We start from the raw sequence: 72,089 nt of genomic DNA on the forward strand, positions 1-72,089 counted from the left end.
TTCTAACCCATGTTACCTGAAAGTGCATGTTTCATTCAGTGCTATTCAATAATGTGCACTCGGGTCAATTGTTTAGGTCATGGAAATCATAACATGTTATTTCACAAACCTGCTGCCTTTTGGCTTTTAGAAATACAGATCTTCCCACTCCTGGTAGGTGAAAGTGGTGGGTGAAATAACAGTGCATAAGTCTGGAATGAATTCTATTTGAAACAATCAATGAGACCCCATTGGTCTACAAAGGAACAAATGTAGCACAGCACACTCGCCTACTACAGTTTTGACTTTGTCCTCTTCTCCAATACTGTTCTCCTCCCCACCCCCAAATATGGGAGCTGCACTTGATGATCTGGGTCCTGGCAACAGACAGGCTCAGAGCTGCATGTATCTCAGTGGTCCAGGAGTCACTCTCTGGTTTCTTGGAAAGAGAAGCAGGCTTGTTTAACTGGCAAGTTAGTGAATTCCCACATTTCCCCAGAGTGTAAACGGAAGGAAATCTCTGTAGGAGCCATTCCCTAGCCAACACTAACATAATGGGGAGAGGGTAAATGGTTGGCTGGACTAAGGATGGCAGGGGTTGAAGCAAAGCAAGAGTGGCTGTCACTCAGACAAGGAAATCTTCACTCTATATGCAAATTTCCTGGCTTCCATTTCTAGGCTCTTTACACTTGATGGTGTGCCCTTGTCCAATGTGTTAACATTCCCCACAAGGCCAAGGCACAAGCCTCTCAGGTCACTACAGCAGGACTTCAATTTCACTGAATCCCAGTGACCTTTGTTTCAAACAAAAGCTAAACTCCAGAGCTGGATTTTTGTTTTGTTTTCTTTTAGTTCTTTGCTGTGTGTGCCCCTCCCTTTCTCGACTCTCTCAAATGAGTTTAATTCTAGCTCTTACTAAGGCTTTTGGTGAACCAAGTAAACATTAGGGTTCTCAAAAATATGTAGTTAATTATATATTACTGCAAAGCTCTGTGTTGAGGAACAAGCATCTCAGCTTACAAAGTATGCACTGTTTAAACAGTAACAACAGAAAACGGTAAAAACACAGAGCGAAAGAACCAGGCCACGTTTGGCCTCTGAGTTGTCGATCTTTTTAAGTGAAAATGTACCGAGAAAGGTTGTGACAGCAACTTTTAAATTTCATGTGTTTCTTCTAGTACTAAGCTGTCCATGTTAAGAGCGTTCAATTTTGTTTAAATAGGAATGAAGCACAACAAAATTTACCAACACAACCAGATTTTGATTCTGCCATTTGCTTTAAAGGCAGAAATCTAAATCCTAAATAATGCAGTGTTTCTTTTCTACATTCTGACTGTATTTGTAAGTGCTAAGGACTGAATGCCACCCCTCTGGCTGAGAATGTCTATTTTTTATATTTAATTTAGTTCTTTGAACATGAAAATATCCCTTAATTTTAGGAATTTTCCAAATGTCTATATAAAATTTATTAGATTTTGTTTTGTATGTAATTATAGAAATCCTGATGTTCTCCTTTAGAAAATATTCTGTTGTAAAGGAACTATTTCAGTCAATCAGATGTTTCTAAGTATACAGTTATTAAATAACATGGGAGAAAATCCAGATGGCTTAAAATACATTCTGGTAAAACATGTAGTGTTTATTGTGAGGAACAGAATTTTTCAAATATTAAATTTGTGTCACCTAAATATATTTAATATAAAAATATTAGTATTATTTTGTAACTGATTAAACATTTTATAATGTTATGCCATATGCCAAATATTGACATCATGCCAAAGAGCCAAAAACCTGATCCACAATATGTGCTGAGACTGATTATAACATAAGAACTCTTATATAAAAGATCAAGTGCAGTACTATGGGAAATAGAAAATAAAGACTTGGTCTTTTTTCTTAAAGAACTTCTAATTAATAGGAGAGGTAAAACATGTTAATAGCAAGTACAGTACAAAACAGAGCATGGTAATGCCAGAAAAGAAGTGAAGTGTTCAAAGAAATTAGTAAAGTTAGAGGGAATTTGCAGCTCCAGGAACAACATTTATTTCATTGACAGTTAAACCATATATTTGAAGGACCAGTGTAGGTCCTGTTGCTATTACAAAATACCTGAGACTGAGTGATTTATAAAGAATCAAGGTTTATTTTGGTTCATGGTTCTGGAGGCAGGGAAGTTCAAGAACATGATCTGCTTCCCTTCTGATGAGAGTTTTATGCTATTTCCACTCACAGTGGATAGTGAAAGAGCAAGCAGGCATGTGTGGAAGATGAGAAACACTTATGAGAAAGAAGAAAAAGCCAAGGAAGCCAAATTTGCCTTTTAAACAAAGCACACATGCAATAAAGAATCTGGTCCTATAATAATCAGGGCATTCTTGCAAGGAGGCATCAACCCATTCTTGAGGGCTCCACTTCTATGACCTAAACATCCTTGCTAGGCCTCACCTTCCAACCCTGTCACTTGGGGGAACAAGCCTCAACATAAGCTTTGGTTGAAACGAACCACATTCGAATTTGTAAAAGAGTCCAGTAGGAACAGCTGAATTCAGGGAAAGAGTATTGTTGGCAGATGGAATAACATAATAATTAGACTTAGTTTGCCAAACCACACATGGAGCAATATAGTCCATTATGGGCAAATGAAAAATTTCAACTGGAAATATATACAGAGGAAGGCAGCCAGGTTGGCGAGGTGATTGAAAACCATGTGATGTGGTGCATGGATAAAGGTTCAGATGCTATTTAACCTAGAATAGAAGATAATCCATCAAAAGAAATGTGATAGCTGTAGTCACATATAGTGCTTCAAAGTCAGCAGTGTGACAGAGGGATTAGCCATACTCTGCATGCTTCCAGAGGCACAGCTAGTGCCAATACTAGAAACTAAAGGAGGACAGACTTTAACATAGGAAATAAATGTGTAATGATAAAAGTTATTTGAAAATGGAAAAGATGGCCTCAGGAGGAGGATTTTCAGGCAAGAAAAGATATAGAGTAGGTAGAGCCATTTTACTAAAGACCAACCCTTACAAGCTGTATAACCTACTTACATATTCTAAGCTTCTGTTTTCTCAGCTCTAGAAAGGGGAAATTAATTAAGCATCTACTTCATAGAGCTATTTTGATTATTAAGTGAGTCCTTAACCTGCACAGGGACTGGCAAATCACAAATGCTCTCTAGCAAACCAAAGACTGGGCAGTCTTTTAATAGAGTCTTTATAGATGCAAATTTAGCACAAAATGATCAAAGTTGTGTTCCCTCTAATTATTTGATTCTAAATCAGTTATAAATAAGAAATTAGCACTATTTGAAGGTAGTGAAATTATCCAAACATTTTAGTCAGTTTTTTCCACTGCTGTGACCAAAAGAATCCAACCAGAATAACTGTAGAGCAGAAAAGTTTATTTGATGGCTCATGGTTTCAGAAGTCTTAGTCCATAGAAGGCCAGCTCCTTTCCTTGGGGCTGGAGAAGAGGCTGAACATCATGGTGGGAGAGTGTGGCAGAGGGAAGCAACTCTCATCATGATCAGAAAACACAGAGAGGTCTTCACTTGCCAGATACAAATATACCCCAAGGCCATGCCCCAATTCCCACCTCCTCCAGCCATACCCTACCACTTCGGGTAGGACTCAGTTAATCCCTATGCAAGGATTAATGCACTGATTGGGTTAAGACTCTTACAACCCAATCATTTCTCCTAGGTACCATCTTGCATTGTCTTACATGTAAGTGTTTGGGGGGACACCTCACATCCAAACCAAATTGAAACAAACAGACAAAAAGTTGCAGGATATAAAAATAGATGGATGAAAAAAAACAAAAGACTCATAGAGTTATAGATAGAACTAAACAAAGTATCCCAGTGTCACCAAAGGCAAGAGTTCTTTACACTACAAGGAAAAGTATTAACTGTTGGACAGACTTCAAGAAACAGTTCAATGAGCCTTGCAAAAAAGGAGGCTCACTGGTAATTTTTCAGATTTCAGTTCATAAGTCAGATTGCAGTTGATTAAGAAGTAAGTGGAGCTGAGAATGTGGAAGTAACTGGTGAGTCACATACTTCTGAAAGGATAATTTATTATTTACCAGGCACTCATTTAATTAGTACAGTGGTTTAAAGAAGCACATTGGAAAGAAGTTCCCAGTGGCAGAAAAGCAAAGGAAATTTGGAGAACATTGTTTTAAATATAAAGGAAAAGGTTTCACTGGGTGGGGAGCCGTAAAGTTTCAGGGGAGGAAGAGGAAGTAAATATTCAGTGGATCACTGAAGAGTAGAATCAATTCTGAAATCACACATTGTTCTCAGAACTTTGGTTCATTTTATATGGAAGGATATATAGAAATCAATCTGAACACTGAATGAGGCCTTCATTACTGGGGTATCTTTATTTTTTGACTGTTTCAGTAGACAGAAAATACATATACAAACTTGGATGAAAAATATAAATATAGAGGCAGATTGCACCTGGTGAATCATAAATGCAATTTTGTATCTATCCTCCTATTTTGATGAAAATCTATTTTTCCTGATTTAAATGCCATTGTTCTTCTACGTTTTAGTTTCATAATTTCATGAAACTAGAGAGTGTTTCTTTGTAATATTGTGTACGGGCAACATTTACCTAGCTTTATCTATGTCACTCAGTTTCTGTGTTCACTTTTCTTGCTTGCATGAGTCTCTTTCAGCATGAGGTCAATTTAGTTTTTTCTGAGGTATAAGATCCTTGAACTTGAGCAAAGATCTGCTGATGGTAACCTCACTTAGTTTTTCTTTGATTTAACATTGCTTTATTTCATCCTGGATCTTGAAAGATAGTTTCTTTGGGAGTATCCAGTTGAAAGTTGTTACATATCACATCCTTTAAGTCATTTCAATGTCTTCTAGTTTCTATTGTTCTTGGTCAGTTTGCTAGAGGCCAGTATAATTGTTGTTTGTCAATCTTCTCTTTCTTCTTTCCAGGATGATTTTAAGATTTTGACTTTGCAGTTTCACTATTTCTTGGGGTGGATTTCGTTTTAGCTTCTTTGGTTTAAGTTAGGCTTTCTTCCTCTGCCTATGAAATATCAAATTTTATGCATTCTAGATATTCAAATAATCAAATAATACCTATCTTAATAATATCTAAAGTCCCTCAGGCTCAAATTAATTGTCTATTTTTGTAGCTGTCATGAAACCATGGTATTTGTTATTTGATTAAATTTTGAACTTTTTTCATTGTGAATTTACATTTGGTTAATCTTAATCTGTCCATGTCCTGAAAGCCCAAATATAAGATGCTTTTTTGCAAAGGGAAACCATTTGCTTTCATTGGAAGCCACAGAGCATTACCAAATTGAGACTAAATTGATGAAATTTAGGAATCTTGGCTTAACAATGTCTCAGGATTACTCTTCCCATGGAGAGATAATCCTAAAGCTATGAGACTCCAAGCCTCGGAGCTGGTATCCACTATCCTCAGGCTGACTGATTTCACATTTACTCTTCACTAGCCTTAAATATTTGCTGCATTATTTTCAGCATTGCATTATAAAGTGTGTTTCTTGCAATTTATCTAGCATGTTCATATTGTAACAGGAAAGTATCTCAGCTTATCTAGTCCAGTGCTTTTTGGAACCAGCTGTCCTTGAATAATTTCTTTCAGTTTATATAAAATTCAAATGTCAATTAAAGCCACATTCTTTGTTAGATTTTTTTTTTTGAAGTTGAAATGTGACAACACCACTGGGGAATTTTGAAACTGACAAAAAAAGTGTATGCTCGATTTATTACATAAACAACATTTAACCTGAGAGTTTCTGCTGGGAGCCTGCTCTTAATTATTATAAAAGCTTAATTTTCTAACTCTTGGTTCTCTGTTTTTTAATAAGTTAGCCACTGGACAGATGTGGCTATTAAGCATATGAAATATAGATAATATGAATTAAGATATTCCTCAATGGTGAAATATCCACTGAATTTCTAAGATAGTACTGATAGAAGATGTAAGATATCTTGTGAATAATTTTATAATTATTGCACATTAAAATGATAATGTTATTATCATTTGGGTGAAATAAAATATATTTTTTAAAATTAAGCTTTTCTGTTTATTTATGTTTTTTAACAGAACTCCCAAGTTTAAATTATATTTGTGGCTCACATATTTGTACTAGAAAGCATGGTAGCTATAGCCAGCATTTTTAGTTTCTTACAAATTTGTTTATATTTTTAAAATATCATTTTTTTAAATATCATTTTTAAAATTAAAAAAAACACACCCATTCACAATAGCCTCAAATAAAAAAAAATGTATCTGGGAATCAATCTGTCAAAATAGGTCAAAGACCTCTACAATGAAAAAAACAGAACACTAAGGAGAAATTGAAGAAAACATTAGAAAATGGAAAGACCTCCCATGTTCTTGGATATGCAGAATTAACATTGTCAAAATGCACATACTAAAGAACAAAATCATGGCATTTGCAGGTAAATGGATGGCATTGGAGAAGATAATGCTAAGTGAAGCTAGCCAATCCCCCCAAAACAAATATTGAATGTTTTCTCTGATATAAGGAGGTTGACTCATAGTGGGGTAGGGAGGGAGAGCATGGGAGGATTAGATGAATTCTAGATAGGGAAGAGGGGTGGGAGGTAAAAGGAGGGAGCAGGAGATTAGCGAGGATGGTGGAATGTGATGGACATCATTATCCAAAGTTCATGTATGAAGACTTGAATTGGGTGTCAACATACTTTATATACAAACAGAGATATGAAAAATTGTGGTATATATCTGTATTAAGAATTATAATGCAAAAAAGTATATGTATAAAGGCATAAATTGGTGTGAACATACTTTATATACGGAGATACGAAAAAATGTGCTCTATATGTGTAATAAGAATTGTAATGCATTCCACTGCTGGCTTGTATTTAAAAAAAATAAAATCAATAAAATATTTTTTAAAATGAGCATACTATCAAAAGCTCCATTCAGATTCATTGCAATTCCTATAAAAATTCCAATGATGTTCTTCATAGATATAGAAAAAGCTGTCATGAAATTCATTTGGAAAAACAAGAGACCCAGAATAGCCAAAGCAATTCCTAGTGAAAACAAAAACAAAAACAAAGCAGGAGGCATCATTATACCAGACCCATTATTCTATGGATCAATTGTAACAAAAATAGCTTGATATTGCCACCAAAACAGGCAAGAAGACCAGTGGAACAGAATAGAGACACAGAGACAAACCCACAAAAGTATGGTTACCTCATCCTAGACAAAGGCGCCAATAACATACATTGGAGAAAAGAGACCTTTTAACAAATGGTGCTGAGAAAACTGGAAATCCATATGGAGCAGAATGAAATTAAACCCCTATCTCTCACCCTGCACAAAATTCAGGTCAAAGTGGATCAAGGATCAAGATGTTAGATCTGAAATGCTGCACATACTAGAAGAAAAAACTAGTCCCAACACTCCCCATCTTGGCACAGGAACTGATTTCCTTAATAAGACTCCTAAAGCACAAAAAGTAAAATCAATAATCAATACTAAAAAACAATCAAGAACGTGAAGAGAGAAACTACAAAATGGGAGAAAATCTTTGTCACCTGCATCTCAGAGCATTAATCTCTAGGTTATACAAAGAACTCAGAAAACTTATTCCCAAAATCAAATAACCCAATCAATAAATGGTCAAAGGGACTGATCAGGCACTTCAAAGAAAAAGAAACATGAATGGTAAACAAATGTATGAAAAATGTTCAATATCTCTAGAAATTAGAGAAATGCAAATTAACCTTACACCAAGATTCCATCACTCCAGTGACAATGGCAATTATCAAAAATACAGGTAACACCAAATGTTGGCAAGGATGTGGAAAAAAAAAAGTTACACTTATACATTTCTGGTTGGGTTGCAAATTGGTGCAACTACTCTGGAAAGCAGTATGAAGATTCCTCAAAAAGCTTGAAATAGAACTCCGATTTCATCCAGTTATCTCAATCCTTGATATATATATTCAAAGGAATTAATATCAGCATACTACAGTGATACAGCCACATCAATGTTTATAGCAGCTCAATTCACAATAGCTAAGATATGGAACCAACCTAGATGCCCTTTAACAGATTAATAGAAAAGGACAATGTGGTATTTATACACAATGAAGTATTACTCAGCCTTAAAGAAGAATGACTTTTTAACACTTGAAAGCAAATGGATGGAACTGGAGACAATCATGCTAAGTGAAGTAAACCAGTCCCCCCAAAGCAAAGGTTGAATGTTTTCTCTAATAGGTGAACCTAACCCACAATAATTGGGGGTGAGGGCAAGAATAGAAGTGCAGTAGATTAGACAATAGAGTATGGAGGCCAGGGAGGGGTATAAGCAAAGACAAGACAGGGGAATGAATCTTATACATATATGAAAACAACACAGTGAATCCCACCACCATGCACATCCATAAAAATGGGACTCTAATTAGAATAAGATATGTTCCAAGCTTATATAATTATATCAAAATGGATTGTGCTGCCATATATAACTAAAAAGAACCAATGACGCATAAAACAAAATATTGCCTTTAAATATAAATATTATGATTTCATAATCAAACGATAATTCCAAACAAGTTTCAAATAGTAAACAAATGCTATAAACAGACACTACATTTCTTATTTTAGATTTGTTTACCAAAGAAATAGCTTCATTTTTTATTGTGTTTACAAATATCATGAATCCCCATGTTAAAAATTCAAACAATTTTGACACGTATAAATCAAGTCAAAACCTAAACTACTCATTCCTAAGCATTCTGTAATAAATGAAACTACAGCATTTGATCTTTCAAAATTGTTAAAATTATGTCCATATGGGCATGAATTTTTATTAAAGTCTCATTTCAATAGTGAGCAGTGTATACTCCCCTCTAGAAAGTTGGCAGTAGAGACTGAGACAGCAGTGGGGAAAGGAATGGTTAAAGGCTGAGGATGGGCACTAAGTTATGGTAGCACAATAGCAAAAATTTACAGTGTGCTATTGCACTGTAGGATGACAATAAACACAAAAATTGTATGCATATTTCAAAGAGCTTGAAGAAAAGATTTTGAAAGTTTTGACCATGAATAAATGAAAAGTGTGTGAGAAAATATAAATGCCTAAACTGATTTTTAGAATATATAATATACACATATATCAAAACATTGCATGTTACCCCATTAACATACATGATTTTTTTTTTGTTTTTCATGTTATTAGTTAAAAGTCAATTTTTAAAGAGGAGGAAAATTGTTAAGAGGGTAGATCTTATATTAAGGGTACTTAGCAGAATAAAGTAAAATAAAATTTCTCAGAAAAAAATATATATGCAAGTAAGCCAAAAACTATTTTGAAATTGGTCTAATTACATACAAGATTAATATATATTTTAAGAGGTGGCCTTAATTTTTATGGAATTGATTTTTCTTGATGGTATGCTATTCTTTCTAGGTGTGGTAGAAGACATTTTACCCGGTAAAGAGCTCCAGTTACTGAGGGAAAGCCCTGGGTGGACTGTGTGCATTGCATAAAAATGTTCAGTTCTAAGATAACTTTAGAAAGCCACTGCTAGAATTCCAGTATTTTCTAACTGATGTTTGACTCTGTGAAATCTAATGATAAACTTCTGGTTGTAGTCGCTAGATCTATGTGAGTTCTATTCCTTGTCCTCTGCCTTTTTCAAGAGCACCACAACAGGAACACAGGAACACCACTGATGTTCTGCCCCTACTGAGTCTCACAATGTTTCTGTGCACAAAGTCATTCAATATTGTGTCATTGTTTTTTTTTTTTTTTTATTCATCTCCACAGATTTTGCAAGGTTTTGAAAATGAGTTTTGAAACTTAACAATCTGTATGAATTGAGAGAGAGTATTTGAAGTCAAATTTAGTATTGTATTCAACTGAGAACTGTAGTGATCCTTTTGTTGATTTTGTTTTACCTCTGAGGGTTCATTTGCCTTTACTCTTCTCTCCTGGTCTGGCCTAAACCAAATGTGGTGATTTTGACTTTGAGTTACATTTCAGTGGCTTAATAAAAAAATGTTGATCTTTTTACTGTTGTGGGAAATTTAAGACCCATACAATTGCCCTTAGATTTAATTCCAGTTTTGATTAACAGCCCTCTGGCATGTACTCTTTTCTAATTAATAAGTAGTGTACAGATTTTTAAGATAAATTAAAATTATTAGCATTTTCTAAAACTTTGAACAGAGAATGTGGGTGATTGGTTTACATGAAAAAATAAACTGTGTTATCTAATATTTTCTGGAAGCAATATTGGTGGTAGGAAGCTTTCTTTTCTTGTGATGATCTGGGGTGTGAGGCTAGTGGTGGAATAGCAAATGAGATGGCTTGACAGTATAACCTTCAGGAGAAAAATATGAAGGAAAGAAAAAAAAAGTAATGGAATGGAATGGAACTAGAGGCAGGCTTTCATCACCAACACCTATCAGGAAGAAGGCCTCCCAGAGTCCCTTGTGGGAAGGGTAGGTGCATGCAATCTGATTTGCCCTATCCATTCCTCATTTTTCCCCTTTACTTAACAGAACAGTGTGTCTCTGTATGCTTGGTCATTCTTGTACTAATGGAAAAAAAAATAGTGGTTATAAATTTTGAAAGCTGGGAATATATTTGAAAGTATATCTGATTTTATTTTTTACTTAGCTAAAACTTTTGAAACTTATAATTGCATTTCAGCAGCAAAACAATGTAATAATGAGGTCCTGACTTGGGTAGTAGTGGGGAAGGAAATATGTTGGCAACATTTCAGAACCGTACCCAGCAGGCTTTGGTGAGCAAAAAAGGAATGAGGAGAACTCAAAGATGATGCAAAGGGTGGAATTAACTCAAGTGAGGAAAAAAGAAAAGCAGCTCAATATTCATCTAGCCATCTAATCTATAAGGAAGTGAAAAATCAATTATTTAATCAGAAAAATGAAATTACATTATAAGTCAATCTCTCATCTACAAGCCCAATGTTGTCAGTAGGTATTGTCTTAAGTGATGACTATATTATTTTATATCTTATCAATCTATGTAAACTGAAATGGCATCACATAGTTCATAAAACTCACAATTAAAGCACATTAATTCTTGAATTTACACATGGGCTAGGAAATGGAGCACTTAATTATGAGTCAATAAAACTAGTTTATAGACATAGAACTTCCTTCACAGTGCCATAAAACTTCAAGAATCATTAGCTATAAAAACACTTCATCTTCTATATTCACATCTGTGAAACGGGATGATTTGTGCTGTTTTCATCTCTGCTAGAATTTAATGTAAATATATGTAAAGTAATATTGAAACATTTAGGAGCAAGTTTCTATAGATGGTTTTTCATTGCCTAATACTTCTGCCTGTGATTATTTGCTCTATCATAAAAGATCATTTTTAACAGATTGTCTGGAAAACACACACACACACAGACACACACACCCATCATACTCCCCATGTAATATTAATTATTTTGTGTTTATATTTCAGTTCTCATACTGTACATAGATTAAGCAATGCTATCTTCCTATTTTTTTCATTATTTATATTCAATATTACAACCATATTACTTGCTCCAACTTAATGTCATAATGAATGATGCAGTGGTATTTAAGAACTTTTTTCTGCAACATTATTTCCCTTATGTTTATATTCACACATTCCAAATGGATAAATTATAAGTTTGACTACCTTAAAAACATATTTGAGAATTGCGTTTCGCATTTCTAACTTCTCATCTATGAAAAAGACATGTAGAGAAGGTGAATGAATTACCTAGTTAACTGTAAAAATTTGCCTATAAAAGTTATAAAAACTTTGAATAAATTATCATCCGTATGACACTATAATGTCTTTTCTAAACATTTTAATTGGTTGACAGACAATAGTAGTGAAAATTTAGAAGCATCTGTTTTTTTCTCCACCAATCATTGAGGAAAAAATATCTGACCTATCATGGAGCCAACGAAAAGCTTTTCAGTGTTTACATAATCTAGTGAAAGCTTTGATATGATTATTTATAACCAGTAGACACATGGGGCATGCCTCTGGATTGGAGTTTTTGTGTCTTTTTTTTTAACCTACTTATGAAAAACAGTGAGCTGATTATAGCCTTTTATTTGATTTATGTTGAACTAATTGTCAGAGTTACCAACACTTATTCATATATTTAACACATTTATTGAGCTTCAACTATGTATGTGGCAGGATTTTAGGCACCAAAAACCTATTATGCCTAAAGTAAATTCCTAACTCATGGTGATTATATTCTGGTGTGAAAGGAAGACAATGAACTCATTATTAGATAATTAATAACAAAGTACCAGAATATAGTCTGTGTTTGAAGGAACACAGGGTCAAGGATGACAAGCATGTATGGCCAGAGTGGATGCAGATGATCTAGGGAACGAAAAGGAATTTCAATTTTGTTCTATTAGAGTGGAAGTCACTGGAACTAGGATGATTAGAAAGTAAACACTTCTGTGTTTGTTTGGAATCTCATCTCTTGGAGTCAATTGGTAACAAATGAATCCTAATTACATAGCAAGCCAGGACATAATCACTCCAGTCTTGAACGGAATACATGATCTGAACTACATTTTATAAAAATTCTTTTCACTCTTGTTGACCAGGAGGGTGAGAATTAGGAGAGAAAGGCACTGGTTAGCTCAGCTGGGAAGTGATAAAAGTATTCAGAGAGGCTGGGGAGAATAGACAGGGAGGGATGGGGGAAGTCCAGTGAATGGGTGCAAAGTAACAGGAGCAAGGAGTCTTGGGTGCTATGCATGATGGGGTGCCTCTAGATAACCCTAATGCACTCTATACTTCAAAAAGCTAGAGGAAAGGGTGTGGAAAGTCATACCCCAACATTCTACATTATACATAACGGGTGTGTACCATCACACCCAGCTTAAAATCTACTCTCTTCTCCAGTCAACATATTGTACAATAAATCATTGGAAGTGGGATTGCTGGTATTTTTGTTTTCCTCTTTGTATTAATCTATAATTTCTAATTTTTATGATCAAAATGCAGTTTTAACAAATATTTAAAATTTAAAGATTAAAGGTAAATTTCAAAATATGTATTAATTGGTCTTCATTATTTCAGTGACCACAGATTCTAAACTTGGACAACTTGTAACAGTCTTGTAAACTTGCAAACTTGTAAACTTGTAACAGTTGATCTTGTTATTGTTGGTTTCTTTTTTCATGGAAATAGTTTTCTAATGTTTTTTTTGTTTTGTTTCATTTTGTCTTGATCAGTCACATATATTTCTAGTAGGTAAAGTGGCAACAGTCATATATATTTCTAGAAATGGCTTATAAATTCTTCTTAAAGGATCTGATTAAAATAATCAAAGAGAAATTTAAAAATAGTGCAGAAAGTTTAAAATTCACACAATAATTTATAAACAAAGACATTTTTTTCCAAAGAGTGGAATTTTCATGAAGGGCAATTGGAACCAGCATTTAACTTCATTTCTTGAGAAAGCATTGCTGTTTTAAGTGAAGTTATAGAGAGACGTAAAGAGATGCTGGTAATTTACTACATAATTTATTCTTAGTTTCTGTTTTTTTAATATTTTTAAATTAACACAAATTTTTAAAATGTGTATATTTGTGGCATACAACTGATGTTTGAAATATGTATACACTAAATAATGGCTCAATAGAGCTAATTAAGATATACCTTACCACACATGCTTATTGTTTCTCTCTCTCTCTCTCTCTCTCTCTCTCTCTCTCTCTCTCTCTTTTTTGTACCAGTGTTTGAACTCAGGGGCACTCAACACTGAGCCACATTCCCAGCCCTATTTTGTATAGGGCTGTATCCTGTAGAGACAGGATCTCACTGAGCTGCTTAGCGCCTCATACTGAGGCTGGCTTTGAACTCAAGATCCTCCTGCCTTGCCTTCCCGAGCTCCTGGGATTACAGGCATGCGCCATCACACCCAGCTTAAAATCTACTCTCTTAACTTCAGTCAACATGTTGTACAATCATTGGAATTTATCCTCCCATCTAACTGAAATATTGTACCTTTGGACCAACATCTCCCCCACACTGCTGGCAAACCACAGTCCCTGAAAATCATCCTTTACTCTCTGCTTCTCTAAATTCAATTTAAGATTGCACTTGTAAGGACATCCTGTGTATTTGTCTTGATGCATCTGGCTTAATTCTCTTAACACAATGTCCTCCAGACTCATCTATGCTGTCACAAATGACAGGATTCCCTTACTAAACTGAGTATTATTTCTCTGTGAATATACCACATTTTGTTAATGCACTCATTTGTTGATGGACACTGAGACTGATTCCATGTCTTGATTATTGTGAATAATGCTGCAATGAATGCAGGGATGCAGATGTCTCCTTAATATACTGATTTCATTTCCTTTGAATATAAAACCAGTAGTAGAATTACTAGATCATATGGAAGTTTTTTCTTAATTTTTTAAATAACCTCCATATAGTTTTCCATAATGGCTATACAATTTACATTACCACAAATAATGCACAAGAGTTCCCTCTTCTCTACATCATTGCCAATGCTTATTATCTTGACTTTTTGATAATAGTCATCTTAACATGTTTAAGGTGATAACTCATTGTGGTTTTAATTTGAATTTTCCTGATTATTGGTATTTTTAAATACTTTTCATATACTTGTCCAGTTGTAGATCTTCTTTTGAGAAATGTCAATTCATATCATTTGCCCATTTTCAATTGAGTAATTTGTCATTGGTGCATTTTTTTCTTCTACTGAGTTCCACATATATTTTGATATTAACCCCTTATCAGACATATATTTGTCAAATATTTTCTTCCATTTCATGGGTTGACTATTTAGCCTGTTGATTATATTCTTTTCTGTGAAGAAGTATTTTAGTTTGATGTAAACCTATTTGTCTATGTTTGCTTTTGTTGCCCATGCTTTTAGAATCACATCCAAAAAAACTTTCTCCAGAGCAACATTATAGAGTCTTCTAGGTTTTCTTCTAATAGTTTTACAGTTTCAAGTCTTATCTTTGAATCTTTAACTCATTTTGAGTTGATTTCTATGTAAAGTATGAATTTTGGATCACATTTCACCTTTCTGCATATAGCTCTTTAGATTTTTCCAATATCACTTATTGGAACAATCCTTTACCTGTTATGTGTTCTTGCATCTTTGTCAGAAATCAAATGTCTGGAAACTATGGATTTATCTAAGGGCTTCCAAAATTTCCTAATTCAAAGTGACAGAAGAGGAAGCATTTTGCAAACCATTTGAGGCACTGTGCTTGCTATATTCACATTCCCATTCTTGATTTTGAAAGAACCAAAGTATAGAAGAGCAGTGATGTATTTCATCAACATATCTTACATTTTTTATTTTCCTTCAATGTTCTAAAAAGTTATGCAAAATATTCTTTCCTGTCTTGATATATGCTATCAAAATATTCTGTCCTCTTCTCTAGCTTCTACATGCTTTATGTCTTTTCTTCTTCTTTTTTTTCTTTTGACAAATAGTTTATTGGTCTAATATCTAATATCTTTTTTTCTTTCTATTTATCTTGGAATGAGTTTAAACCTCTACAGTCATGCTAAGAGTCAAGAATAGATACTGAAGGAATCCCTTTGATAGACCAGTTGGTCTCCAGCTGCAACCCCACATTACTTATAGAAGAACTGAAATAGGAATTACAGCAGACTTTTTTACAAAAGTTATGGAAGCTACAAAGAATTAAATGGAGAGACATATTCAAAGTGCTAAGAGGAAAAAAAGAGACAAGAAAAGGAACTAAATAAAAAAGACAATGGAAACAAAAAAATTGTGAATCTCAAATGCTGTGGTTAGAGAAAATATCTAGCAAAATGAAGTAGATATAAAGCCTTTTCCAGATAAATAAAAAATAAGAACTATTGTCAACCAAACAGCTCTACAATAAATTTTAAATTAAGTTCTTTAGATAGAAGCAATGATCCTAGACAGAGATGAAGTATAAAAAAAGAAATGGAGACCTCTGGAAATGGTTAAATGAAAGTAATCATGATAGACATTTTTGTTATCTCTAATACTTGAAAGAAAAATTATATATCTAATGTAAAAATAGTAGCAATGTATTTTGCATTCGTAGCATACATAAATGACAATAACACAGAGGATGAGAAATGAAATTGAGAGAGAAAAGTTCTTACTCTCCATCTGAAATTGCATGATGTTAGATGTTTAGAGCTAGGTGACATTGACTCATTTATAGTTTTAAGGATGAGTCAAGGGAAATGGAATGTTTAGCATTATAAATGCCAGTATAATCTGAGAGAATTTTTCTTTTTTTTAATTTGTTCTTTTTAGATACTCATGAAAGTAGAGTGTATTTTGATATATAATATATGCATGGAGTATAACTTATTCTAATTAGAATCCTATTCTTGTACTTGTACATGATGTGGAGTTACCAAGTGTGTGTATTCATATATTAGGTAGGAAAGTTGTGTCTGATTCATTCTACTGTCTTTCCTATTCCCATCCCTCTACCTTCCCTTCATTCTCCTTTGTCTAATCCAATAGATTTATAATCTTCACCTCTCCCTCCCCTCCTTTGTTGTGTGTTAGCATCCACATATCAGAGAGGACATTCAGCCTTTGGTATTATGGGACTGGCTTAATTCACTCCACATGAGAGTCTCAAATTCAACCCATTTACTGGCAAATGCCATAATTTAATTCTTCTTTATGGCTTAGCTATATTCCATTGTGTATACAGATGACATTTTCTTTATTCATTTATGTGTTGAAAGGTACTGGGTTGGTTCCATAGTTTGGCTATTATGAATTGAGCTGCTATAAATATTGACATGGTTACATCACTGTAGTATGCTGATTTTAAGTCCTCTGAGTATAAACCAAGGACTGGGATAACTGGATCAAATGGTGGTTTCTGTTCTAGTTTTTTGAGGAATCTTCATACTGCTTTCCATAGTGGTTACATTGACTTGCAGTCCCACCAGCAATTTATGAGTAAATCTTTTTTCCCACATCCTTTTCAACACTTATTATTACTTGTATTTTTTTTATAATTGCTTTTCTCACTGGAGTGAGATGGACTTTCAGTATAGTTTTAATTTTCATTTCTCTAATTGCTAGATATGTTGAACATTTCTTATACGCCAATGAGAAATCAGCTGAATGAGAAATCAGGAAAACTATCCCATTCACAATAGCCTCAAAAAATAAAATACTTGGGAATCAATCTAACAAAAGAGGTGAAAGACCTTTATAATGAAAATTACAGAACAATAAAGAAAGAAATACAACTAGACCTCAGAAAATGAAAAGATCTCCAATGTTTTGGGATAGGCAGAATTAATATTGTCAAAATGTCCATGCTACCATAAGTGGTATACAGATTTAAAACAAGACCTATTAAAATTCTAATGGGGAAAAAAGAGGCCCAGAATAGCCAAAGTAATCCTCAGCAACAAAAGTGAAGCAGGAAGCATCACAATACCAGAACTTAAGTTGTACGATAGAGCTATAGTAACAAAAATAGCATGGTATTGGCACCAAAACAGACATGAAGACCAATGGAACAGAATAGAAGACACAGAGACAAACACACATAAATACAGTTACATCATACTAGACAAAGATGTTGTAAACATACATTGGAGAGAAGATAGCTTCTTCAACAAATGGTGCTGGGGAAACTGGAAATCCATATATAAAAAAATGAAATTTAATGCCTAATTCTCACCCTGCACAAACCTCAGCTCGAAGTGGATCAAGGATCTTGGAATTAAACTAGAAACCCTGCACCTACTAGAAGAAAAAGTAAGTCCAAGTCTCCATTATGTCATCTTAGGAATTGACTTCCTCAATAAGACTCCTAAAGTGCAAAAAGTAAAATCAAGAATCAATAAATGGGATGGTTTCAAAACAAAAAGCTTCTTCACAGCAAAGGAAATAATAAAAAATGTGAGCAGAGAACCTATAGAATGGGAAAAAAATCTTCACCACCATTCCTCAGATTAGAGAATTAATCTCCAGGATATGCAAAAACACAAAACACTTAACACCAAATAAACAAATAATCCAATCAATAAATGGACAAAGAAACTGAACAGACACTTCACAGTAGAAGATATATGAATGGTCAAAAAATATATGAAAAAATGTCCAACCTCTCCAGCAATTAGGGAATTTTTTTTTCTAACCACTAAGCTACAATCATTTTGAAATAACAAAGTAATGTGTCTCTTGTGATAAAGAATATTAAATTCTAGAAATGACATTAAATCATTTAGGTAAAATATAAATTTAAGTCTATAATCAGGACTTAAAGTTTTAGATTTATCATTTTTGTGCTTTTTTGCAGTGATTATACAAATTTATGAAAAAGATGTACAGAAGCATAGTTTTACCAGGAAAACAATAAAAAAAATCTGTTACAATATATGATAAAAATAATCTCCAAAAGAGAAAGACAAAATGACAAATAAGATTACAAGGGGAAAACAAACCAACAACAACCATAAATGGAGAGTTGGAAATTTGGCAAGGACATAAAAGAATAATCATGAATTCTACTCTCATTAAAGTAATATGTCAAAAGAACAAATTAAAATAATAAAAATAATATGTCAAATCTATAAGTTTAATATAAACTAAATTTGTGAGCAAGCTGAAAAAATTGCTTGAGTACCTGTACCACTGCAGATCTCTCTGTTACTAAGTTATTAACTCAATAAATGAATGTTGAATGAATAACCAGTTCAACACCAATCATTATATTTGAATATTTAGAGAAAATGTGTGTCCTATGTTTAGCCATAGCTTAAGGCAAAAGGAACAATTGGTCACACTGCTCTGTCTTTATTTAAAATTGTTCATTATGGATTTTTTAAGGTATTTTTTATTGTTATATATATGACACTATACATTCCTTGTCTTGATTACCATATTTTCCACAACCTCCTTAAATTTTGTGTTCCTCACTTCTCATCCTGGTCCAAGTCATGAAGAATGATCACCAGACTGTGTCTACTGCTAAAATCTCATGTGTTATTCTAATTATAAAACAAATGAAATCAATATGTGATAAATGAGAACCCATGCCATAACAACTTTATCTTCAATTAGGAATATGACCCTTTATGTACTAAAACTATAGTGGTTAGAAAGCATTTGAGATATGAACTTTTCTTCTATTATGAAAGAGGAAAACATTTCTTCCCATGAATAACTTAGAGGAAGAAGGCCAATTAGCATCTCAGGGTTATGTATTTCCCTGTTTTTATAGAACAGAGGTCACTGGCTGCAAATCAGACACACTAGAATTTTTGATTCTCCTCCCCCTGCTACTAATGCCTCTGGGAGAAAGAATCTGGAAGACTACCAGCCCAGTAATTTTTTCATTGTCTAAGGGGCACTGTGAAGAGAACCCGTCAGCAGTAGAAGAGACACAGGCCTAAACCAAATGACTGTTGCACAAGTGAGAAAAATTCATGCTTAAGGAGCAAAGATTCTTTCCTAGAACTGGTCAAGCTTATAAAATTTGTCTCTATTTTGTAACACAGCGTGAGAACATATATTTGTCTCCTTTCATAGAATGTCTGATTCCATCATCAGCCATAGTAATTGAGAGGTAGATTTTCAATAAATATTGATTGAGAATTAATACAAGTATGATATAAAACATTATTATTGTTCTCAAGTTAGAGTCCTGTTGACTTAGTTCATTAGAATGAGACATTAATTCTTTATTAGAAGTGATTATTAAATACATCTAAATTGAAACTGATGTCTAGAACATATTCCGATGAAAAGGAAGTCATTCAGCTACTCACTGATGTGTGATGTGTTCAAGTGTGCTGAGTTGGGGTGCTTTCTTGTTTTGATTTAAAGCAAAAAGTTAGAAAAACAGGATGAGACAGAAATTTCAATTGAGGGTCAGTATCTTAAATAAAGAGAAAGTAAATGCTGGGGAAAGCAAAGAGAAATAGAAGTGAAAAAGTTAAAAAATGTGGTTGACTTGAGAAATTTCAGGACAGTTTACTTGAAAGTGTGAAAAATATTATTAAGTAATTATACCTCTTTGGTGGGACTGCTTGAGAGGTTTGAAAAAGAATTATGAACTAGAGAACTTTAATCATATCCAGTAATAGGAAGGAAGCTGCCACTATTTCATTTATAAATAAAAGGAAACATTTAAAATGGAGTTTTTCATCATTAAAAAATTCCAATTACAATGAACAAATATGCTCTTTAAACAAAGTTTGTGAAAGGTAAAATCGCTGACTCCCAAATACTGTCAAACTCATTTTTAATCATTGGCAGAATTTTAATTGACTTTAATATTGTTTATTTTCTTTTGTTTCTTAATTATTCTTTCCATTTAGTTTTTGCTTATTTTTATAACATATACTTAGAATTGTTCCCTTTACCACATTGTTTGTGCTTTAAGATTCCTCTGCTAATTTCTTTTTCTAGAGTTACTTCTTAGTTAACCACACTGGACTCTAGCCTTGGTTTATATTTTTGCAACATAAATTAAATTCTAGTTTATCCTACTAGGTCAAAAATATCCCCTTTTTTCCTGAAGAATTATTTCCAGGCATATTTAAGTTCAGTCCCTTAGGACTCTCCTTATTTTACTCAAATTTTTCCAACATTAAAAAAAATGAACTGTTTTCTTTTAGCAAAGTTGAGCAGTTTGACATATAATTTTGCAATACTTATTCTTAATTTGGCTCTTATTATTCTAAACATTTGGATACTTTTAATTTAATTTATTAGGACAGAAGTGATACTTTTCACACTAAAATGCACTAACATGAAAAATAAAAACATACAAATGCCTTGTGTTAGGCACGTGGAAAGTCTAGTTTGGAACTTGTAGTTTTTAATTGCTCAGAACTAAGATATCTGAGTCTGCATAATATTCTGATACAGGATTTTTACCTTACCCATTGTGTTAGTCCATTTTCCATCACTGTGACCAAAATACCTGGTGAGAACAATTTAAAGTAAGAAAAGTTTATTTTGGGTTCATGCTGTCAGAATTTCAGTACTTGGTGGGTCAACTCCATCACTCTGGGTCCAAGGTGAGATGGTGCATCATGGAATCAGGGCATAGTAGAGTAAAACTACTCAACTCATAGGAAGGAAGTAGAGAGAGGCAGGAGGCAGGAGTCAAGACATAATCCCCAAAAGAATTTTCTCCTCTAGCTATCCCCTGTCTGCCTATAATTACCACCCAATATAGTAGTCCTTTCAATCCATCAAATGGATTAATCCACTGATTAGGTTACAGCTCTCATAATCTAATCACGTTACCTCTGAACATTCCTGCATTGTCTCACACATGAGCTTTCAGGGAATTTTTCTATAACCAAACCATAGTATCTATTTGAGAAATTTTCTTTATTTTCCCTGGTGTTTTAAGTCTGGGTCAAAAATGTTTGTGTCTGTGTGCATGGAAGAGAGACAATGATTGATACTGTCTTCATATCTGGAATTACACAGTACTACCTATGAAATAGATAGAAATTATATCCTTTGTCTTTGAAGCCCAAAAATTTTCAGTAGAAACATTAAAAAGTACATTATCTTGTCACTTTATATAAGCAGAAGTGATATTTTAAAAACATAGCTGAGCAGCATAGTTTTAGTATTGGCATATGGGAGATGGTTAAAAGGTGTGTAGTGGATGAACCACCTACCTCCCAGCATGGTTGCCTTAGGTGTAGTGATGACTGTGCATGTGCTCTATTTTGGCCTACATGTTGCTTTCTTCATCTGTTAAGATACTGCCAGTAACCTTTCAGGAACCAGCAAACACAGGATCACATTCAGTAGAGCTCTTTACTAGAAGACACTACATGAGCAAAGTTCCAGAACCTAGAAACTATTGACAATATAAGTAAAAGACTCCAAGTCTCCACTGATCAGTTATTTGGCCTTTCGGGTCCTCACACTCTTTATCTGCAAAATGTAAGAGCTAGACTGCATCTCTTGTGTTAAACTGTATTTTGGGGGGGTGGGGGGCAGGTACAGGGAATTGAACTCAGGGACATTCGACCACTGAACCACATCTCCAGCCCTATTTTATATTTATTTAGGGACAGGGTCTCACTGAGTTGCTTAGCACCTTGCTTTTGCTGAGGATGGTCTTGAACTCACGATCCTCCTGCTTCAGCTTCCTGAGCCACCGGGATTACAGGCATGCACTACCATGCCTGGAGTTAAACTATATTTTGAAAGCCTTAGAATTGAGCAAAGATACACTAAGGTCTGCCTACAAGAGAAAACCTCAGTAAAAAAGACTCTGGGGTTTCCTTTAGCAGATAGATTTCTTATTGCTTTTCTATTATCTATTGTGGGTATTAGGCTTTCTATGAGAGTATGTTTGAAATAAGGTTTTGATAAGTACATATATTTGAAACCATCCAATGGCCTTTTCCATTTTAAAAGCTGGCTTTCTTATGGATTAAATATAATATGTTAAATAAATCATATATATTTTATTACAGCTTTCAGCTTTTATATGGTTTCCATATTCGCCACATTATTTAATTGGGTGTTAGGGCAGATGTGATTCTGTTTCACAACAGGGTCTCAGAGCCATCACAGGACCTGTGCTGGTAACACGGGGACTAGAATCCAGGCCTTCTTTCAAGTCTGCTATTCTCCACCATCTCTCTTCCTCCTGTATCAGATACAATCAGAGAGCTGTCATTCTTCATACTCTTTGGACTTGTTCATCCAACAGAATGATTTGTACTAATATTCTTGCAGCACGTCTGAACTCAGTGTTTGTGCACTGTTCAAGTTGACTTATAGGCATTATGTAATTAAGTGAGTTCATTACTAACACATGTTTTCACTCTATGTATGTACAATTAATGGATTCTCAATTCTACATAAAACATCCTATTCCCTGTGCAAACCCTAGCCAAGTGTTTCCACAGGTCACTGAACACTGATGACCACTCTGCATGTTGATCTTCATTTCCCTACATTTATTTTCTTCCACCAGTTATGCTTATCAAGAGGAAGTTGTGTTTGTTCCCTAAGTTGGTTATGCATTTTTTGATAGTATAATTATGCATAAATTATGTCTTATAAAATCCTATAATATATGGCTTTGGAAGAGGTTTATTTTATTTTATCCTGGTGAAATATTGAGGGCTTGGTGGAGGTTTAATGAAAAAAAGGTACTTAAAATGCTATCAGATTAGATACTGGTGAGGAAACAATAATAAAGAAAAATAATGCTCATATGGAAGGAGTATTGCTCTTAAAAGTAGTCATTATTTTGTCCAAATAATCTCAAGTACTTTAAATGAGCCTAGTAAATTGTCTAATATTTACCATATAGATGAATTCATCCTTTATTGAGGTCCAATACCAGGTCCTCAAAGGATTCATAGGTGGCATTTAAAGAATAAATCGTCTACTTAGACAACCACCAAGAGGCCCTGATAATAACCTCTCCAGAATTAAAAATTATTTTCAGTAACCTAATTACAACTTTAAAATATTAAAATGTTATATTTTTATTGCTTATGGTTATCATAAAACACTTCATCAGCCAGGCATGCTGGTACACACATGTAATCCCAGCAGCTTGAAGGCTGGAGGATCCAACTTTCAAAATCAGCCTCAGAAAATTAGTGAAGCCCTAAGTAACTTAGGGAAACACTATTTCAATGTAAACAAACAAACAAACAAGTGATAAAAAGGGCTGGGGATGTGGCTCACTGGTAAAATGTCCTTGGGGTTTAATCCCTTGGTACCAAAAAAATTAAAACAAACAAACAAAAAACTTGTCATCATCAGCCTAAAACTTTAGATCTTTCTGCCTAAACCAAGAAGAACAAATAGAAAAACTAAAAGAATTAAAGAAACCATAGGACTGAATATAAAGTAATTATCTTTACATTGATTAAAATGATCATTTTGATCAATTATCAAGAAAACTGGCATCATCTAGAAAATAATTTGTGTTGATCCAAATTGAGATGGGAACATAGCCTTTTTTTTTTTAAGAGAGAGTGAGAGAGGAGAGAGAGAATTTTTTAATATTTATTATTTTTTTTAGTTTTCGGCGGACACAACATCTTTGTTTGTATGTGGTGCTGAGGATCAAACCCGGGCCGCACGCACGCATGCCAGGCGAGCGCGCTACCGCTTGAGCCACATCCCCAGCCCAAACATAGCCTTTTAAATATGTGTTTTAAGTGCCTGATGAAAAAAATCTATGACATTAATAGTGCTTGTAAAAAGGAAGATGTTTATGTTTCTGAGAATTCGAACATAGCAAGCAGTTATTAATCTGGTGTCTCCTTAAATTCACAAAAGAATCAAACAGTGTTCACATGAAGAGAACTTGACAAACACAGACACAGGATTTGGGGAATGAGATACTCAAGTCTTCCTGAAGTGTCAGTGATGATTTTAGAAAGAAGGTACTTGAGCTGTGACTAAGAGAAGCATTTTCAAAGGTGGAGAAATGGTGAAAGCAAGAAAGAAGTGGTAGGGAGGGATCCAGGGAGGCAGCAGGCAGGAGTCAGAGTGGACAGAGCGCGGAAGGCAGTGCCAGGTTTCATAAATGTGAGGCAGGGAAATATGAGTTTTCCAGAATCAGTTTCCCCAAGTTTATATTGGATTTTCATTCTCAGTCTAGGCACAGACATACAAACAACTGGTAACTCTGATAAGATAGTACTCAACAGAATGGTGCAAAAGCCATGATTTGTGTTAAAGGATAAAAGAAAGACAATTGTACCAGGTGTGGAGCTACACATTCATTATGGTTTCATTTAATAATTAAAATTTTAGGATTATTATTTTCTGCTTTTTAAGTCAACCGAGTCTTTAAAATGTTAATTGTACTGGTTTTCAGAGCAGAATCCCACAACTGCCACAGTTAAAAGTCCCATAGTTATAGGCAAAAGTCTGTGCAGGGGCAGGCAGGAATGATAGGCTGCAGACAAACAGAGAAAAATGCGCAAATTTGGCTGGAACTCACAAGCACAGAGGCCTAAGCCGTGGACTGTGTGATCTACAGAGGGGCCACACACAGGTAACAGAGAGAAGTAAATTCTTCAGACTGACATCCCGACTGGATGAAGAAGAATGAGTCCACTGGACCCACTGACTGGATACATTAACCATTCAGGCTTTACCAGAGGCCCAGGCACATGAATGCCTCCATTTTCAAATACTACTGTTGCCTCTCTAAATTCACAGAGCATTGTGGACCCAACCCAGACACATGGGGCATAGTTTAAATACTCATGTAAATTTCTCTAGGATGAGCTCAGAGGGTTTTATGTATAATCACTCATTTATGCTGGAAAAAAAAATAAGCAATTGTGATCAGGTACAAGTCATCCCTTTTAGTGCATAAAAACAAACACACATTTAACAGGGAGATATGTCTGTAACTGAGCATTATTTACTTAATATTTTTTAAATGATTGGAATTTCTATGAGCAGCCACAGGTATCTTTAAAAATCTAACAGTGATCAGGTGGGGTGGTACACAGCCGAAATACCAGCAGATTGGGAGGCTGAGGTAGTAGGATCACAAGTTAAAAGCCAGCTTAACCAATTTGATGAGGCTCCTAAGCAACTTAGTGAAACACTGACCTAAAATAAAAATGGCTGGGAATGTGGCTCAGTGGTTAACCATCCTTGAGCTTAATCCTTGGTACCAAAAAAATTGAAGGGAGCTAGATCACATTATTTTAAATGTTTTCAATTCTTCCTTCAAAGAAGGAAAGAGACCTGTTAAAAAGTCTTAATTAAATATGATGCCTTGAAACATAAAATGCCTTGCTTGTCATGATGCACTTATGCAAACTGGAATATCAATTCAGTTCCTGGCAGAATGATTAATGCATTTACATCAACACTCAGGGAATGTGGTGGCAAAGGGGTTATAAGTGCCTTTAGCTTGCCATACGAGGAATAATTACTCTTGCTTTTGTGATTCCACATGGGTCTTCAAAAATCAAAGGATAGCATCGTCCAGGTGTCTCATAGAACTCCTATATATAGATAAGGTGAAAAAAAGACTCCCAGAAGCCATTGTTTCAAAATTATAGCAGCACTAGCCTAATTATTACAGAAACGATAAAAAGGATTTGACTAAATGGCAAGTGATGGGCTTAAGATTCCTTACTGGGCATCAGGAATGAATTTATTTGAGGAAGATGGATCAGAGGTAGGAAAAATTCGATGTTGTCATTCTGTGCCCACTACTGACCGTCTCTTCTTAGAGTTTGCTTTTTGACATACAATAAGATGCATGTGTTTTACTTCTGGAAATCTGAGTCTTTTTAGTGTTTGTAACAAAGTCTTAAACATGTACACCCACTTATTTATTTATACAGTATAGTTTTGATAGGAGAATTCTCTTTCAGGAAAACATATTAGTAAAAAATATTGGTAAAAATAAACAAATGCAACTTTGCTGACCAGAAAATTCATTCAATATCACTGTAAACAGAAACTTTCTTCCAGCATCATTTTTTTCCTTTATACAGAAGTCTTTGCCTTTATCTGTCTCTCTCTTGTTTATCATATTCCTTTTTTCTTTAGATGATAGGAAGATTTTTTAAATTACAAATTATTTTTGTTAAACAGAATTTCATCTCAATCCATCCTCAAAGGCCTTGTACGTTTCCAGCGAATTTTATTCTCTTTATAAAGTTTCTGACCACATACAAAATGTCTTAGTAGAGTTTCATCAATAATATTTTTATATAATTAAACTCACCAAGTACATATTGTCTTTAATTTAAAGCTCAGCAAACAGATGTTATTTTCAAAAAAAATAATAAAAGCATTGAAGAGAAAATATGCCAACTAGATTGAAAAGAAATAGGCATACATTGAAATGGAATGCCAGAAAGAGAAAATAAAATTACATTATTAATTTGGTGTATATTTCTTTTTTCCTTTTTTGCCATTTGAAAGGCCTGAGCGGAGCCAGAATTTCATCACCTCTTTCAAAACATAAGGATATGTGTAAAAAGCCCTGAGGTCTGAAAGGTTTATGTGACATTTCCTATAACACATTTAATTTAATTCACCTATGTTTCAGGAACTGTGATAAACACTAGGCAGCTGAGATGAGTGGGCACAGTCCTTGCTGAAAGAAATCCAGTAAAGATTTTATACACACACACACACACACACACATACGCATGGAAGCACACACACACACACAAATGTAATAATTGATGTTTATGCAGGATGCTAAAATAGCACAGATTGTAGGCACTTAGTCTGGGATATGGGTTCAGGAAAGGTCACTGAAAGATGATTCCTGAAGGGTAACTTTTAGAGAATAAATTGAAGCTGGAGGAAGCACATGTTTTCATTGTTCATACTTATGACAATATTGTCATTTTAATAGCAATGTTACTATTTTATTTCTGTTTTTAAAACCAATTTTGAGCCATTATTGCAATTTTGTAATGTCAGAGATGGAAGGTAAAATAATAATTCAACAAGCAAACAATGCTCATTTAGCAAATATTAACATTAAGAATCAAATTGTCTAAAAAGAATATTTGCCAAGTTAACAGTATTAATGCTATTCAAATGTCAAATAGTATTTAATCTTAATATGAAAATTGAATTTGCATTTAATTTTACATTTTAAAATTTTATTTTTTTTTATTTTATTTTTAGTGAGAGAGGAGAGAGAGAGAGAGAGAGAGAGAGAGAGAGAGAGAGAGAGAGAGAATTTTTTAATATTTATTTTTTTAGTTCTCGGTGGACACAACATCTTTGTTGGTATGTGGTGCTGAGGATCGAACCCAGGCCGCACGCATGCCAGGCGAGCGCGCTACCGCTTGAGCCATATCCCCAGCCCCTAATTTTACATTTTAAATAGCTGAAATATATATTCATAATTTTTAAAATCTCTTTTTTCTCTGAAAATAACAATTTTCAACCCCAGAGACATAAGTCATTTTTTTACCACATTTTAGAAGATAATAGAAAGTATTTAAATTTTAAAATACATACATGCAAAAAATCACAGAAACAGATTAATTCACTGGGTGAAACTAAGTCACATGATTGATAATTAATTATTAAACTACTTATTGCCAATAAGAAACAGTCCTATATGCATGCCCAGTGTGGGGAGTTTTTATGTATAAAAGCTTACTATGTATCTGCTATTCTTAATTATTATATCATTTTTGTCTCTGTGAATTTAATATTATCATCCATTACTTTTTCTAATAAAAATTGACTCACTAAAACTGTGAATTTCCCATGACATTTTTCTGTATAATACAGAATTTTCTTAGGGATAATGCTTATTTAAAAGTTCTCTGACCTAGTTGTCTTATTTCCTTCAGTTCTACAATGAATAAAAATCCATTTTAGTATATCTTGTTCATAATATGCATATTATGATATATATGCATATTATATTTCATACTGTTTTCATTTATTTTTAAGAAATGCATGTGCTGCTTTCCCAGGTAAAGACCTCTTTTCCTTTATTTTACCAGAAACAATTCCATTCTCATTCCCAGATTCAATTTAACTTTCACAAAATGTAATACCTCTACAGATTATTTGGAATTGCTTAATAATTTCAAATGGAAATTTTTCAAAAGTCTGTGTGTGTGTATTTGTGTGTGTGTGTGTGTGTATGTGAGTGTGTGTGTATGTGAGAATGAGAGAAAGAGAAAGTGTTTGATTCAGAGATAAGTTCTTGCATCATTAGGTAAAGTTTGACTAGAATGTGAAATATTTTAATTAATTAAGAAAAACGATCCCTGCATATTTCAAATAAATTTTCTTTACAAACGTAAACCACTAGTAATTTAGAAAAACAAAGTTTAAGCACTAAATATTTTGGGGGTTGGTACTAGGTATTGAATCCAAGGGGTACTTTACCGCTGAGCTGCATCCCAAGCCCATTTTACTTTTTATTTTGAGACAGGGTTTCACTAAGTTACTTAGGGCCTAAACAAGTTTCTGAGGCTGGCCTTGAGCCTGCGATCCTCCTGCCCCAACCTCTAGAGCTGCTGGGATTACAGGCATGTGCCATCATGCATAGTATGTACTAAAGATTTTAACTGTGATTTTTTAAATGATGATAAATATATCAGAAAGCAAGTGTAAAAAAATCTCATATTGAATATTAAAAAATCTAAATACAAGAAAATTCATAGTTCTAATTTAAATGGCATGTATTCCCCTCTCTCAAACTGGATTCCTACTGGAATGTATGCTATTCTATTGTCTTTCATTTATTTATTTATTTTTAATTGATGTATTATGATTTATATATAAAATTGGAATGTATTGTTTCATTTTCATGCATGCACTAGTATAAATCGTTCAATTTAATTCCCCAGTTCTTCTCTTTTGCCTCCCCTCCTCAGACCTCCTGGGTCCCCTGCTTTATGCTACTGATCATTCTTCTATTTTAGCAAGATCTCCTTTTTCCATTCCTTTTTTGCCTTTAGCTTTCATGTATGAGAAAAAATCCTTGACTCTCTGGGTATGGCTTATTTCACTTAGCATGATGTTTTTCACTTGCAACTATTTACCAGCAAATGACATAATTCTTCCTTATGACTGAGTAGAATTCCATTGTGAGTGTATATGTGTATGTGTTTATATATATATAAATGTGTGTGTGTGTGTATATATATGTGTGTGTGTGTGTTTATATATGTGTGTATATACATATATTACAGTTTCTTTATCCATTCATCTATCAATGTGTACCTATGTTGGTTCCAAAACTTGGCTATTGCGAATTATGCCACTGTAAACATTGGTATTCACATATCACTATAGTATGCAGATCTCAGTTCTTCTGAATAAATACCAAGGAGTAGAGGATCTGGGTCATATGTTGGTTCCATTCTTAGTCTTTTAAGGAATCTCCATTCTGCTTTTGAAATGATTATATTAATTTGAAGTCCCACCAATGATATATAAGTGTACATATATTTCTGCATCCTTACTGCAATTATCTTGATTTCCACTCTGAGGTGAGATGAAACTGGTGTATTTTTGATTTTCATCTCCCTGATTGCTAAGAGTGTTGAACAATTTTTTTTTTAATATATTTGGTGGCCATTTCTATTTCTTCTTTTGATAAATGTCTATTTAGATCTTTGGCCCATTTATTAAGGAGTTTATTAGCTTTTTCAGTATTAAGTTTTGGGGTTCTTTATATATTAGGTTATTAATCCTTTGTCATAAAAGTAGCTGGCAAAGATGTTCTCTCATTTCTAGTTTTTTTTCTTCATGCCTTTGTTTCCATTGCTGTGCAGAAACTTTTTAATTTAATGCTATCTCATCTATTGTTCTTGGTTTTATTTTTTTACTTTAAGGGCTTTTTTAAGGAAGTCAGACCCCACACCAGTATGTTGGAGTGTTACCCCTATGTTTTCTTCTAGTAGCTTCACTATTTCTGGTCTAATTCCTAGGCCTTTGATTTATTTTGAGTAGATTTTTGTGCAGGGTAAGAGGTAGGGACTTAGTTTCATTCTTCTATATATGGATATTCAGCTATTAAAGCACTATTTATTTAAAAAGTTACCTTTTCTTTTACATAGGCTTTGGCATTTTGTCAAGGATCGGATGACTTGTATATATGTGGATTTATCTCTGTCTTCTAGTCTGTTTCATTGGTCTTTCTGTTTTTATGCCTATATCATGCTGTTTTTGTTACTCTAGCTCTGGAGTTTAAGAAAATTATTGATTTTTCTGGGTTGATCTTGTACCCTTCTACTTTGCTAAATTTGTTTACCACATATAGAAGTCTTCTCCAGTAGACTATTTCAAAGATTAACATATTCAAGGAACTGATGCTATAGTTGGTTAGAAACTCTGCCTTTTAACTAGGCTTTTTTAGCAAGTGAATTTGTCTTTTCTGCTGAATATTCACTAAAGGTTACCTATCTTAATACATTTCAAAGTCCTAGGAGGAAATTAATTCACTTAATTAGAAGGAAAATTCTTTTTTCATTACCTTTGGTCTACGAAAATGATATCTTCAAGTTGTAGACTGAATTATTGAGAAAGCCCTATCCCAAGCTTAAAAGTTAATAAATGGCTGTACAATAATTCAATAAATGCACAGTTAGTCTTTCTATTTGGAGTCCACTTTGCCACTGATCTTCCCTGAATACAAACTAGGTATCTTGTAATTGTTTTGGGCCATCCAGCACTCAGAAGAATATGAGTATATTTTAATTTCCCAACAAATTTGAGCATTTGAGTTCTTGCCAATTTCTGCTCCTGCCCCAGAGATTGTCCCATCCTTCCTGTCAACTCTTTGAAAAGATGATACGGTGACCCACTAGGTTGGCTCTCTGTGTATTGATCCTGGCCTGAAGCAAGCCTTCATTCATTATGTCTTTTTAGAAACTCCATGGTCTAATGATTACTGACTATGAAACTATCCCTACAGACAGATCAATGCACCAAAATTTAGTATGGCCCTGTCTCTCCTCACCCATTACACATGTATAGACAATATGTGTGTACATATATACAAAAATACACTCATACATATATGTGTATATATATGTATCATATTTTGTTTATCCATTATTTTGAATAGTTAAGTAAAAGAAATAATCCACACATGCATACACAAAGGGTTTATATGTATTTTATATTAGCATTATAAATACTGCTGACAACCTAAAAATAGTCTAATTTTTTATCCATGAAAGAATGGCAAAAAAGTGGCAATTAAAAGGATGGAATGTCATTTCATATAGAGATTTTTTTAAAAAATTGCATTGAAGAATAGTAAAGATGTTAAAAATTCAGTTGGATTTCAAAACCAGTGCCATAAGCTGAGCAACTGAGAGAATTATGTAAGTTCTCTGAGTCCCATTTTTCTCATTTTAAAAATTAGGTGACAGTAGTGTTTTTCTGAAAATTCAATTGTCATTACTAAATTAAATGACATATACAAAGCACCTCTGAGTAAATATTAGCTTGCCTAGTTATTTGTGTTATTATCAGTATGCAACTTATTGCTATATGCAACAATTAATCTGATAAACAACAAAGAGGGACAAAGAAACAACAAAGAATTTGAGGGACCCACATTCGAATGGAGAAAAATCCCTAAACTCAGAAATACATGTTAGGGTTTCAAGATATTTTCATGTGTGCAACACAGTTAGTTCTCACATCTGAAAATGGTTTTGTGAAATAATATTAAAAGTAAAAATCAGTACAAAAAATCTAGGAGATACAAATTGATTACAATTATTCAGACTACATTCAGGTACAAGCATATGTACACATACATACATATACTCCCCTCAACCAAAAATAATCAATATTCATAAAATTTTACATGTAAAATATCTTAAAAGTAAGAACATAATAACTAACAAATGCAAAAAAATCATTTTAAAGAACTTAATTATCATGAGGTTTCAAGAATTTGGGTTAAGTGAGTGTGTTTTCACTCTAGAATCACAGAATGTCATTATTAATAGATTTTTAGTCATGATTTGGTCTCAAGTCTTCAATTCATAGATGAGAATCTGAAATTGACAGAACTTTGAAGACTTGTTGAAAATATTGCACCAAGTAAAACAGAATTCACCCTATTGGCTGCTAGTCCTAAGGCTTCTCCTCTAAACTACAAATTTACTTCTGAACAGAATTCTGTAGAGCTCATATTTTGGAAGACTTCGATGTATTTTATTGTGCAGCAGACTATTTTCTCTTCTTCTCAATCAGATGAAGCATACAGAACTTGATGTAGAGTTGTCTCTGTTAATGCATTTTCAAAATTAACTTTCTTAAGAATTTTATTAAAGGAGAATCTTTATATTTACATATAATACTTCAGGCTCTTCATAAGATTTATTATACTGTTTATTGCAGTACACAATACTGACAAGTATTGAAGGCAATATAATTTTTAATTTTCAGTTTTGTTAAAGTCATGGAAGGCATAGTGGTAGTAAATATTCTGATAGCTGATAAAATGTGATTAATAAGTCAATGTTCCACTGGTTGTTCCTTGGTCTATGGTATTATTATATTGGTACCTTTTTTATTCTTATTCAAATGGGGATTTGCTTCCTTATTGCTTTGAAATGTCTTTCCTGCATTTGATTAAGTGACTCAGTGAATTAACTTTTAAAACCTTGTTATCATGGCAGAAAAATAAATTTTCAAATTTTTATTGTCTGTATATGTTAACTTTATTATGAGTCACATAGTAGAGATCCTCTCAGAGGATGAGAGTACTCTAACTTCATTTTGTTATTTCATGGAGATCTTTCCTGAACTCTTTTTCCACCCATTTTTATTGGAAAGCATACTGCTTCCTAAAAGACTGATAGAGAAAATTTGAATGATAATCCAAATATTTTCTTGTCTCACTGAAAGAGATAGAGAGTCTTGGCTTAGAGAAAGCCTCTTATTTTGCTATACATTTAGAAAGCATCCAGCATATTTTCTATACAGTCAACACAATCTTTGAGGCCATCTGCAGTTTGCAATAAATTTATGATATAGTAGCTTAAATTGATGGGATAATGAGCTGCTGACAGACATGTTTTTCTAAATTGATATTTAAGCATGGTGCAGCCAAAGTACTTGGCATGAAATAGCAATGGAAATGAGGGTTGTGTGGCTCCATACTGCAATGCAAGATAAAAATACGTAAAATCTAAATTTTACCAGTCTGCTTCAGTTCTATCTTATAATCTTTGGCAAAATGTTACATTAACTATTAGAAAGAGTGTAGTACCTCTTTTTCTCTTCTATGTACATAAATACAGCATTCCAATGATTGAAAAGCCCCATTGAAAAAGCAAGTGTCATTTTAAGTCAGCACACTTTGGAAAAACTTACATGTATTGACTCATTAAATATAAAACCAAAATCAAACAAACACAAAAGTAAACCAATCCAGTGGGAAAAAATATATATTATGGTGGGGAAATAGTGGGCAGAGACACTTTTAACTTCAAATTATTTTTCAGGATTCAGTCTTTTTATATTTTAGTGTCATTTTCTAAATTCTTAAGAGATTTTACAATTGTATACACACACATACATACACACTCATATGTTAATAACTCAAAGGAGCAAACTATTTTGTAGACACAAAAAAATTGACAATACTTTTTCTTTGTTTTTATTTTTAATCTTTAGTTTGAAGCTAAGTAATGATACTGTTTCTGAGAGTATGGGTTAAAGACCTCCTTACACCTCTCAGTATAGTTTCTTAAAAAGAAAAGATTTTTTTTTCAACAAAATATTTGCACTACAAAAGCTATATTTACACTTTTATTTTAGGAACTAATTTATTGTTGCTATTGGATATTTAATTAACTCAATCCACAGATCCTTATTAAGTCTTAATACGTAGAGATCCACTCATGCTGCCCTAAGGCAGAGTTTTGCCAGTCCTGCATGTGAGTGGTCTTTTTCCTTAGAGTCCCAAGATGTGTATCCCAGGTTAAAGGCAAGACTCCATAGATGTGTACTCAGTACAAAAGCAACTGGAGGGGTGTCCAGGGTGCCAATTCTGAAGTTTCATTTGCCTTCCACTTTCCAAAATTTTAATTTCCTGGTATAAAAAATCCTCATTGTTATTTATACTCTCTCCACCTGCCCCCCCACCCACACACACTTATACATATACCCTGACCAGGTCTTATTCCCATATGCCTTGGGGGCAAGACCATGTGTGTTATAAGCAGATACATACTATAGAAAGCATTCTTGTATATAAATGGATTTTGGTTGATTTAAAATGTACTGTTTATCAGTAAAAGAAACAACTCATAATATAACCAGGTGCTACCCAAACTGCTAAATAGAAACTAAAATACTATAACAGTAAACTAGGGCTAAATTAATATGTAAAAGTGTTAGTATTATATTAAATTTAAACTGTGAAGCGTGTTTCTCTTTCCCATAATTTACATTCACAAAGACATAGACTGGCACCTCAGTTATCCCAGAACCACTCTTCACACTTAAATATCCTTCCCAGGATATGTGTTGTTTGCAGGTGCCGATGACCACTTCATACAGTACTTGCAACTACCATGCAGAGCACTCAGTTCTGAGGTTGTGTGAATTTGTTCAATTTCAGGTTTCATTAAAACTCAACAGTCTGCTTAGCTTTTATAACATTCATAGTGATTACAGAGGCCACATATTGCAAGCATTTGCTCTGGATTTAAGTTCTTGAAAAATATTGCAAGTGATATTTTGTTAGCTTTGGATTGAGTCTTTCAAAAGAAATTCAGATAGATAATTGTAAAAATTTAAAACTAAATGAGTGAAGTACTTTGATGTATATAAATCTAAAATTTAAGAAAACCTAACTAGGGGCAGGATTTTTAATATTGAAAAAGTGAAAGATCATTCAAAAAATATTCATTGAGCATCTATTAGGCATTAAATACTTCTTAGGCCCTTGGGGTAAAGGCATGAGTCAAAAAGCATCCTTGTTCTCATGAAAATTTTACTTTAGTAGGAGAGAGAGACAGGCAAAAATATTTGTATAATGGAATGCTAGATATTGATAAATACCACAAAAAGAAAAGCAGCACATGGTCTAGAGAGTGACGTATGAGTGGGCAAAGTGGGAGTGCATGTGAAGATAAGGCAGTAAAGAAATCCTGCTCCCATCAGCTGACAGATGAGTACAGACCATGGGGGGGAAAGCCATAGGGAAGTGGGGTCCCCCGCAAAGGCACTGATGGTCCTACCATGACTCCAAGAGTTGGTGAATTCAAAGAATGTTGCTGTAAAAAACAGGGAGAGCATTTAAAAACAATGTTATAGAAGTCACCAAGGCAAGGTCATGAAAGGTCCTTAGGCCATGTTTGAGTCACTCCAGTATCCAATAAGTACAAAATCCCCTTGAAATTATTTTTACCTAGAGAAAAAGAAAAGTGCAGTCATCCTTTACTAACTGTGGGGCATTGGTTCCTGGATCTCTCACAGACACCAAAATTTATGAATATTCTTTTACCTAAAATGGTACATTTATTTGCATATACTCTATACTCAGCATTCCATGTGCTTTGTCATCTGTGGATTACATAATACTTATAGTACCTAATACAATGTAAATTCTGTGTAAATAGTTGTTACACTGCTTAGGGAATAATGACAAGGAAAAAAGTCTCTACATGTTCAGTACCAAATCAGTTATATTTTAATATTCTCAATCTGTAGTAGTTGAATCTGCATATGTGAAACATGAAGATACGGAGGGCCAATTATATAGACAATTTTTCCTTTAACATCATTTAAAAAATGTTAGACACCTACCTAAGAATATATGTAATGCAGTCTGGTCCTGTCACACACCCTCTAGGACTTCTTTTATCGTTGTGTCACACCTGTCACAACCATCTTGCCCCAGCTAAGTGATGACCTCTTACCTTGAGCCTGAGGCTTCCCTGAAATCGCTGCATGGGAGGCCTGTGGAAGCCACCTTGGCACCCTTCCTGCCTATCCTGGAGGTGGAGAGTTACAGTAAGCACCTCAGGGGCAGCCTGGACTAAGACAGGAGCTGGTGATGAATGCACCTCATTTCCCCTTGAGCCAAAATTCTGAGGTATATATTCTATTTGGTTCCATGGAAGGTCCTGGCAGATTTTAGCTCCAGCTGTCTTCCAGATGTTTTCAATAACTATAGGCCTTCTCTTCCTCCCTGTTTCTCCCTAGATGCTTTGTTCTGTTTCCTGGAACCACTTCTCAAAGCAAACACCTGCATGTCAGCCATTGTCTTGGGCTGTGTTTTCTTGGAGAAAACTCATTTTATTATATAGTAAGTGAAGAGGCTTGCAGTATAATTATATAAAATACAACACCCTTGACTGCACCAGCCAACAGAACAGTTAGTCTATTATCAAAACTCAGAGCTCTCAGAACTTCCTATATGCCCTCCCATGACAACTCTCTATTCCCAGCAGTTCTTTCAGTATCTCCCAAGGCCAGTTAGGAAACCTCGGCCACAACTTTAGTTTTACTATTCCACTGGGTTGCTTTTGTGCTTTATCATGTGTTTGTGTGTATGTGTGTGTGTGTGTGCATGTGTTTACGGTTAGTTTTTTTTAATTGTGTAAGTGCAATTATATGCAATTTACTTTTTTTACTCCAATTTGCTTGTAAATTCACCCCTGTGGTATGAAGTTATAGTTTTAATTCTGCATGATAATATAATTAAATATTATTATATCACAGTCCACTCATTTACTTTCTTGCAACAGGCATTTAGGATTATTTTTCACATTGTTTTATATTTTGTACAGTAACTGAGCATTTTTTGTAAATGTATCCCTATGCACACATGTAAGGGATTCTGTAGAACTGCACTGATCAATACTTTGCTACATGGGACTGGGGAACATTCAAAATGTGGCTAGTCCAAATCAAAATTTGCTGTGAAGTGCAGGATATGTACCAGATGTTGAAGATTTAGTATGAAAAAGTATGAAGATACTTTTTGAATAAGTTTAAATATCAATAAGTTGAAATTTTAGATATATTGGGTTAGGTATATTATTAAATTTAATTTCACCTATTTCTTTATGACTACTAGAAACGTCAAAATAGTATATTTAACCTGCATTCTGTTTCTGCTGGACATTGGACAGCACTAGTCTAGAGCACTGCTACTCAGAGTGCATCCCTGAGGAGTGGCAGCTATACCACTGGGAAAGGCAGGATCTCTGGCTCTGCCTTGAATCATCTCCATGCTTTAAAGCACACCAGAATTTATTTTTTAAAAAGTGGGGGCAGTGAGAGTTAAGCAAAAGAAGGAAAAAGACAGAATTCAGTGAACAGGAAAGAAATGTAACAAACAGAGCTACTGATTTAGATCAAAGCAGAACAGAAATCTGATTGAAGATTTCCAAAATAATAATAACAATAACAATAATACAACAGTTGAAAGGATAGGTTAATAAAAGAAATGTAGGGTATATTTATTATAAATAGTATATTGAAAAGAATGATTAGAAACTTCAGGGAAAACAAAGGGTCAGAATAAAAAATGGGAACATTGTCATTCTGATTCTTTAATGGAAAATACATACAATAATGGAAAAACAATGGAGAGGAGATTGTACCCTTCTTTTATAAAGTGAAATAACAAAGTGACCATCTGTACTTGAGAAAATATCAGAAGTTAATACATTACCTACCAATATAAAGGGACATTTTTAATTGTTTTTTTCATTTTTAAAATTTGTTCTCTTTAGATATACATGACAGTAAAGTGTATTTTGACATATTTTATATACATGGAGCATAACTTATTCTAATTAGGATTGCATTCTGGTGGTTGTACATGATGTGGAGTTACGCTGCTTGTGTATTCATATATGAACATAGGAAACTTATGTCCAATTCATTCTACTGTCTTTCCTATTCCCATCCCCGCTCCCTTACTCTCATTTGCTTTTGTTTAATTTGATGAATTTCTAATTCTCCCTTATAGTGTTTTAGTATCGGCATATCAGAGAGAACATTCAATCTTTTTTTTTTTATATTGGCTTATTTCACTTAGCGATAGTCTCCAGTTCCATCCATTTACTGGCAAATGCCATAATTTAATTCTTCTTTATGACTGAGTAATCTATTGTGTGTGTGTGTGTGTGTGTGTGTGTCTGTGTGTGTGTGTATGTGTATATCAATCACATTTTCTTTTTTTATTCATCTATTGAAGGGCACCTAGGTTGGTTCCACAACTTAATTATTGTGAATTGAGCTGCTATAAACATTGACGTGGCTGTGTTGCTATAGTATGCTAATTTTAAGTCCTCCAGCTACATACTGAGGAGTGGGACCATTGGGTCAAATGATGGTCTTATTCAAAGGGACATTTTTTAAAGGGAACTAAAACATGAGAAGAAATATATTTCTCCAATATGAGAGGAAGAAAGCTAAAGATCTGACGAAAAGGAGACAAATTTTCATCTGTCTTGGTAAAAGATATTTACTCACTTACATGAGTAAAATGATAGATGGAGACCTAGCACTGGAAAATATTATTTTTCAGAACAAAATGATAAAGAGATGAAAACCTTTTCTTCGAAGGAACAAGTCTAGCATAGGAAAACATTGCTAGAGAAAGCATGTAGGAGAAATGTTGCTTCTAATTCATTTGTATAGATTGGTTCATTAAAATAAAATGTGGTAAATTATAAAATACTTAATCATTTAGATTTTTAAATACTTAGGTCCTAACATGCAGTGGTATGCTACATATGGTATATATCTGTGGTTATATCTGTATGGAGAGCTCTATGGTACATAAATATATACTACTTATAGTTTACAGTAGTCAATTATTATAGTAACTTCTTATTGGCATGTATTTGCAATTTTCTCAAGTTACATTGAGTTTCATTTGTTAAGATATATGTTTGTTTATTTTTATAATGTATATATCAATGCACCATATTCTACCTTGAAAATCTGTGAATTTTTAATGCTTTTTATATTTTTGTTATTGGATCTTTAATATTGGAAGAAAAATTTTCATAGCAAGTATTGTGCTTTTACCTTTTTTAGTGCTGGTGATCCAACTGAGGGTCTTGCATAAAAAGACACACATTCTCTGGAACAACAACAACAACAAAAAGATGGAATTGTGATTGAATAGTTATTATGAGAAAAATAAATGATTTTAACTAATTAACTGATTTCTTACTGTATCCCTCAAAAGATAAAAGTCACTTTAAACAGTAGAAACATCTCAGGGTTTTTTAAATTTATATTTCTGGTGTTTTAATTCTCCCTCTATTTTTTGCAATGATCGCTAAGTGCAAGCCCTACCCAAATACATAGCCCAAGGTCCTCATATATCAGTGAGATTTACAAAATGTTACCAGCAGAATTCTTATTTTGAGATTTATGATGCTGGATAATTGCTTTCTCTTGGGTTAGCATGCTAATTTATGAAGATTCCTTTAGTTTGATCCTATTCAAAACTGGAAAATGTGGTAAACCAGAACAGGAATGCAAATAGACAATTTATTTTTGACATCTTCACACTAAAGTGTTAGCTTAATTTTCATTTGAATCTAGATGAAAATTTTGGTTGTATTCTAGTTCATGTGTCTAAATTATTGGGAATAATTTAGTAAGTACACTACAGCCTGACTGTGAAGTGCTCATTCAGGGGCACAGACCATGCCTGTGGTAGCAGCTCCTTCAGTCTGTGTCACCCCTGGCACCAATCTTAAAAACATCAGAAATAATGGCATCCACGCCAAAGGAAAAAGGGATCAATGAATATAATCCATGGGGTTACTTATCAATAATTCACATATGGCTATTATTTCAAGAAAACACAGCAGTGGTTATATTTACACAAACTCTCTCTCTCTCTCTCTCTCTCTCTCTCTCTCTCTCTCTCATTAGTTTTTAGAAGACTAAAACAGTAATTAAGAAAGTTTCTAATTGTCTTAGAACAAATTAAATCCAAAACTTCAAACTTCAAACATGCTTGTCTGATAAAGTATGTGCACTTATTTTTCAAATTAAGAGCTTTAGGCAAAATCTGAGTTTGAAAGCAGTCACATCTATCAACTGAGGGAAAAAAAAAAAAATGCCTAGCTTTTCAATTCAAGGAACTGAGAGACTACTGAATCACCAGTAAACTGTCTTGGTAGGATTATAGATGTTTGTTGACTATCTGGTTATTTTCAGCCACTTAGATACCTCCAAACATACCTGGTTCACAAAGTGGTGGAGTATTTAGTCTGGGGAAAACAACTGCAATGACTTTTCAAGAGATGGGCAGTGTTTGAATTTATTTAAAATATTCAGATTTTTCATATTTAAAGACAAGACAATGTTTTTTAGATAATAATACAATAATAATTAGTATTCCCATGTAACCTCTGTAATAAGAGTCTGTAGATCTTCAGCAAGGCTTTCCATTCATTAACTGAAAGCAGGACATGGTAATTATCACAGAATTTTCCTTTTCAAATATATTAGTACAGATTTTGCCCATAATCTTTTAATTCAATTCACTAGTCAGATACATACCATTGTCCTGCTTCTGAATCTTTTAAAATTGTGTGCAAAGTTTATTTTAATTTTATTACATGAACAAACTCTAAATCTAAATGTTCCATTGCCTATAAGAAAATTAGTGAGTAAATAATTCACTTAGAATTTATTCAATTTAAATGTCTGCTTTGAATTTAAAAAGATATTTAATGTTTCAAACACAATATAGTGATGCATATGTTATTATAGATATGAGAAATTAGCATTTTTTATTCTTTCCAAAAAATGAGATTAATATTTCATACTGATATTATAAAGTATAATTATTTTATATCTAAGTTATTCCTTAATTTTTGAGCAGATAAACTGATAATTAAAGATAAAAAATAACAATAAGTGAACTATATTGGGTAAGTTGGTGACCATAATAAAAGGAAAACAAATAAGCTTTAGAAATTATTAAATTCCATTTAAATTGTGACATTTTCTTAAAGGGAGAAACAAAACTCTCCCAATCTGTTCATTTAGTTGTACCAAATGCTTGTTTTACTCTCCCTCATTTCTCTCTCTGTCTCTCTCTCTCTCTTTCTCTCTCTCTCTCTCTGTCTCTCTCTCTCTCTCTCTCTCTCGCTCTCTCTCTCGCTCTCGCTCTCTCAATTTCTCCCTGCCCCTACCCCTTTTGTTTTATTCTTTCACTAAATTGCTCATAACCCATTTAGAGTTTTCTTCTTTCCCTTTCCATTAGCTGTGATAGACTCTTCTCTCAGACTGATTTTGTATAAAGACAACATCCATGTCCTTAGGTATGTAATTCTCTGTAGGACCATTCTGTGTCTGGTTGTTGGATCCCTTTATCACCTGTACCACAACTTGCCTTCTTCTTTGCAAACACATCCTGCTTCCTGAGGCTGCAGGGTATGTCCTGCACTTGATTTATTCACTCCAGAACTTACGTGTTTTTCCCTTTCTGTGTTGCATGGTATATAAAATACCCTTAAATATCTTACTTTCTCTGTAGACTCTATTTGCTACCAGAAATTTAGCAACTGTTTTCCCTTTCTGTGTTGCATGGTGTAATAAAATATCCTTTACTATTTTACTTTCCCTGTAGACTATTTGCCACAGAAAATTTAGATATTATAGAAACGTTATATATTAAAAAAAACCAGGAAACTAAAATATATTAGAGGTCTATGTCCTCTATAAAATATTATATTTTCAGAGTAAACACAATAGACTGATTTGTATCAATCATAATAAATGTGGCATGCTAAGTATAAACTGATATTTATAAACTCACTGAAACTACTAAGAATCATGCCAAAATTGAAATCATAGTCACACATCTCATTACATGACTAAATAGCAGTCTACTTGCATTTTGAATTAATACATATTGTTCAAGATTAATTCCAACATTTGCATTGAAACTTAGAAAATCTAAGCTGTTTAAGAAGGAAAAACTCACTATTTGAAGATAACAGCAATGAATAAAGATGATTTTGAGGGCCAAGCAAAGCCTTTTGGGGGGCCAGAGGAAATAGTAGTTATCAGAGATGAAGGCCCTTGTCCTCAGGAAGATGGCAAAGTAGCCTACAAGATATTATCAACATTCAAATCAACACTAGCTGAAGAACAATGGCAGTGTGGGCAGAAGAAAGAACTCAGAGGAAATGCTGCTCCCAAACCAAGCATTCAACATCAGAGCATACACGAAGACTTTGACAGTATTTAAAGCTTTATGGCACACCTAACAAAAATGTCCTATGTGGAACCTACAAAAGATAGAGGTTAAGTCCCTGGGTAGGGGGCCTATAGAAGTGAAGAGCAAGAGAAGGCTTGGGAGAGACAACAAAGCTTCAGATACAAAATTCTTCTTGTGTCTTATTCTAAGCTCCTCCCCCTCCACATTACCTTGGTTAAGATTAATCCAGAAGTAATTAGCTGGAAGGTCTGAGCAGGATAGCGCACTCTCTATCTCACTCACAAATGTTCTATGAGACTTGTCAGGAAGGTCCAGAATTCAGAATACACACAATCCAACAAACAGATTTCCCCATGTAGGAGGCTTACAAAACTTTCCAGGAAAGCATAATCCCAGGACCAAGATCTTGTATGTGAACATTATGAACCATGGACGTTGGTTATTTGTAATACAGTGGGGTTTAGCTACTGGCTGCCCAGTAGAACCCTGAAGGACATGGGGCTTTAAAAGGAAGAAAAATACCAATTTCCAAATGGTATAATTTCCAATGATAATAATTTCAGGTAACTTTCAAACATTGATATTTCTTAATTAGCCCCACAATGGTTATAATGTATAGCAAGGATAGAGGTGATTGGTTCTAAGGCATTCACAGGAATACTTAAAAGCTACTGTAGAAAGATAAGAAAGAAAACTGGTCTCTAAATAGGAAGGAAATAACCAACTGAAGTGGCCTAAGTTAAAGAGCATTCTGGTTATGTTCTGTTCTCTTTCTCAGACTGCCCAAAGAACCAATCTAGGAGCTGCCATCAGTCAGAAATCTGGCACTCCTCTATGACTTCATAAACTTAAGTTGGTGTGTGTTAGTTGGTCATCAAAATCCAAGTGCTTAGAGTTGCAGACATACATACACACATATATACAAAAAAAAAAAAATCACAAAATGAGATGGCAGACATAAGTGTAGAGTCAATAAGTGGGCAAGAGTAAATTTTTTAAGAATGATAAAATTAGTCAAAAGACACTTCTCCAATTTATTTAAAAAGCTACAACATCTCATTTGCAAAATCAATATTTAGAACAATAAGAATCAGAAAGTTTGAAAGCCAAATTTTGAAGACTTATAACAGAAACACAGGAAATTAAAAAAAAAGTCAATGTTAAAATTTTTAACATAAGGAAAAGTAGATGTTAAAGTTGAAAACATCATAAGGGACAGTGTGGATAATAATTACTGTTAAAATGTACAGTACATCAAAGGGAGATGACAATCACAAACCCATATGTATTTCACCAATGTAGACTCAATTTGGATTTAATTATCAGGAATAGGGTCTGAGCATGATTATTTTGTAAAAGCTGACCAAATGATTTATTTTTACATAGTTAAGAATTACTAATTTACACAATCTCTATCTAATAAGTACAATACAGTTGATATTTCAAAACAATCTACAAAGTGACAAAAACTATAAAATATAGAAATTAGCTTTATGGAGAGTTCACATGGTCTTTATGACCAAAATTTAAAATTCTATTAAAAGGTCATTAAAGAACACCACACACACATACACAGAGAGAGAGAGATAATAGAAAGTTAGTGTTATAATGTGGATAATTTCTCCACAAATAAGCCTGTACACTCATGCAATTCCAAAGAAACATCCAACTAGAATTTTGAAGAAACTTAAACTAATTCTAAAATGCATGTTGAAGAATAATATCCATGAGTTCATATGATCATGAAGGGCAAAAAATGGCGAGGGGGAGGGGGGGGGAAGTAGCGCACTCCTTTAATCCCAATAGCTAAGGAGGCTGAAAAGGAAGGATTCCAAGTTTAAGTTCAGCTTCCACAATTCAGCAAGGTCCTAAGAAATTTAGTGAGACTCTGTCTCAAAAATAAATGAATAAATAAATAAAGAAAAAGAAAAAGAACGGATGATGTAGTTCACTGGTAAAGCACACCCAATGTAAATCCCTAATACCCCCCCCCCCCAAAAAAAAAGATGGCAAAGGTGAGGTTGTCCCTACCAGACACAAAGACACATTACAAAGTCATAGTAATTGAAAGAGAATAGGACTGCTGGAGGTGAAAACAAAAGACCAATGAAGTGGGAGGGAAAAAGAGGGAGAAGGGGAGTTGCACCAGAAGATGGAAGGAGAACCTCATTGTTATACAGAATACATACATGGTGTTGTGATGAGAAAAAGAAAAAAAAATGTGTGTCACATTAGATTGGATAGAGAGAAAGGATGGGAGAGGAGGGGAGGAGTAGGAGGGATAGGAAGGGCAGCAGAATAGAATAGACATTATGATTGATGTATGTACATCCCATGTATGTATTACATATCAAAATACATTCTGCTGTCATGTATGACTAAAAAAATAAAAATAAATCGTATGGTTAAAAAAAAGACCAATGAAAAGATACTTATAATACAAAGGAATTCTGGCTAATAACTGCAGTAGAAATTATCAAGAAAACAAGAAATTGTTCTTCTAAATTCTAAAAAATATGCTTCAATAACATCTCAGGAAATAGACATCACTGAACGGTAAATCGTTAAATGAAATGTTGCTGTGAACTTTTCAATGAATGAGCAAAGCTGACACCACCTTGGGTGGCGGGGCATTGAATAAAGGAAACCTTGAAAATATTAGTGTTACTGTTTTTAATTACAATGTTTTTCTCTACTGGTATATTCAGTCATACATTCCACATTTTTTAAGGGTACTTACTGCTATGTCAGACACCGTGCTAAGTCCTTACTTAACAGTAAACAACAATACAATTCTTCATTTTCAAAGGCTGAGAGTAAGATTTTTGCTTTCTTATTTATTTATTTATTTATTTTTTGTTTCCTTTTGTTTTGTTTGTATGTTTTCAGGGAAAAATTGCAGTTTAAACCCTTGACATAATACTCAAGCATCTGCCCTGTCATGCATTGATGTATCTACATTACCCAGTGATCTTGGTATTTCTACCTTAATCCTTCCAAATTCCCAGAAAAAGGAGAACTTTCCATTTAGTGCTTTTTTCAAGCTACCAGTTACCATTATTTCCTCCATGCCTGGTAACTTGCACATTAGCAAAATTTCTAGCTCCTACACCTTCCCAGTACATCATAGTTATTCACCCTAGGGATCCTGTGATGGCACAATGAGAAGTGGAAAGCATTCCTCTGTTTCTGAATATGAATCCCAGGAAGCCTGGCAGAATGTACCTCAGAAATATCCGGAAAAGTTTCCCTATCTTGGGGCCTCATACTGGTAGTGGGACCCAAATGAAATTCATTAATTTACCAAAGTGATGATGTGATTGATAGAAAGAAAAAAAAAAGAAAAAAAAAACTTATTGGCCAAGTTTATATTTGCCTTTTTTGGGGAATTACTGTGCAAAGCACAGTTTTATAATTGGGAAACATTTAAAGGTTGCCATAGTTGGCAAGAGAGTAGGAAATAGACATGGGATCAAATTCATGGAACATCAAGCTTAATGGAACCTCTAATTGGTTATAAAATTTGAAATCCAACTTGTAGTGGATAAAATTACATATTTTTAGATAATTATAAAAGGATCTTTAAGCTCTCTGATCCTAAAAAAGGGTTAATGTTGGGTAGTTATTGTTGGGTTTTCTTTTCTTTTTTTAAACCAAAGGACATAGAAGAGTTTTATACAAACCAGGTTTGGTTTTAAAAACAAGATTTCAGCTTAAAACATCATGTGTCTGTTTCCTAAGTTCCCTTGGAAGGCCCAAGTGGCATCATAAATTTAATGTACTGAAACTTGAGCTTCTTCATGCAAGAAAGCAGGCCAGAATATGTCAGTTCACTCAAAAAAGCATATTATTCTTGGAAGTAAAAATATTTGTTCTGAGACTACAATCATTTTAAAATTTCCTTCATTTCCAAGCATTCCTAGCGGGACCCATGATGAAGCTCCCCGGTCTTGGCAGACACTGAGTAACCTCTCCCGGAATCTCTGTGGCCTGGACATTAGTACAGCTTGGTCCTATTTCTCTTTACCTTTGGGAAGCATCTAGGAGGAAGCACTGACTCTCCTTTCTGCTGTTGTGAGACACATGTAATCTCCATTCTAATGAATAGTACTCTGAAGGATATGATTTCATGAATAAATTCTTCAGTAATCTGAGGACAACATCGGGCAAAAGTTTACAAGTAGAGTGATAAGAAACTCTTATTATATTATTTAAATGAAACTGAAAAACAAATCACTGCTAGTGATTCTGAAAGAATTCCTGTACACACACAAAAGAATCTATGCAATTGAGAGTCACTCAGGACAAGTGTCACATTGAAGCCACTGTTGACCTTATAAGAACAGATGCCTATGGTGCTGTCATAAATATTTCTAAACATAGGCACACCATCAAGGGTATACTGTATGATTACAGAGGGCTGGATTTGGCTCTTTTAAGTGATCTTGTTTCTCTTCCTTTAATTTTCTTTCATACCAATTCATGAAGAATTGTATGGTTGTCATCTCTTTTCTTTTTTTCTTTTTTTGTTCCAGAGGTATGCTCATTTCTTTTAAATTGGCAAGAAGCCCTAGAAGCATAGGACCACAATTTCTATGCTTGAAAAATTTTAAGGAGACTCTAAAATACAGAGAGGTTAATTGACAATGCTAGATGATGATTAGGTCTCCTTTCTCCCAGTCTGAAACTAGCCTGTTAGAGTAATGAAGACTGCTTCTACCACTACTCAGAAGAATATAATAGATTTTTATGTTTCTATAACTCAAAATCTTGGTACATAGGAGGAAACTTTAAGCAACCTTAATAACTTCTACATTGTCCCCCAATTGCCCCCAGCTGTAATATATATAAGTGAATATTCTCATTTACTTAATCCATATGTTTGGAGTATGTTCTGGTTATAGAAGTAAAATATGTTCAAACTTTGTAAGCTGGTTTTAAAGATGTTCATAATTGTTGGTAAATCTGAAGTAATAAATGAAGGAATTTTGACATAACCCAGCTGCTAGCATCATCATCACATAAACATATTTGATATCTTATTATATCTCTCTAGCTGCAGGAAGAAAAATGTTATCATGTTTCTAAAGTCTGTAACTATAAAAGAAAAGAAAGTATTTATGCCAAAGAGCAAAATGAAATTATTTCACTCTGAAGGATTCCTTTTGCAAGAACCTTTGAGTTTGGATGAATGTATAATGTATATAATATATTAGATAGAATTCACATAATAATGTGAGTTGTAATTGAACTTCCATTACCCTAAATTTGTGTAAATGGACATAATGAGGGCTTTGAAAAGGATAAGAGTGTTTCTAATGAAGACCTCAGGTTATTACAGCCATCATTATGTTCTTAAAGCTGCTGGGATGAACCCCTCTAGCAATCGACTGCATTCTCAGGTGTCTATGGGATCTTTGGACACATTATTGCCACCCAACTTCACTTGATAATGCTATACTTTTAATAGTAGATAGGTTAGGATACACTAACCAAAAGATACAAGATGGTGTGAATGGGTAGGAAGGTAAATTGCATTTGCCTTAAGTAAAACTAAATACACAACAAAATCATAAAAACAAGGTCATCATAATTATGGTTTTCCTGGGGAAATTCTATATTAAGCTTCATGTCCTGTTTAGTTTAGTACTTGTCCTAGACAAAATTTCTAAACAGAATTTGATAATAAGTTACATTGTTTTTCTAGTAATGAAGCCAGATTTAAAGTTAGGTAGTCAGTGTAGTTAGATCGGGTCTAATATCGAGTGAAATCTAAAATGGAGGCCATGCTGAGAATGATCCAGGGAAATGCAGGACAACTCATGGAATGTTAATGAAGTCCAGGAAAAAGCCCAAGGCCAGAGCCCATCCCAAAGAAGTGTTAATGAACAGCCCCCAGCAAACTTGAAGGTGCTGACTCAGAAGTCCTTCCTGCCCAGATTACTTCTTTGGCCCACCTGTATCCCACCCCTCGGGCCTTCCCACCTACATTCCATCACTGAAAGAACTATAAAAAGGGGAGACAACCGCACTTCCACGGATTCCACCTCTTGGGTCCCCTTCTTCCTCCCGGACAAGTCTTTTCTGCTGTCCTTTAATAAACTTCTAATTTCTACTCTGACCTTGCCTCAGCGTGCTTCTTTGGTGTTATTCTTCAACACTGGGGAAGCAAGGACTCGTCACCGGTCAACAGCGGTAACAGTAACAGCTGACAACATTTTAGTGTTGATCAAATGGTCTAAATATAACATATTTCATCTAATTTAATTCTTTCAATAGTGTTACCGCTGTTGACAGGTGACTTAGGATTTCTGACTCCTGTTTTTTCATGATTACTTCTTGATTGCGTTACGACAAACAAGTGTTTGTGAAGATAATCTTCAATAGTCAAGCCTTAAATTTAGTAAATCGCTTTTTTTAAAATTCTTTTTTAGTTCTCGGCGGACACAACATCTTTGTTGGTATGTGGTGCTGAGGATCGAACCCGGGCCGCACACATGCGAGGCAAGCGCGTTACTGCTTGAGCCACATCCCCAGCCCCGTAAATCGCTTTTTTTAAGACAAGCATTGTAACTGTGGTACCTTCCCCTTCTGAATGTAGCCCTTATTGCTCTAAGGCTTATTTAAACAACAAAAACAAAAAATTTATCTCTCTCTCCAAACCTCTCCCCATCCCTAACAAGATCAGGGAGACAGTGTTATCTTTTCTTCCCCCAGTATATTGCCCTTAAACACACACAGGAAGGAGATGCCAGCTGAGGATCTGGAAAGTGAATAGCTCCTAAATTAACAAGTGAATCCTAAACCATCAGGGCACCCTGGGGCCTTAGACCAGAGCACACCTGGAATGTAACCCTTGAAATTCCTTTAAAAAACCCTTATCCCTCCTGATTGGGTGAGTCACAGACTCTGGGACAGGAGTCCCCTGTGTTTCTCCTTTGCTAGCAAAGCAAAACAGCTTTTTTTTTTTTTTTTTTCCTTTTTCTCAAAACCGTGTCCTCATTATTACATTGGCATTGATTGGTATTGGAACAGGGACTGAGCTTTTCAGTTACAGTACTAGGTGGGATCTGATTGTTATTTGTAAGACTGTGAAGGGTTTGGAAAGAGCAGATAGTCCCTTTAACAAGTCTGGGAATGAGAACAAGGGTCTATCCCTTGGATCCTTAAAAAATAAATTAAGTAGAAGTGATTCAAATCCACTTTATAAAGGGAAAAGCTATTGATGGATCTCCTTGAAAGTCAGGTGTTGAAACAGAGTGAAATTCAGCCATGCTTGGGTCAACAACTTTAAGGACAGCAAGTTAAGAGTGAGTAGGGGGCTGGGGATGTGGCTCAAGTGGTAGCGCGCTTGCCTGGCATGCGTGTGGCCCGGGTTCGATCCTCAGCACCACATACCAACAAAGATGTTGTGTCCGCCGAGAACTAAAAAAAAAAATAAATATTATAAAAAAAAAAAAAAAAAAAAGAGTGAGTAGGGGTAATGGAATTGGGGTGGAAATATGTAACTTTTTAAACATGATTTAAGGGAGACAATTGAAACCTATTCAGAGCACACTGGAACCCCTAAAGGCCTAAGCATGAGTCTCAGCTAGTTGGATAATTTTTGCTTTTTTCTCATAATTGTCGAACAAAATCTCTTAATCTACACAAATCTCAAATAGCAGTTACTAAAAATTAAAGAACAATGTTTATAATCAGTATATTCTGGAATCTGGCAAGTTTTTCTTTTCAGTTAGAAATCTTCATTAACCAGCATTGTATTTCTTGAGATATACAATTATAAGTCTTTATGAAGAATTACTTAAAATATCTTCTAATTTTTTAGAATTACACTGAAGACAATTATTGGCTCCATTTTCTGCAAAAATTGCTAATCTTTGAAGGCAGATATAGAGTAACTGTTATTAAGAATATTGAATTAATTTGAATATCCCATTTCCTGATCTATACATCAAAGAGTGTTCATAGTATATGTGCACAAATTTTTGTGTAATATAAGAAAGGTTCTATTTTGTTGTTTTGTTTGTTAAAATAGTATATAGTCACTCAGGTCAATAAATTTTGAAAAACTTGTTATTTAAATAAAGGGAGTCATATGTATATTTTTGCAAAATCTTAATATTAAAAAAAATGAATGTTTTTTATGTAAAGTATTGAAATATATATTCCATTATTAAATGTAATTTTTCCATATGTTAAGAAACAAGGACAAATGAACCAGAAAATTAGAGGGGTGAAATGTGCTAAGGGCCTATTTCTCAGAAGACAGCAACTGCATTTAAGGCATTTTGATGAATAATTAAATTACATCTTTCGTAGGAAACAATTAACATTCTTGTTGGCAGGTGGTGCCAGAAAGTGTTAACTACTATACTTCAATATTGAGAGTACCTACCAGAGAGGTTAAACTAAACTATCTCTATGAACCCAGGACTTGCCTGTGCAAGCAACTTAAAATTATTTTGAAGAATATTCGAATAAAAAGACAAGCTGTGAGTAGCTCCAACAAAGGTTGTATAAAATAATTATGCTACAAATATTGTAAAATAAATTGAATTTTATAACATTTCTTGTTTAGAAATTTATAATTCAGATGTAATGTATATCCAGGCTTAGCTATTTTAAGATGACTACTAATACTGTATGTATACATTTCAGTTGAAAAGATTCCCAATATTCATCTCCTGGGAGTGATTTAATTGAATATGTACACACACACACACACACACACACATTCATATATATGTGTGTGGGGGGGGGGCTGTGCATACATAGAGGCAGACCTCATTTTGTATAGTAATGCAAGGCTGTGAAAATGTCCACACAATCTGAAACTGTGAAAAATGATAGTGATAATAAGAAAAGTTAAAAATTATCTCTTACATATAAACTATTTGTCAAAACATTAAAAACTCTCTTAATGACAGTTTTAAATGTATAACCAATGAAAAATTTTATAAAACCATTATTTATATAACATACATTAAATTTAAACCATCAGAAACATTGAGAATTAAAGTGTTTCTTTCTAAAAAAAAATGTCAAGAGTGGCTTGAAAATCACATGCTTTCTTATAACTTAACAGAGGAATCAGAGATACTATCATTTTGAAGACTTGGAATAGCCACACTTCTAAGTTTCTATGTGCTTATGACATTTTATCTTTTGTTGTTTTCAATACTGTGAAATCTCTGAGTGTCTTTTAATGTGCTGGTTTTTTGGCAGCACTTCCTCTGGGACAATGCCATCCTTTTTGTTGCCATCACTGTCTTATCCATGTCAATAAGTTTACTTTCCATAAACCTCTAGTTTCTCTCCAATGTTAGGCATGTCAACATTTCCACAGTCAGCTATTTATTCTATATACCTATTTTCATGTGATTCAAATTTTACTTCCAGCTTTATCATATTTTTTTTTCCATTTACTGCACTTTGATCTTTGTTGGAAAGTTGTGTCTTTTTATTATCCATTTTTTGATAAAATATCTCATGGGTTTATCACCACAAAACTAGGAGCCAAGGCAGCTACATTGTTGTATGCCTCTAGGAAAACTGAGTTACAGATGTGCAGTGATCAATCATTGACCAACACTGAAAGAAGAGCATGATTATTTCTTGATCATGAGGCACGTCTGATAGTTATACAGTGAAATGTAGAGTGAACAAAAGCATTGAAGTTTGTACCCGTGTTAGTCAGTTTTGTGTTGTTGCTGACCAATATATCCAAAAAGAACAACCTGAGAAGGAAAACTTTATGTTGGCTCACAATTTCAGGGGTTCAGTTCATAGTCAGTGGACCACATTATTCTGGGTCTAAGGTAAGTCCAAACATCATGGTAGAAGATGTGGCGGGGAAGGCAGATCAGAATATTCAAGCTCAGAGCTTGACTATAAAGAGCCAGGAATAATATAATTCCCAAAGTTACCCTACTCTCCCACCCTGCAGTGGCTTACTTTTTCCAGCCATACCCTGCTTGCCTACAATTAACACACATTAATCCATTCAAATTATTAATCCATCTAATGGATTAATACATTGATTAGATTATAGCTCTTATAATCTAGTCATTTTACCTCTGAATATACCTGAATTTTCTCAAAGATAAGCTTTCAGGGGACATAGTACATCCAAAGCAAAATAGTGTTTTATTAACTTACTTACAGATACATACAGTGATAGTTGAAATTTGGGTAGTACTATTGGTAAGCTCATGTTGCTTAATTCTAGTGACTGAATTTTCTGCAAATAAGAAATTATAAAAAGATTTGAATGCCTATAAATTTCTTATTTTTCCATCATTATGCATGAGTAATGGCTTGTTATTAGATATTTAAATATAATAAAACTTGAAGCAAATTGACTTTAGATGGAATATATGTGAATTAACCTTGAGGACACAAATAAAGCATTCAATGTTTAATAAACATGGTAACTAGAAAAGACAATTAGAAATATACCCTCCTCTTGTATTGCTTGGAAACTACTCTGAAAATTAAAATCCATCCACACATGACTGAGAAACAGCCAAAAAAGCAGGCAGAGTAGCATGGTCAAAGTATCTAGACTACACAAAATCCTGTGGTTATTATTATAGGCTTGTGAGTTTTGATTTAGTAAGGAAAAATTTTCATTGGAATTGTTTTATATGAGAATTAACATGAGCATAATGTACAAAATAGATTGTAGGTTTTGTGAGATTTCTTAGGAGGCTATGTTGTTATTTTAGTAGGGCACAGAATTATTCCTGAGAAATAGTTATTGAGGCAAAGACAGAAATAACGGAGACATGAAAATTACAGAGGTATAGGAGTTAGGACTTGTCATCTATTTATTTAGAGATTAAAAAAAGAAAAAGCAATCATTTAAAGACAACTATGGTTTCAACTTTTAATAATTTTCCAAAACCTGAAAATATATTGATCTTCACCAGATACCAGTGATGTTTAATGCAGCTCATTTGAATCGAGTAAAAACATTTATAAGGTTATCTCTCAAAGTTGCACAGGTCATCATTTATAGTTATTCATCTCTACTGATGGATCACTTAATTTATAGACAATCATAAAAGGAAATGAAAAACAGGTGGTAAGATCTACTTAACCCTTTAAACTGTATGCATATAAAGTGTATAGCACATTTTAGGCAATATAAGCTTTTCATTTTTTTTTAATGCAGAGGTAATCCCAAATATTTATTTAAAAAATAAATTTTTCAAGAAGAACAGAAAAAATAGATGTGTTCTATAATTTTTTTACTTATGAATACTTTAAATATTTAGAGGCAACTTGAATTCCTCTATTTTCATCTTCATGAGATTCTTTATAATAGAGTTAACAAATCAAGACTTTCCAATCTTCTCACATCATGGTCTTGGAAAATCAAAAGTGTGTTGTGCATATTTCTTGTATTTTTAAAATCTGTTTGTCATCAGTGATCATATGGTTCATATATTCTGAGCCTCACTAATGCCATAGTACCTCTTGCCTTCATTTTAAAGTGTGTGCTTGCCAACTTTTGTCTGCAAAGGAAAGCTTTTATAAATTCCAACTTATTATGGCAATGTTAAAACTCAGAAAATGTATAACAATAGAAGCTGAGCATCCAGGAATGACTTAAGAAAGAGGGTGAATACTTGAATACTTGGCAATATTAGAAAAATATTGTCAATAAGGGGTTATTAATGTTCTTGTTATCAGAATCCATTTTTCCTAACGGCCATAATATATTATTTTATAAGTCAAGCATTTAAACATTGTGCATGATTACATTTTGTACCCCAAAGTACTGGTGTTTTAACAAACTAGAGGGAGTCAGATATACTCAGCTATGGCATATATATATATATATATATATATATATATATATATTAGAGTAGACTTTTCTGCCAACGCCAACACATGTTTTGTGAAGCATGGTTCAGCATATTGAAGCTGGAGAAACCTGATGTCCAATTCTGACACTGTCTTTCACTAAACTATATGATCAAGGAAGAATAAGAGTACTATGCTAGCTTCAGATACTTTTTATAATTTGGGATAATAACAATTCTATTTAAGTCAGAGCTTGATGATAAAAATTGAGGAAGGAATATAAGCCTTATTTTATAAATGCATAAATTGCTATTAAATCATAAGTATATATTATTATGATGATGAATATCTATAAGTAATTCTTTTTTATTGGAAAATACAACATGTATAACAATCTTCACACTTATCAAACTCTTTCATATAATTTTTGATGACAGAGGTAAAATTAAAGAAGGACCAACAATAGTCCAGGCATGGTGGCAAATGCCTGTAGTCCCCACTACTCAGAAGACTAAGGTAGAAAGATCACTTGAGTTTATGAGTTTGAGCCCAACCTGGTGATACAGGAAGACCCCCATCTCAAAACCAAAGTGTGTGTGTGTGTGTGTGTGTGTGTGTATATATATATATATATATATATATATATATATATATATATATCCAACATGGAGAATAAATAGGGCATTAAAGAAATTTCGGAAATTTCTGGACTTACAGTTTACTTTCTGTTCTGAAGAGATTGGTGACATTTTGTCTTAACAGGAAGTAGAAGGGTGAAGAGACTGGGAAATGAGCACAGAGTCAGTTAGAGCCCTAGAAGAAGCAAGGTCATGGGGAAAACCATGCCCTAAAATTGGAAAGCCAAACAGGTAAAGACAGAGCATTGCAATTTACCTGAATAGAAATCTCCACAGGAAAACAAGCCAGGATAGGAATATGTGAACTGCAGTTGACGATTTGCAAAGGTCTCAGTGTGAACAAGTCTGAGAGATAAAATCTCCATAGGGACCCCATTGGTGCTAGGGGCACACACATCTGTGAGTCTTCTGTTCTTGAGTTCTACCAATTTCTCATGGTGAATAGTAAAGAAAAATTTATTCCTGCTCCTGGAAGGAAAAGAGAAAAAAGAACAATCCTGAAGTTAGTCAGAGTAGCCTATTCTTAATAGTGTCTGCTCCTTGGATAAACTATTGAATCAGAAACCAAACTATTTAAGTTTTTCAGAGCTCAACCTACCTTGTGAAAGAGAAATACCCAATTTTAGTCAACTTTAGTATTCCATTTGGAGGATGAAAACTATATAATTTCAATCCCTTTAGCTTTCTTTGAGAGAAGGGAAATATTCAACTCTAGCCCAGTGTATCATGCAAGGTACAAAAAGACCAAAAATGACAGATTGAAGAGACAGGTCATCAAAGTCAGATGCAGACATTGCAGAGATGTTAGAATTATTAGACTGATTTTAAAACAACTATAATTAATAAGCTAAAAGCTTTAATGGATAAAGTAGATGACATGCAAAAACAGATAGGAATTCAAGCAGAGAAGACATTTTAAGAAAGACAGAAAAGAAATTCTAGATAGTTAAACCACTGTAACAGAAATAAAGATTGTCTTTGATGGACTTATTAATAGACTGCACAAAACTGAGGGAAGAATTTTTGAGGCTTGAAGCAATCTTGATTAGTCAGCTTTTCATTGCTATGAACAAAACATCTAACAAGAGCAATTTAGAGGAGAAAAAGTTTATTTAGGGCTTGCAGTTTCAGTAGTTTCATTCCAAAGTCTACTGATTCTATTGCTCTGAGTCCAAGGTAAGGCAGAACATCATAGCAGAAGGGAATGGCAGATAAAAACTGCTCAGTTTATGGTAGCCAGAAAGCAAAGTGGGTGGGGGTGAAGAGAGATGGGGATATAATCCCCAAGGGCACCCTCCCAGTGAAACACCTTCTTCAGTCACATCCTACCTGCCTACATATGCCACTAAATACAATAGTCCTTTCAAATTATTAATCTATCAAGTGGATTAATTTACCAATTAGGTTATGGCACTCATAATCTTCTCATAAACTTTCATGGGACACCTCATATCCAAACTATAACACATCTCAATTGAAAATTCTCAAAACCAAAAATCAGAAAAGGAAAAAATGAGTGAAAAGAAATGAAAAGAATACCCAAGAACTTTGGAGCCACTACAAAAGGTGCAACAAGTATATAATAGGAATAACAGGAGGAAAAGATAGAAAGAATAGAAGGCCTAGTTTAAAGAATAACAACTGAGGATTTTTCCATAATTAGTATCAGGCAGCAAACCATAGTTCCAGAAACCTCAAAGAATGCCAAGTAAGATGAATGCCAAATAAAGAAGCGAACAAATAACACCTAGGCATATAATATTAAAACTACAGAAAATCAAAACTAAAATATATAAAAATTCTGATAATACAAAATGGAGAAAATCAACCTTAACTAAGGGGGAACAAAGATAAGAATTTCTATTTATTTTCCAGAAACCATGAAGTACAAAGAGAATAATTAAAATAGAGTATTTAGAGAAATAAAATACCAACCTAGAGTTCAGTACACTTCAAAAGTGAGGAACAAAGAGAGATTCTCAGATCAAGAAAAAAAATTGAGTAAATATGTTGTCTATAGAGCTGTCTTGCAAACAATGTTAAAAGAAACACTTTATAGAAAAGGAAAATTATGTCACTAAAATACTTAGATCTATGTGGAGAAAGGAAGAACACCAAAAATGGAAGATATAAAGGTCAAATAAATTTTTTAATTTTCATATTCTTAATTGATCAATTAAGATCAATAGCTTAAAATAGCATTGGCAATAATTTATTCAATTATGTATGAATATATATATACATATATATGCATGCATAATATATATTATATATATATATATACATACTTACATATGGGTGAAATGAGTGATAGCAATGATTGAGGGACAGGAGGAAGGAATTGCAGTTATTTTGTTATTGTAAGGTACTCTCATTACCCATGAAGCAGTATAGTGTTATTTGAAAGTGGACCTGGATTAATTGTACATGAATATTAGAAAATCTAGGGGAACTCTAAAGAAGATTTTTAAAAACAATAATTACTATTACAGAAGGGGAATAAAGTAGAATTACATAAAATGCTCAATTAAAAACAGAGAACATAATAAAAATTAGAAGGTAACAGAGAACAAGGGCAATATGTAGAAAATGTATGGTAGATGTTAATTTAAAATTATTGATAATTACTTTAACTATTAATGTGATAAACACATCAATTAAAAGACAGAATTTATCAGAAATGGATCAAAAAACAGGACCAAATTTTCTGTTGCTCATATGAAAATTCACTTTAAATACACACACACACGCACACACACACACACACACACAGATTTAAAGCAAATGATGGGGAAAGATATGACATACTAATATTAATCAAATGAAAACAATGCATAGCCATATGTTTTTTTTTATTGATTGTTCAAAACATTACAGAGCTCATGATATATTATCTTTCATACATTTGACTCAATTGGGTTTTGAACTCCCATTTTTACCCCAATTACAGATTGCAGAATCACATCTGTTACACACTCACATTTTCACATAATGGCATATTAGTGACTGTTGTATTCTGCTACCATTCCTATCCCCTACTATCCCCCCTCTCCTCCCCTCCCCTCCCATCTTCCCTCTCTACCTCCTCTGCTATTGTTCAATTCTCTCCCCCCTTTTTTCCCCTCCCCCTTGCCCCTCACAACCTCTTATAATTTTGTGTATCATTGAAGGTCTCCTACCATTTCCATATGCTTTCCCTTCTCTCTCCCTTTCTCTCCCCCCATTCGTCTTTGTTTACTGTTAGTCTTTTCCTCATGCTCTTCCTTCCTGTTCTGTTCTTAGTTGCTCTCTTTATATCAAAGAAGACATTTGGCATTTGTTTTTTAGGGCTTGGCTAGCTTCACTTAGCATAATCTGCTCTAATGCCATCAATTTCCCTGCAAATTCTATGACTTTGTCATTTCTTAGTGCTGCATAATACTCGATTGTGCATAGCTGCCACATTTTTTGATCCATTCATCTATTGAAGGGCATCTAGGTTGGTTCCACAGTCTAGCTATTGTGAATTGTGCCGCTATAATCATTGATGTGGCCGTATCCCTATAGTGCGCTCTTTTAAGGTCCTCAGGGAATAGTCCGAGAAGTGCAATAGCTGGGTCAAATGGTGGTTCCATTCCCAGCTTTCCCAGGAATCTCCATACTGCTTTCCAAATTGGCCTCACCAATTTGCAGTCCCACCAGCAGTGTACAAGTGTACCCTTTTCCCCACATCCTCGCCAACACTTATTGTTGTTTGACTTCATAATGGCTGCCAATCTTACTGGAGTGAGATGGTATCTTAGGGTGGTTTTGATTTGCATTTCTCTGATTGCTAGAGATGGTGAGCATTTTTTCATGTACTTGTTGATTGATTATATGTCCTCCTCTGAGAAGTCTCTGTTCAGGTCCTTGGCCCATTTGTTGATTGGGTTATTTGTTATCTTATTGTTTAATTTTTTGAGTTCTTTGTATATTCTGGATATTAGGGCTCTATCTGAGGTGTGAGGGGTAAAAATTTGTTCCCAGGATGTAGGCTCTCTATTTACCTCTTTTATTGTTTCTCTTGCTGAGAAAAAAACTTTTTAGTTTAAGTAAGTCCCATTTGTTTATTCTTGTTATTAACTCTTGGGCTATGGGCATCCTATTAAGGAATTTGGAGCCCGACCCCACAATATGTAGATCGTAGCCAACTTTTTCTTCTATCAGACGCAGTGTCTCTGATTTGATATCTAGCTCTTTGATCCATTTTGAGTTAACTTTTGTGCATGGCGAGAGAAAGGGATTCAGTTTCATTTTGTTGCATATGGATTTCCAATTTTCCCAGCACCATTTGTTGAAGATGCTATCCTTCCTCCATTGGATGTTTTTAGCCCCTTTATCAAATATAAGATAGTTGTAACTTTGTGGATTAGTCTCTGTGTCCTCTATTCTGTACCATTGGTCCACCTGTCTGTTTTGGTACCAGTACCATGCTGTTTTTGTTACTATTGCTTTGTAGTACAGTTTGAACTCTGGTATCGCTATACCTCTAGATTCACACTTCCTGCTTAGAATTGCTTTTGCTATTCAGGGTCTTTTGTTTTTCCATATGAATTTCATGATTGCTTTATCTATTTCTACAAGAAATGCTGTTGGGATTTTGATTGGCATCGCATTAAACCTGTAGAGAACTTTGGGTAATATCGCCATGTTGATGATGTTAGTTCTGCCTATCCATGAACAGGGTACATTTTTCCATCTTCTGGGATCTTCTTCTATCTCTCTCTTTAGGGTTCTGTAGTTTTTTTTTTTTTAAAGGAATCAAATGAAGTACCTTTTTTTAACACATTTTTTTTGAGAGAGAGAGACAGAGAGAGAGACAGAGAGAAAGAGAATTTTAATTTTTATTTATTTTTTTCTTAGTTCACATCTTTGTTGGTATGTGGTGCTGAGGATCGAACCCGAGCCGCACGCATGCCAGGCGAGCGCCCTACCACTTGAGCCACATCCCCAGCCCCCTGTAGTTTTCATTGTATAAATCTTTCACCTCTTTTGTTAGGTTGATTCCCAAGTATCTTATTTTCTTTGAGGATATTGGAGTGGTTTTCCTTATTTCCATTTCAGAGGTTTTGTTGCTGATATACAGGAATGCCTTTGATTTATGTGTGTTGATTTTATAACCTGCCACTTTGCTGAATTCATTTATTAACTCTAGCACCTTTTTTGTAGACCCTTTTGGGTCTGTTAAGTATATTATCATGTCATCCACAAATAGCGATAATTTAATTTCTTCTTTTCCTATTTTTATGCCTTTAATTTCTTTTGTCTGTCTAATTGCTCTGTCTAGTACTTCGAGAACTAAATTGAATAGAAGTGGTGATAGAGGACATCCCTGTCTTGTTCCAGATTTTACAGGGAATGCCTTCAGTTTTTCTCCATTTAGGATGATGCTAGCCTGAGGTCTAGCATATATAGCTTTTAAAATGTTGAGGTAAGTTCCTGTTGTCCCTAGTTTTTCTAGTGTTTTGAACATAAAGGGATGCTGTACTTTGTCAAATGCTTTTTCGGCATCTATCGAGATAATCATATGTTTCTTGTCTTTAAGTCTATTGATGTGGTGAATAGCATTTATTGATTTCCATATATTGAACCAGCCTTGCATCCCAGGGATGAATCCTACTTGATCATGGTGCACAAGTTTTTTGATATGTTTTTGTATTTGATTCGCCAGAATTTTATTGAGAATTTTTGCATCCAAGTTCATTAAGGATATTGGTCTGTAGTTTTCTTTCTTTGAAGTGTCTTTGTCTGGTTTCGGGATCAGAGTGATGTTGGCCTCATAGAATGAATTTGGAAGAGCTCCTTCTTTTTCTATTTCTTGAAATAGCTTGAAAAGTATTGGTATTAATTCTTCTTTGAAGGTTTTGTAGAACTCCGCTGTATACCCATCCAGTCCAGGGCTTTTTTGGTTGGTAGTCTTTTGATGGCTTCTTCTATTTCTTCCTTTGTTATTGGTCTGTTTAAATTGTGTGTGTCTTCCTGTCTCAATCTGGGCAGATCATATGCCTTAAGAAATTTATCGATATCTTCACTATCTTCTATTTTATTGGAATATAGGGTTTCAAAATACTTTCTAATTATCTTCTGTATTCCTGTAGTGTCTGTTGTTATATTGCCTTTTTCATCCCATGTGTTAGTAATTTGAGTTCTCTCTCTTCTTCTCTTCGTTAGCATGGCTAAGGGCCTGTCTATCTTATTTATTTTTTCAAAGAACCAACTTTTAGTTTTATCAATTTTTTCAATGTTTTTTTTTTGTTTCAATTTTGTTGATTTCTTCTCTAATTTTAATTATTTCTTGTCTTCTACTACATTTGCTGTTGTTTTGCTCTTTCTTTTCTAGGTTTTTGAGGTGTAGTGTGAGTTCATTTATTTGTTGGTTATTTCTTTTTTTGAAGAAAGAAATCCAAGAAATGAATTTCCCTCTTAAAACTGCTTTCATTGTGTCCCATAGATTCCGGTATGTTGTGTCTGTATTATCATTTGTCTCTAAGAATTTTTTCATCTCCTCCTGTATGTCTTCTGTAACCCATTGATCATTCAGTAACATATTGTTCATTTTCCATGTGATGTAGGATTTTCCCTTCCTTCTTTTATCATTGATTTCCAATTTCATTTCATTGTGATCAGATATGGTGCATGGTATTATCTCCACGCCTTAATATTTACTAAGCGTTGCCTTATGGCATAATATATGGTCTATCTTTGAGTAGGATCCATGTGCTGTTGAGAAGAACGTGTATCCACTTGATGATGGTTGATATATTCTATATATGTCGGTTAAGTCTAGGTTATTGATTGTGCTGTTGAGTTCTATAGTTTCTTTATTCAGTTTTTGTCTAGAGGATCTCTCTAATGGCGAGAGTGGTGTGTTGAAGTCACCCATAATTATTGTGTTGTGGTCTATTTGACTCTTGAACTTGAGGAGAGTTTGTTTTATGAACGTTGCAGCTCCATTGTTTGGTGCATACAAATTGATAATTGTTATGTCTTGTTGGTGGATGGTTCCTTTTAACAGTATATAGTGTCCTTCTTTATCCTTCTTGATTAACTTAGGTTTGAAGTTGATTTTATTCGATATGAGTATGGCCACTCCTGCTTGCTTCCGAGGGCCATGTGAGTGGTATGATTTTTCCCAACCTTTTACCTTCAGCCTGTGTATGTCTTTTCCTATCATATGAGTCTCCTGAAGGCAGCATATTGTTGGATTTGTTTTTTTGATCCAGGTTGCTAGCCTATGTCTCTTGATTGGTGAGTTTAGGCCATTAACATTTAAGGTTACAATTGAGATATGATTTGTACTTCCAGTCATGCTTCTTTATTTATTTATTTTAGTTTGGCTAGTTTTACTTTTTGGTTATTTTCCTCCCCCTTTACTGAGATACCTCCTGCTGTTAGTTTTGGGCACTATTTTTCAATTCCTCTTCTTGTAGCATTTTGCTCAAAATGCTTTGCAGTGCTGGTTTTCTTGCTGCGAATTCTATTAGCTTTTGTTTATCGTGAAAGATTTCAATTTCATTGTCAAATCTGAAGCTTAATTTTGCTGGATACAGTATTCTTGGTTGGAATCCATTATTTTTCAGCGTTTGAAATACATTGTTCCAGGATCTTCTCGCTTTCAAAGTCTGTGATGGGAAATCAGTCGTTAACCTAATTGGTTTACCCCTGAATGTAATCTGCCTCCTTTCTCTCATAGCTTTTAATATTCTCTCCTTGTTCTGTACGTTGGCTATCTTCATAATTATATGTCTTGGAGTTGGTCTATCATGGTTTTGAATGTTTGGGGTCCTGTAGGCTTCCAGGATTTGGAAATCCATTTCATCTTTCATCTCTGGGAAGTTTTCTAGAATTATTTCATTTAATATGCTGTCCATTCCTTCGGTTTGAGTCTCTGTGCCTTCTTCTATCCCGATGACTCTCAAATTTGTTTTTTTTATGACATCCCATATCTCTTGAATAGATTGCTCGTGGGATTTATGCATCTTTTCTGTGTTGACTATATTCTTTTCAAGTTGATAAACCTTGTCTTCATTATCTGATGTTTTGACTTCTACTTGATCAAGTCTATTTGTAATATTTTCGTTTGAGTTTTTAATTTGGTTTATAGTTTCCTGCCATTCTAGGATTATTTGATTTTTTTTAAGATCTCTATCTCTTGGTAGAGCTCGTTCTTTGCCATTTGAATTTGTTTGTTTAGTTCATTTTCAAAATATACTTTTATTACTTGGACTTGCTGTCTCATGTCTTCTCTAATATTCCTTTCCATTCGAGTTAGGTATGCCTTGAGTTCTTTCCCTATCCCCGCTTCTGATGTTTCTATGTCCTCCTGTAGAATTAAGTTGTCCTGCATTGTTTGTACTCCTTTTTTCCCTTGTTTTCTCATGTTGTTCATGTTACTTTCCAGCTCTATTTGACTGCCGTGTTTCTGCTCTCTTCTATAGATTTGTTTTGGTTCTGTATTACTGTGTCATCTCTCCTTTCTGTTGTTAAACTATGCCTGCTAACGTGGATTCCGCTGGGAAGGAATTCCGACGGCCAAGCTCCAGTGACGTCACTACTCTGCTATGAAGGGCCCCAGGCTCCTTGCTGGGGTGTCCTAATGGGGGGGTGTGACTGGACTGTCTCTGTTTGGTTTCAGCTCCTGGTCGCGGCAGGCAGGCGGTCTCCAGCCGCCCAGTATTACAGGCAGCGGGCGGTTGATCAGTTGCTGGCGGGGGGGTGGACTCCAGCCACCCAGTCGCGCAGGCAGCGGGCCGGCTGTCGCCGGTGGGAGGGTGATCTCTAGCCACTCAGTCGCAAGGTCGGTAGTCGGCGGGCGGGCATTCTCCTACCGCCCGGTTACGCGGGCAGTGGGTGAACTGTCGCCAGCGGGCCTTTGGTTTCCAGCCGCCCAGGGCCTGGCCTCTAGTCCCCTGGTTTCTCCTGCAAGTCTTGGTTTCTGCTGCTAGACCAGATTTCCCCTGAGTGATGGCTCTCAGCAGTTCAAACTGTACTCTGGGCCTGCCGTTTGTTGGGTGTGGAGGGTGGCTATTGGGAACCCGGGCACTCTATTGTTTTGTTTCTGTTGGGGTCAGTGCGGGCTCAGTCGGCTGGATTCCACCGAATCGCAGCCACTTTTCTCCCTGCTTGCTAATTAATCACTTCTCTGCGGCGCCCCACCATCTGTAGCCGCAGGGCAGGCCACGAGAATCAGTCAGCCCGGATCTCCGGTCGCAGAGTTGGCTATTGGGATCCCTGGCACTCTATCATTTTGATTTTTTCTGCTTGCCCCTCCCCCAGCGCTGGCTAGACAGGTTTCGTTTTGGCTGCTGATGGTAGGGAGAGTTGAAGGTCAGGTGTCTGTAGTTATCCCCTAGTCTTTATGCAGGCTCACTCTGATCCTCCCTCCCCCGGAAAGCCTAGGAGAGATTTTATGCAACTTCCCCGATGTATGGGGGGTGAGCTGAGAGACACACACTTGTTTTATTGTTGCAATCTGTCGGAGAGTGGCGGTGGATATTTCAGCTCTCCAAGATGGTGGTCGCTGCTTGCCTTGGTGGAGTTTCCGTTGTGGGGGATAGGACTGTACTGCTTCCTTCCCCGTCTGAAATCCCGTACTCAGCCCGGGGGTCAGTGCAGGCTCAGCCGGTGGGATGCCACTGAATCGCAGCCACTTTTCTCCCTGCTTGCTAATTAATCGTTTCTCTGCGGCACCCCGCCTTCTGTAGCCACGGGGCAGGCCGCGCGAATCCCATATTAGTTTTAAATATAGCAGACATCAGAGCCAAGAAAGATCCACAATTGTAGATATGCAGACACATGTACAACATGAAAAAACAAGAGAAAAAAAGTGCCACAAACAAGCCAAGATGCGCCAATTGTAGATTCCATTGACAACACAGTAGAAGAAATATCAGAGAAGGAGTTTGGAATATGCATAGTTAAACTGATTTGAAACATGAAGGATGATGTAAGGAGTGAAATTAGAGATAAATTTCAGGAGGTGAAATATAACTTCAATAAAGAAAGCCTATGAATAGAAATTAAGCAGACATCTTTTAAACTTTTCAAAATTCATGATGAAATAAAAACATTTTGTTTATCCATGATAAAAGTTAAAAGAATTCACAAGAAAGACTGCACTACAAAACATACTCAATAAAATGTTTTATGAAGAAGAAATGGAAAAGAAAAGTGAAAAACAATAAAGGGAGGAATTACACTAGAACAATAGTCAATGAAAGGAGAAAGTAATCTAAAGTAAAATTAAGAAATAAATCAACATGCCAGGAAATGAAAATCATTTCTCAATAATAACATTGAATGTAAATGGTCTAAACTCATCAATCAAGAAACAGACTGGCAAATTGGATTAAAAACAAGACCTAACAATGTGCTATCTTCAAGAGACTCACCTCATAAGCTAACACATACATAGAACAAAGGTAAAATGATAGGAAAAAAACATATCATTCACATGGATCTTATAAATAAGCAGGGGTTTCCATCTTCATATGAGGTAAAGTGGACTTCAAGCAAAAGTTAGTCAGAAGTGACAAAGAAGGACATTTCATACTGCTTAAGGGAATCACACAACAACTAGAAATGACAATCATAAACATTTTTGCCCCAAACAGTGGAGTATCTATGTACATCAAACAAACCCTTCTCAGTTTCAAGAATTGAATAGACCACAACACAATAATACCGGGTGACTTTAACACACCTCTGTCAGCACTGTTTAGGTCCTCCCAACAAAAGCTAAATAAACATTCAATAGAACTAAAAAATACAATTCATAATATAGACTTCACAGATATATATGTAGAATATTTCAACCATCAATGACTGAATACCCTTTCTTCACAGCAACACATGGATCCTTCCCTAAATAGACCACATCTTAGGCCACAAAGCAACTCTTAGAAAATACAAAAAAAAAAAAAAAATAGAGATAATACTTTGCATTCTATAAGATCATAATGGAATGAAATTAGAAATAAATGACAGTGTAAAAATAGAACTAATCTAACACCTGGAGACCAAATAATATGTTATTGAATGACCAATGTCTAGCAGAAAAAATCAGGGATGAAATAAAAAAATCTTAGGAGTAAATTAGATTAGCAATACAACATATCAAACTCCATGACACTAGAAAAGCAATTCTAAGAGGAAAGTTAATTGCATTGAGCTCATTCATTAAAAGAATAGAGTCAGCAAATAAATAACCTAACATTATGTCTTTAAGCTCTTGACAAAGAAGAACAAATCAATACCAAAAACAGTAGAAGACAGGAAATAAACAAAATGAGAGGTGAAATCAGTGAAATTGAAACAAACAAACAAACAAAAAAAAACATACAAAATCCAAAAGATCAATGAAAACAAAAAGTTGGTTCTTTGAAAAAATAAATAAAATTGATAAACCCTTATTCAAGCTAACAAAGAGAAAGACAAAAAAGCTGAAATTTCTAAAACCCCTCCTATGAATCTAGTATCATTCTGATATCAAAACCAGACAAAGACACATCAAAGAAAGAAAACTTCAGACCAATATCCCTGATAATGAATATACATGGAAAAATTCTTGATAAAACACTGGCAAATTGAATGCAAAAACATTTTAAAAAGATAGTATGCATGATCAAGTGGAATTCATCCCAGGGATGCAAGGTTGGTTCAACATACAGAAATCAATAAACATAATTTATCACATCTATAGACATAAAGATAAGAATCACATGATCATCTCAATAGATTCAGAAAAGTTATTTGACAAAATTCAGCATCAATTCATTCTCAAAAAACTAGGGATAGTAGGAACATACCTCAACATTGTAAACGATATATATAACAAGCCCAAGGCCAACATCATTCTAAATGGAGAAAAAATGAAAGCATTTCCTCTAAAAACTTGAACAAACAGGGGTGCCCTATTTATTATTTCTATTCAACATAGTCCTGGAAACTCTATCCAGAGCAATTAAACAAAAGAAAGAACTTGAAGGGACATAAATAGGAAAAGAAAAACTACAACTATTCCTATTTGCTGATGACATGATTCTATATAGAACACCCAAAAAACTCCACCAGAAAAATTCTAGAACTTAGAACTGGACTCAGCAAAGTAGCAGGATATAAAATTCACACCCATAAATCAATTGCATTCCTACAAATCAGTGATGAATCAACTGAAAGAGAAAAGTAGGAAAACTATTCCATTCACAATAGCTTCAAAAATAAAATATTTGGGCATTAATTTAACAAAAGTGGTGAAAGACACCCATGGAGAAAACTATAAGAGATACTAAAGAAAGAAATTTAAGAAGACCTGCACAAAACTCATCTCAAAGTGGATCAAGGACCTAGGCATTAGACAAGAGACCCTGTGCCTACTAGAAGAACAATTAGGCTCAAATGTCTATCATGTCAGCTTAGGAACTGAGTTCCTCAACAAGACTCCTAAAGAACAAGAAATAAAATCAAGAATTAAGAATCAATAAATGGGATGACATCAAACTAAAATGCTTCTTTACAGCAAAGGAAACAATCAAGAACACGAAGACACAGCCTACAGAATAGGAGAAAATATTTGCCACTTGCACCTCAGTTATAGCCTTAATCTCCAACATATATAATGAACTAAAAAAACCTTAATATAAAAAAATCCAACCAAACAAACAAATAAGCCCATCAATAAATGGGCAAAGGAACTGAAAAGATACCTCAGAGGAAAAGAAATAGAATCAGTCAACAAATATATGAAAAAATGTTCAACATCTCTAGCAATTAGAGAAATACAAATTAGATTACACTGAAATTTCATTTTACTCCAATTAGAATGAAAATTATCAACAATACAAGTAACAATAAATGTTGGTGAGGATGTGGGGAAAAAGAAACCCTCATACATTGCTAGTGGGACTTCAAATTGGTGTAACCACTATAGAAAGCACTATGGAAATTCCTCAAAAATCTAGGAATGGAACCACCATTTGAATCAGTTACCCCACTCCTTGGTTTATACCAAAAGGGCTTAAAGTCAGCATACTACAGTAATGCAACCATATCAATGTTTATAGCAGCTCAATTCTTAATAGCTAAGCTATGGAACAAAACTAGGTGCCCTTCGCCTGATAAATAAATAAAGAAAACGTGGTGTATATACACAATGAAATATTAGCCACAAAGAAGAATGGAATTATGCCATTTGACAGTAAATGGATAGAACTAGAGACTATCAGGCCAAATGTTCTGATATGTGGATGCTAACACACAATAAATGTATGTGTGGGGGAGAATAGAAATTCATTGGATTAGACAAAGGCGAATAAAGGGAAGGGAGGGGAATGGGAACAAGAAAGACAGTAGAATGAATTGAATATAACTTTCCTTTGTTCATATATGAATATATCACCAGTGTAACTCCACATCATGTACAACCAAAAAAAAATGGAAGTTATACTCCATATTGTATAATATGTCAAAATACAGTGTACTGTCATGTATAATTAAAAACAGTAAGTAATTAAATAAAATTTATTTTTAAATCCAGCAACTGCTTTCCTTAATGTTTATCCAGAGGAGTTGTCATAACTTATAAGCAGCCAAGAGGGCTCTCTGAAATGATTGAATAAATAAATTGCAATACCTCCAGATAATGTAATATCATTCACTGCAACAACTAATTGAACTATCAAGCCATAAAAGGACAAATTCAAAACTTAGATATCACAAGTGAAAAAACAAAACGAACAACCCCAAAGCCTACTTGCTGTATAGATTCCAGTGTTTTGAAAAAGATAAACATATGGAGAAAGTGAAAAAAAAAAAAGTTGCCAGTGGTTGAGAGGAGAGAGATGAAGAAATAGCATAGGATTTTTAGGGTAATGAAACTACTCTATATGATAAAATCATGATTGATACATGTGTCCAATCTATAGAATAAACAGTAGGAGTGAACCCTAATGTAAACTACAGACTTAGAATAATAATGATGTGTTAATATATACATTCATTATTTGTATTCAATTGTGTGGCAGACAGAAGCAGCTTACATGATATTTAGAAGCAGAGAGAGAGAGAGACTCTACTCTCCAGATACAAAATATCAACCCTATAGCCATACCCCAATGAGCCACTTCCTTTAGCCATATCCCACCTGCCTCCAGTTATTACTCAGTTAATCTCATCAGGGATTAATTCATTGACTAGGTTAAGGCTATACCCCAATCATTTCTCCTGCAAACCTCTTGCGTTGTCTCACATGTCAGCTTTGGGGGGACACCTCACATCCAAACCATAACATAAGTTTATAAACTCTCACAAAAAGTTTAAACAATAATGGACAATTATAAAGTCTATTAAAATAAATATGTTGCTGACTGACCTTCAAGACATAAGACATGAGTTTTGAATAAATATTAGAATACTGGCAGCAATATTTACTTCTCAAGTATGACCAAAGACTAAGTATAAATCTAATACTGCAGTGACAGTCAATCAAGTAATTACTTTCATGTATTTGTTTTTCAACATTGCTCAAATATAGCACATTTTTTATTGAAAGAAAAATGTGACCAAAAATCTCCTTTCCTTCTGGAAATTTCTGAAAAATAAGAACAAGGAGGAGGTCTCATCTTACGAATTTTTAATGCACATTTCCTACAGATGTAAAATGTATGGTACTGGTACAATAAAGAGACAGAAACAAGGGAAAATAATAGCCCAGAAACAGATTGTATTTAGATAAGATATTGTTATTTTATTGTGATCACAGCACAGATAAGTTTAGAAATGTATTTTTTAATTGATTAATTGACGATAATATTGGTTTTTATATATGAAAAAAATAAAGTTATTCTCTTCTTTCAATCAGCATAGAAGAATAAATTTCAGATTAATTAAAAAAGATCTAAGCGGGAAAGATAAAATTATAAAGCAGACAAAAATATAAGATATTTTTGTGATTTGGGAGTAGAAATTTCTTTAACAAAATGCAATAGCACAAAGCAAAGGGCAAAATAATACAGGCAAATTTATACAATTTGATTATATCAAAATGAACAATTCTAATAAATAAAGAATATCATAGAGCTAGTAAAGGGGGACTCACTGGAAGAAGTTATTAGTAACATCTAAATCTGAGAAGAGAATAATCTCTATAATTAACAAAAAAATTATCATGAAGCAGTAAGAAAACTGAGGCCAACAAAACAGAAAAATGACCCAAGGACATGCACAGATAAATCACAAAATAGGATGTAAACGAAGGATTAGCAGGATTGGCAGCTCAGGTGATCAGAGAAATGCTAGTCTCTTACTTTTCTCCATAGAAACGAACGTCAATTTGTGGATGCTCAATATTAAGTATTGAAAAACATAAGGGGGAATAGAAACTTTCATAAATTGCTAGTGAGAGTGTCAATAAGTACAGCCTTTCTGAAAAACAACAGCCTATTTCCTTTGATCCAGCAATTTCTTTTCTTAGTATATCCCAGAGACTGTCTCTCACAGGTTCATGAGGAAACATGTATGTGTGTGTTCACTAGAGTATTTTCTGGATGGTAGAGAGGTTTATATAGTAAAAATAAATCACAGTAGAGTAGGTAGCAATCAGAAGCACTGAAGATGATAATGTCATTGTGTGCATGCATATATGAGTTAAATCTCATTATCAGTAGGTCCTAAATACATGATGTTGGGTAGAAAAAATATATGTATAACACAAAGCCATTTTCCACAAAAATAACATGCTACTAACAACCATAAGCATTTCAAGAACATATGCATACTGAAGCCATATATTAAACATTAGACTGAGTTCCTGTCAGTCAAGGAGCAAGAAGTAGAAAAAATAGTGGCCTCAGGTAAAACAGTGATGATAATGTGCCCTGGACTGAAGACAACAAACTAGCTAACCTAGATATTATATTCACAAAGCAAAAAGCAAACCTTAAAACAAAATGTACTGTAATTAATTAAATAGAGGATATTGAATTTAATTTTTACAAGTTTTTCAAAAATCCCTTAATATGAACATATTCAAACAATAGAGATAATCTATATTGGCAAAAATTGGTAGGAGTCACAACTTTAGAAGTGATGATATAAAAAAAGAAGTAATGATACAATACATTTGATCTGTTAATACAAAAACATAAATATTTGAAGATGGTTCAAGATAACAGTCAAACTTGAAATAGCAGGAAAAGTCCAATGCTACAGAGTGGTGGGAAAACACTGTCAGAAAATGGTAAACACTAGCTGAAAATACTTAGAATTGCAACTCTGAGTTGTCTCGGCATACATTTCCTGAGGTAGGCAAATGGAGAAATCCTATCACATAAATATTTTTAAATTGGTCAAATCTGAACATTTTATTCTATGCATGATTTCTAATATAAAGAGGCAAATTTTTTGACCTTCTGAAATTAGATTATGAATTTATATTGATTAACCTTTGTTGTGGACTGAAAAAAAACCTTTGTAATCTGAAAAGTCTATTTTGCATCAAAAACCAAGATTCATTTATTAAGCATTATTAATAAGTTAATAATAATCATTTGTGTTACTTTACAGGTAGACAGCAATAGCTACAAGATATTTATAGACAAACACAGGTTTTTAAAAATGCTTTTGCACAACAGCAGCTTTTTGTGCCCCTGAGTATTGTGGATGACCCTTGTTGCCTAGCAACCTCACTTTATCACAGACAACTGATAGTCAACAGAATTGGAAGAGTCAGAAGTTAAAAATGGAAAGGATGGTAGTTATTTTTGTAGATTGAAATTTACCTGGTTTTCTATAGCTTGTGAAAAATACTGAACTTCAAAGTATTTTTTTTCATATTTATAACCCCATTAACATAGAAGGAGCAGTAGGTCAGGAAACTCGATTATAC

The 72,089-nt window shown here is 34.2% G+C and overlaps 1 long non-coding RNA gene across 1 annotated transcript; it reads right to left on the reverse strand.

Moving 5' to 3' along the window:
- Nucleotides 1–22,594: 22,594 nt before the first annotated feature.
- On the reverse strand, nucleotides 22,595–55,626 carry LOC308650196. The gene is made up of 3 exons (XR_014022276.1): nucleotides 55,446–55,626; nucleotides 39,575–39,629; nucleotides 22,595–22,703 (listed from the first exon to the last, which is right to left on the reverse strand). It is a non-coding gene; the product is annotated as an uncharacterized lncRNA (long non-coding RNA).
- Nucleotides 55,627–72,089: the final 16,463 nt, after the last annotated feature.

This window comes from Spermophilus citellus (genome assembly GCF_964194105.1).
Source record: "Spermophilus citellus genome assembly, chromosome: 5".
Classification (NCBI taxonomy): Eukaryota; Metazoa; Chordata; class Mammalia; order Rodentia; family Sciuridae; genus Spermophilus; species Spermophilus citellus.